Here is a 65616-nt window from a genome sequence, read left to right on the forward strand (position 1 = left end):
CTAGGCCACTCCAGGACATTGAAATGCTTCTTACGCGAAGCCACTCATTCGTTGCCCGGGCGGTGTGTTTGGGATCATTGTCATGCTGAAAGACCCAGCCACGTTTCATCTTCAATGCCCTTGCTGATGGAAGGAGGTTTTCACTCAAAATCTCACGATACATGGCCCCATTCATTCTTTCCTTTACACGGATCAGTCGTCCTGATTCCTTTGCAGAAAAACAGCCCCAAAGCATGATGTTTCCACCCCCATGCTTCACAGTAGATATGGTGTTCTTTGGATGCAACTCAGCATTCTTTGTCCTCCAAACCCGACGAGTTGAGTTTTTACCAAAAAGTTATATTTTGGTTTCATCTGACCATATGACATTCTCCCAATCCTCTTCTGGATCATCCAAATGCACTCTAGCAAACTTCAGACGGGCCTGGACATGTACTGGCTTAAGCAGGGGGACACGTCTGGCACTGCAGGATTTGAGTCCCTGGCGGCGTAGTGTGTTACTGATGGTAGTCTTTGTTACTTTGGTCCCAGCTCTCTGCAGGTCATTCACTAGGTCCCCCCGTGTGGTTCTGGGATTTTTGCTCACCGTTCTTGTGATCATTTTGACCCCACGGGGTGAGATCTTGCGTGGAGCCCCAGATCGAGGGAGATTATCAGTGGTCTTGTATGTCTTCCATTTCCTAATAATTGCTCCCACAGTTGATTTCTTCAAACCAAGTTGCTTACCTATTGCAGATTCAGTCTTCCCAGCCTGGTGCAGGTCTACACTTTTGTTTCTGGTGTCCTTTGACAGCTCTTTGGTCTTGGCCATAGTGGAGTTTGTAGTGTGACTGTTTGAGGTTGTGGACAGGTGTCTTTTTATACTGATAACAAGTTCAAACAGGTGCCATTAATACAGGTAACGAGTGGAGGACAGAGGAGCCTCTTAAAGAAGAAGTTACAGGTCTGTGAGAGCCAGAAATCTTGCTTGTTTGTAGGTGACCAAATACTTATTTTCCACCATAATTTGCAAATAAATTCATTAAAAATCCTACAATGTGATTTTCTGGATTTTTTTCTCTCTCAATTTGTCTGTCATAGTTGACGTGTACCTATGATGAAATTTACAGGCCTCTCTCATCTTTTTAAGTGGGAGAACTTGCACAATTGGTGGCTGACTAAATACTTTTTTCCCCCACTGTACATATCTGGCTGTATACTACACAGTGGTAGTGGAAGGTTTATTGAACCCTCACAATAACTCTAAATTGGACCACTTTCTTTGGAAGGGGACACTACTTGGTTGCATGATGACTGTGAAGACATTAAAACCCATGAATGTCCTGCTGGGTAAGATACCTTTTTTACCTTTCACAACTATTTCACCGCGATTCACAAAACGTGAGAACCTTGGAGATAGTCTAATGGACTTTTCTCCCCAGGTTTGTCCGTCCCCCTCTCATCATGGTGTCAGTGGATGGTTTCAGAGCCTCCTACATGAAGAGGGGAAGCACAGTGATCCCCAACATCGAGAAACTCCGTAAGACATTCTGAATCATCCATGACAGGGCTTGAATACTCATTTGACTGGGTCTACTTACTGCATTCAAATTTGTGTCAAAATTGTTTCCATTGCATCGTATCTGTTTTGTGCCTTTTTACCTCTAGGAGCATGTGGTACCCATGCTCCTTACATGAGACCGATGTACCCCACTAAAACGTTCCCCAATCTGTACACTCTTGCAACGGTACGTACTGGTCAATCATCCTTTTTCTTGGCCCGTCTTCCTCGCTGAACTCAACTGAACATTTTAGCTTCAATTTTGCCGTTATGTAATGTAACATCCACCCCAGAAGGGTTAACGCCTCAGCTCTGACCTTCTGTAGGGCCTGTACCCTGAGTCCCATGGCATAGTTGGCAACTCCATGCATGACCCCGTGTTTGATGCCAACTTTAACCTGCGGGGTCGAGAGAAGCTGAATCATCGTTGGTGGGGAGGTCAGCCGGTGAGTCCTACTCTCTCTGTTCTGTTCTGTGGTTGAGACATACAGTGCCTTCAGAAAGTATTCACACCCCTTGACTTGTTACACATTTTGTTGTGTTACAGCCTGAATTTAAAATGGATTCAATTGAGATTTTGTGTCACTGACCTACACACAATACCCCATAATGTCAAAGTGGAATTATGTTTTTAGAAATGTTTACAAATTAATAAAAAATGAAAAGCTGTCAATAAGTAATCAAATATTCAACTAAACTAAATAAGTTCAGGAGTAAAAATGTGCTTAACAAGTCACATAATAAGTTGCATGGACTTACTCTTTGTGCAATAATAATGTTTAACATGATTTTTGAATGACTCCCTCATCTCTGTAACCCACACATACAATTATCTGTAAGGTCCCTCAGTCGAGCAGTGACTTTTAAACACAGATTCAACCACAAAGACCAGGGAGGTTTTCCAATGCCTCACAAAGAAGGGCACCTATTGGTAGATGGGTAAAAAAAATTAAATAAGCAAACAGACATTAAATATCCCTTTGAGCATGGTGAAGTTATTAATTACACTTTGGATGTTGTATCAACACACCCAGTCACCACAAAGATACAGGCGTCCTTCCCAACTCAGTTGCCGGAGCGGAAGGAAACCGCTCAGGGATTTCACCATGAGGCCAATGGTGACTTTAAAACAGTTAGAGTTTAATGGCTGTGATAGGAGAAAACTGAGGACGGCTCAACAACATTGTAGTTACTCCACAAAACTAACCTAAATAACAGAGTGAAAAGAAGGAAGCCTGTACATAATAAAAAATATTCCAAAACATGTATCCTGTTTGCAATGAGGCACTAAAGTAAAACTGCAAAACATGTGGTAAAGAAATGAACTTCATATCCTGAATACAAAGCTTTATGTTTGGGGCAAATTCAGTACAAAACATTACTGAGTACCAATCTCCATATGTTCAAGCATGGTGGTGGCTGCATCATGTTATGGGTGTGCTTGTCATCGGCAAGGACTAGGGAGTTATTTAGGATCAAATAAACAGAATACAGCTAAGCACAGGCAAAAATCCTAGAGGAAAACATGGTTCAGTCTGCTTTCTAACAGACACTGGGTGTCAAATTCACCTTTCAGCAGGACAATAACCTAAAACACAAGGCAAAATATACACTGCAGTTGCTCACCAAGATGACATTGAATGTTCCTGAGTGGCCTAGTTACCGTTTCGACTTAAATCGGCTTGAAAATCTATGGCAAGACTTGACAAGAAAATGGCTGTCTAGCAATGATCAACAACCAACTTGACAGAGCTTGAAGTATAAAAAATAAAAAAAAAAGTGCAAATATTGTACAATCCAGGTGTGCAAAGCTCTTAGAGACTTACCCAGAAAGAAACACAGCTGTAATCGCTGCCTAACATGTATTGACTCAGGGGTATGAATACTTTCTGTATTTCATTTTCAATACATTTGATAAAATGTCTAAAAACATGTTTTCACTTTGTCATTATGGGATATTGTGTGTAGATTGATTACCAAAAAAAAAAAAAATTCAGGCTATAACACAACAAAATGTGGAATAAGTCAAGGGGTATGAATACTTTCTAAAGGCAATGTAAGTCACTCTAGATGCCCTCCCATACTAGAAGCCCTCCCTCCCATACTAGAAGCCCTCCCTCCCATACTAGAAGCCCTCCCTCCCATACTAGAAGCCCTCCCTCCCATTCTAGAAGCCCTCCCTCCCATTCTAGAAGCCCTCACTCCCATTCTAGAAGCCCTCCCTCCCATTCTAGAAGGCCTCCCTCCCATTCTAGAAGCCCTCCCTCCCATTCTAGAAGCCCTCCCTCCCATTCTAGAAGCCCTCCCTCCCATTCTAGAAGCCCTCCCTCCCATTCTAGAAGCCCTCCCTCCCATTCTAGAAGCCCTCCCTCCCATTCTAGAAGGCCTCCCTCCCATTCTAGAAGCCCTCCCTCCCATTCTAGAAGGCCTCCCTCCCATTCTAGAAGGCCTCCCTCCCATTCTAGAAGGCCTCCCTCCCATTCTAGAAGGCCTCCCTCCCATTCTAGAAGGCCTCCCTCCCATTCTAGAAGCCCTCCCTCCCATTCTAGAAGCCCTCCATCCCATTCTAGAAGGCCTCCCTCCCATTCTAGAAGCCCTCCCTCCCATTCTAGAAGCCCTCCCTCCCATTCTAGAAGGCCCTCCCTCCCATTCTAGAAGCCCTCCCTCCCATTCTAGAAGCCCTCCCTCCCATTCTAGAAGCCCTCCCTCCCATACTAGAAGCCCTCCCTCCCATTCTAGAAGCCCTCCCTCCCATTCTAGAAGCCCTCCCTCCCATTCTAGAAGCCCTCCCTCCCATTCTAGAAGCCCTCCCTCCCATACTAGAAGCCCTCCCTCCCATTCTAGAAGCCCTCCCTCCCATTCTAGAAGCCCTCCCTCCCATACTAGAAGCCCTCCCTCCCATTCTAGAAGCCCTCCCTCCCATTCTAGAAGCCCTCCCTCCCATTCTAGAAGGCCTGCATCTGTGTTCTATTTGCACAGTAATGGCCTTACAGCTGGCCAGGTTTGTCTCTCTCTCTCTCCTTTCATATGAGACTGTTTAACTTGGCTTTGAGCATGAATGTTATAAAACTAGTGAGTAGTGTTTCAATTTAATAACTGTCCATTTCAAGTTGAGACATTGGATTGAAAATGGCGTCAGCCTTGCAAGTGTAATGTAGTGGTTTAAGGTCACAAATGCTTTTGAAGGACCTTTGTTGACGAAAAACGAACACATTTTCCCAAAAAGTGTTATATGCCATTACACTACAAATTATATTGTCTTATATCACAGTTTAATAATAATTTACAGTGGTTATATTCACTTTTATTCTTGTTCTAGATCTGGATTACAGCAGTGAAGCAGGGGGTGAAGGCTGGCACTTTCTTCTGGCCTGTGTAAGTCTCTCTCTCTCTCTCTCCCTCAATTCAATTCAATTCAAGGGGCTTTATTGGCATGGGAAACATATGTTTATATTGCCAAAGCAAGTGAAATGGATAAAGAAAAGTGAAATAGACAATAAAAATTGAACAGTAAATATTACACTCACACAAGTTCCAAAATAATAAATACATTTAAAATTTCATATTATGTCTATATACAGTGTTGTAACAATGTGCAAAAGAGTTCAAGTAAAATAAATAAACATAAATATGGGTTGTATTTACAATGGTGTTTGTTCTTCACTGGTTGCCCTTTTCTTGTGGCATCAGGTCACAAATCTTGTTGCTGTGATTGCACACTGTGGTATTTCACCCAGTAGAAATGGGAGTTTATCAAAATTGGATTTGTTTTCAAATTATTTGTGGGTCTGTGTAATCTGAGGGAAATATGTGTCTCTTAATATGGTCATACATTTGGCAGGAGGTTAGGAAGTGCAGCTCTGTTTCCACCTCATTTTGTGGGCAGTGTGCACATAGCCTGTCTTCTCTTGAGAGTCAGGTCTGCCTACGGCAACCTTTCTCAATAGCAAGGCTATGCTCACTGAGTCTGTACATAGTCAAAGCTTTCCTTAATTTTGGGTCAGTCACAGTGGTCAGGTATTCTGCCACTGTGTACTCTCTGTTTAGGGCCAAATAGCATTCTAGTTTGCTCAGTGTTTTTGTTAATTATTTCCAATTTCCAATCTCTCTCTCTCTCTCTCTCTCTCTCTCTCTCTCTCTCTCTCTCTCTCTCTCTCTCTCTGTCTACCTCTCTACCCCCCCCCTCTCTCTGTCTCCCTACCCCCCCCTCTCTCTGTCTCCCTACCCCCCACCCCCCCCTCTCTCTCCCCTTCTCTCTCTCTCTCTCTCTCTCTCTCTCTCTCTCTCTCTCTCTCTCTCTCTCTCTCTCTCTCTCTCTCTCTCTCTGTCTACCTCTCTATCCCCCCCCTCTCTCTCTCCCTACCCCCCACCCCCCCTCTCTCTCTGTCTACCTCTCTATCCCCCCCTCTCTCTCTCCATACCCCCCACCCCCTCTCTCTCTCTCTGTCTACCTCTCTCTCTCTCCCCTTCTCTCTCTCTCTAAACCACATCTGAAAAATGTCTGTTCAAGGCCATTTGTATCATATTCCCCCCTTCTCAATGCAAAGATAATATGTCCCACGTGCTTTATCACCTCACAGCTCATAGCCTGTCAATATTCTCCTCAGAACTCTCAAGTAGTGCTGAGCGATTAACTGACATTTCGTAAATTTTTTAGGTTATTAAACAACTAATTGATCAACGTCGGTACAATTTCTTATATTCCATTTAGTATTTTTTTTTTTGTGAGCCCAACACACCGTTTCTCTAGAGCTCCAGAGTGGCGCAGTGGTCTAAGGCACTGCATCTCAGTGGTCTAAGGCACTGCATCTCAGCGGTCTAAGGCACTGCATCTCAGTGGTCTAAGGCACTGCATCTCAGTGGTCTAAGGCACTGCATATCAGTGGTCTAAGGCACTGCATCTCAGTGGTCTAAGGCACTGCATCTCAGCGGTCTAAGGCACTGCGTCTCAGCGGTCTAAGGCACTGCGTCTCAGTGGTCTAAGGCACTGCGTCTCAGCGGTCTAAGGCACTGCGTCTCAGCGGTCTAAGGCACTGCGTCTCAGCGGTCTAAGGCACTGCGTCTCAGCGGTCTAAGGCACTGCGTCTCAGCGGTCTAAGGCACTGCGTCTCAGCGGTCTAAGGCACTGCGTCTCAGCGGTCTAAGGCACTGCGTCTCAGCGGTCTAAGGCACTGCGTCTCAGCGGTCTAAGGCACTGCGTCTCAGCGGTCTAAGGCACTGCGTCTCAGCGGTCTAAGGCACTGCGTCTCAGCGGTCTAAGGCACTGCGTCTCAGCGGTCTAAGGCACTGCGTCTCAGCGGTCTAAGGCACTGCGTCTCAGCGGTCTAAGGCACTGCGTCTCAGCGGTCTAAGGCACTGCGTCTCAGCGGTCTAAGGCACTGCGTCTCAGCGGTCTAAGGCACTGCGTCTCAGTACAGACCCGCTGTATCACAATCGGCCGTGATTGGGAGTCCCACAGGGCGGCGCACAATTGGCCCAGCGTCGTCCGGGTTTGGCCGGTGTAGGCCGTCATTGTAAATAAGAATTTGTTCTTAACTGACTTGCCTAGTTAAATAAAGGTTAAATAAAAAATAAAAAAATAAAAATAAATCAAAATCATTCATGGGAGAAATCAAGTCAAGAGCTATGTGGGACGCTGGGTAGAAGGGAGTTGTAGTTTTCATTGAGCAAATATTCAACCTAGTTCAGCGCAGAAACGTGGTAATTAACTACATTGACCATAATCCATTGCGCCTGTTTTTTCCCGGGGTCAGGCAGAGATGGATACACTTTTACCCCTGCTACATTAGGTAAGATACCCACAGACCGCATGAGAGAGGAATGTACACAGCACAAAGAGAGCGAGAGGGATATAGATAACATTAGATGGTATGTCTGTTTGGCCGCTACTGCCTGAACAGAGATGAGATGATGACTTTAAGGAATTAAAAATAATAAGTAATATACGAATATTGTATTATTTCATAGTAATTTCCTTTTTTTTTTAATTGACGTCTACCCAATGTGGACCTGACAGAAACAATTTGAATATTTCAAAGTTTTGGCAATTGAATGTATACCATTTTTGGCTTGGGAATTTCCATTAAAAAGCAAAAAAATAATTGTAATGTCATTATTTCATAATGCATTTTCTTATATATTCATTTGTATCGAAAACAAAATCGAAAACGGTGTTTTTTTTTATCAAACCGGAATCGACCTAGAAAAGCACTAGTCGCTCAGCACCACTCTCAAGACAAAACAACAACAGAAACTGCTGCTATTATTTTGTCATAACACCGTTGTGGATTTCAGGTGGCTGGAAACTATATGGGCATGTTCATGTTTAGTTGTACTCTGGCTAACCCAACGCATGCAGGCAGCTAAAAAAACAACAACGCCTCACATATTCATAAAGACACAGAGGCCTTTGAGACAGACTTCAGTTCGGAGGCATAGAGCCCTAACTGTTTTGCTTAGCAATTTACTCACATTGGCCTATTAACATAAAGTGGGGTGCCTGCCTGTGAACTTGGCCAGCTGGGGGACTCCTTCAAAACATAGCAGTACCAAAGTGCATTTCAAGGTGCACTTCCTGTGGTAGGCCCAGGGCACAGAGGAGGAGGAGGAGGAGGAGGAGGAGGAGGAGGAGGAGGAGGAGGGGGGGGGTTGTTAACTTTACAGTACAGTATAAGACTGTATTATTTAACCATTGAGGTCTGGAGGAGAGGAGGTGACGGGGAGTTGTGATTGTAGCTTTGTGGAGGTCTCTGTTAAGACCAACTCCAGGGAGGTCTTAACCAACACCAGAGGGGTTGAGAAGAAGAGAAGTTAGTGGGATACGGTCTACCCCCTTCCATACCCCTAGGCACCCCCCAGCTCCCCCACAAGCCCCAGTTAGAGAGGCAAACCATGGGGTTGATGGTTGGCAGCTGTGCCTGGTGGGCTGGAGGATGGAGATCTGTAGGTGGCCCACCGCTCTACAGGACAAGAACAGGAGGGGAGGCTTTGCGGTTCAAAGGCTTACAGGGGGGAAGGAGAGTGTTGTATCCTCCGACTTTATAGGCTGATTATAATGTATTTAATGGTTCTAATCTGGCCGCTTTCCTGGATGCAAACAGAGAGGATCAAATGAGGTGTTGTAATACATAGTAAATCATTGATACACAGCATCCCAGACATAGTAAATCATTGATACACAGCACCCCAGACACAGTAAAGCATTGATACACAGCACCCCAGACACAGTAAAGCATTGATACGCAGCACCCCAGACACAGTAAAGCATTGATACACAGCACCCCAGACACAGTAAAGCATTGATACACAGCATCCCAGACACAGTAAATCATTGATACACGGCATCCCAGACACAGTACATCATTGATACACAGCATCCCAGACACAGTAAATCATTGATACACAGCACCCCAGACACAGTAAAGCATTGATACGCAGCACCCCAGACACAGTAAAGCATTGATACGCAGCACCCCAGACACAGTAAAGCATTGATACGCAGCACCCCAGACACAGTAAAGCATTGATACACAGCACCCCAGACACAGTAAAGCATTGATACACAGCATCCCAGACACAGTAAATCATTGATACACAGCACCCCAGACACAGTAAAGCATTGATACGCAGCACCCCAGACACAGTAAAGCATTGATACGCAGCACCCCAGACACAGTAAAGCATTGATACGCAGCACCCCAGACACAGTAAAGCATTGATACGCAGCACCCCAGACACAGTAAAGCATTGATACTCGGCACCCCAGACACAGTAAAGCATTGATACTCGGCACCCCAGACACAGTAAAGCATTGATACGCAGCACCCCAGACACAGTAAAGCATTGATACGCAGCACCCCAGACACAGTAAAGCATTGATACGCAGCACCCCAGACACAGTAAAGCATTGATACGCAGCACCCCAGACACAGTAAAGCATTGATACACAGCATCCCAGACACAGTAAATCATTGATACACAGCACCCCAGAAAACAGTCAATCATTGATACACAGCATCCCAGACACAGTAAATCATTGATACACAGCATCCCAGACACAGTAAATCATTGATACACAGCACCCCAGACACAGTAAATCATTGATACACGGCACCCCAGACACAGTAAAGCATTGATACACAGCACCCCAGACACAGTAAAGCATTGATACACAGCACCCCAGACACAGTAAATCATTGATACACAGCACCCCAGACACAGTAAATCATTGATACACAGCACTCCAGACACAGTAAATCATTGATACACAGCACCCCAGACACAGTAAATCATTGATACACAGCACCCCAGAAAACAGTCAATCATTGATACACAGCATCCCAGACACAGTACATCATTGATACACAGCACCCCAGAAAACAGTAAATCATTGATACACAGCACCCCAGACACAGTAAATCATTGATACACAGCACCCCAGACACAGTAAATCATTGATACACAGCACCCCAGACACAGTAAATCATTGATACACAGCACCCCAGACATTGTTAGTGAATTACATTTTGTCCTCCACATAATGACCTCAGCTGATGTGTCTTCCCAGTTCCATCCCATTGGAGAGGAGAGTCCTGACCATGCTGCAATGGCTTCACCTGCCAGACGGAGAGAGGTAAATCAGCTTATTTGATTCTCTTCTTTAGGCTGTTGCCATCTGCAGTGATATATCAGCAGTAAATCCCATTCTTTACATGAATGCAATATATCCGTTCTATGCTTAGCAATCTCCATCTGACTTTGTAAGTAAGTAAGTTGTGACTTTGCTCCCATATCCTAGCCCTGTGTTGAGACCTGGGGGCAGTCTAGTACACAAGGCCAATCTAAGCTTCCCTTCCACCTGTTTTGTTTCAGGCCATATGTGTATGCCATGCACTCTGAACAGCCGGATACGTTTGGCCACAAGCTGGGGCCCATGAGCACTGAGGTGAGCTGGGGCTGGGTCTGGGTCTGGGTCTGAGGCTGGGGCTGGGGATGGGGCTGGGTCTGGGGGAGAGACGGTTGTGGTTGTGGTCCAGACTACCGGGACCTGAGCATGTGTTAAGCAGCGCTCACTACATCTGCGCTCACTACATCTGCGCTCACTACATCTGCGCTCACTACAGCAGCGCTCACTACAGCAGCGCTCACTACAGCAGCGCTCACTACAGCAGCACTCACTACAGATGTAGGTAGTTACATACAGAACACTGTAGCACAAACACTGTCTTTCTGTTTCACCTGTCCACCCCTAGGACAGCCCCAAACTAATCCAGGCATGTACATGCATGACCAGTACAGGGTGGAATTGATGAACCATTTTCTAGAGATTGTGATTGTGTTCTGTTAATTGTCTAATAATGATTAGGTATTTTGATGATCCGTACAGGGATCAATACTTCTACGATATTCCCTGATCATTGTGATTGCTATGTGAATATTGATCAGTGTATATTCTGTGCTGCAGCTGAACAACCCTCTGAAGGAGATTGATAAGATCGTTGGTCAGCTGATGGACGGCCTGAAACAGATGAAACTCCACCGATGTGTCAACATCATCATGGTGGGAGATCACGGTACTGCTGCACAACTGCCGTGCACCTTCTCAACACACACCAACTCTACCTACTCAACATACCAACTCTACCTACTCTATACACACCAACACTACCTACTCTATACACACCAACTCTACCTACTCTATACACACCAACTCTACCTACTCTATACACACCAACTCTACCTACTCTATACACACCAACTCTACCTACTCTATACACACCAACTCTACCTACTCTATACACACCAACTCTACCTACTCTATACACACCAACTCTACCTACTCTATACACACCAACTCTACCTACTCTATACACACCAACTCTACCTACTCTATACACACCAACTCTACCTACTCTATACACACCAACTCTACCTACTCTATACACACCAACTCTACCTACTCTATACACACCAACTCTACCTACTCTATACACACCAACTCTACCTACTCTATACACACCAACTCTACCTACTCTATACACACCAACTCTACCTACTCTATACACACCAACACTACCTACTCTATACACACCAACTCTACCTACTCAATACACACCAACTCTACCTTCTCAACACACACCAACTCTACCTACTCAACATACCAACTCTACCTACTCTATACACACCAACACTACCTACTCTATACACACCAACTCTACCTACTCTATACACACCAACTCTACCTACTCTATACACACCAACTCTACCTACTCTATACACACCAACTCTACCTACTCTATACACACCAACTCTACCTACTCTATACACACCAACTCTACCTACTCTATACACACCAACTCTACCTACTCTATACACACCAACTCTACCTACTCTATACACACCAACTCTACCTACTCTATACACACCAACTCTACCTACTCTATACACACCAACTCTACCTACTCTATACACACCAACTCTACCTACTCTATACACACCAACTCTACCTACTCTATACACACCAACTCTACCTACTCTATACACACCAACACTACCTACTCTATACACACCAACTCTACCTACTCAATACACACCAACTCTACCTTCTCAACACACACCAACTCTACCTACTCTATACACACCAACACTACCTACTCTATACACCAACTCTACCTTCTCTATACACACCAACTCTACCTTCTCAACACACACCAACTCTACCTACTCTATACACACCAACTCTACCTACTCTATACACACCAACTCTACCTACTCTATACACACCAACTCTACCTACTCTATACACACCAACTCTACCTACTCTATACACACCAACTCTACCTACTCTATACACACCAACTCTACCTACTCTATACACACCAACTCTACCTACTCTATACACACCAACTCTACCTACTCTATACACACCAACTCTACCTACTCTATACACACCAACTCTACCTACTCTATACACACCAACACTACCTACTCTATACACACCAACTCTACCTACTCAACACATACCAACTCTACCTACTCTATACACACCAACTCTACCTACTCTATACACCAACTCTACCTACTCTATACACACCAACTCTACCTACTCTATACACACCAACTCTACCTACTCTATACACACCAACTCTACCTACTATATACACACCAACTCTACCTACTCTATACACACCAACTCTACCTACTCTATACACACCAACTCTACCTACTATATACACACCAACTCTACCTACTCTATACACACCAACTCTACCTACTCTATACACACCAACTCTACCTACTCTATACACACCAACTCTACCTACTCAACACACCAACTCTACCTACTCTATACACACCAACACTACCTACTCTATACACACCAACTCTACCTACTCTATACACACCAACTCTACCTACTCTATACACACCAACACTACCTACTCTATACACACCAACTCTACCTACTCAACACACCAACTCTACCTACTCTATACACACCAACTCTACCTACTCTATACACACCAACTCTACCTACTCTATACACACCAACTCTACCTACTCAACACATACCAACTCTACCTACTCTATACACACCAACTCTACCTACTCTATACACACCAACTCTACCTACTCTATACACACCAACTCTACCTACTCTATACACACCAACTCTACCTACTCTATACACACCAACTCTACCTACTCTATACACACCAACTCTACCTACTCTATACACACCAACTCTACCTACTCAACACATACCAACTCTACCTACTCAACACATACCAACTCTACCTACTCTATACACACCAACTCTACCTACTCTATACACACCAACTCTACCTACTCTATACACACCAACTCTACCTACTCTATACACACCAACTCTACCTACTCTATACACACCAACTCTACCTACTCTATACACACCAACACTACCTACTCTATACACACCAACTCTACCTACTCTATACACACCAACTCTACCTACTCTATACACACCAACTCTATCTACTCTATACACACCAACTCTACCTACTCTATACACACCAACTCTACCTACTCTATACACACCAACTCTACCTACTCTATACACACCAACTCTACCTACTCAACACATACCAACTCTACCTACACTATACACACCAACACTACCTACTCTATACACACCAACTCTACCTACTCAATACACACCAACACTACCTACTCTACACACCAACTCTACCTACTCAACACACACCAACTCTACCTACTCAACACACCAACTCTACCTACTCTATACACACCAACACTACCTACTCTATACACACCAACTCTACCTACTCTATACACACCAACTCTACCTACTCTATACACACCAACTCTACCTACTCTATACACACCAACACTACCTACTCTATACACACCAACTCTACCTACTCAACACACCAACTCTACCTACTCTATACACACCAACTCTACCTACTCTATACACACCAACTCTACCTACTCTATACACACCAACTCTACCTACTCAACACATACCAACTCTACCTACTCTATACACACCAACTCTACCTACTCTATACACACCAACTCTACCTACTCTATACACACCAACTCTACCTACTCTATACACACCAACTCTACCTACTCTATACACACCAACTCTACCTACTATATACACACCAACTCTACCTACTCTATACACACCAACTCTACCTACTCTATACACACCAACTCTACCTACTATATACACACCAACTCTACCTACTCTATACACACCAACTCTACCTACTCTATACACACCAACTCTACCTACTCTATACACACCAACTCTACCTACTCTATACACACCAACTCTACCTACTCTATACACACCAACACTACCTACTCTATACACACCAACTCTACCTACTCTATACACACCAACTCTACCTACTCTATACACACCAACTCTACCTACTCAACACACACCAACTCTACCTACTCAACACACCAACTCTACCTACTCTATACACACCAACTCTACCTACTCTATACACACCAACTCTACCTACTCAACAAACACCAACTCTACCTACTCAACACACCAACTCTACCTACTCTATACACACCAACTCTACCTACTCTATACACACCAACTCTACCTACTCTATACACACCAACTCTACCTACTCTATACACACCAACTCTACCTACTCTATACACACCAACTCTACCTACTCAACACACCAACTCTACCTACTCTATACACACCAACTCTACCTACTCTATACACACCAACTCTACCTACTCTATACACACCAACTCTACCTACTCTATACACACCAACTCTACCTACTCTATACACACCAACTCTACCTACTATATACACACCAACTCTACCTACTCTATACACACCAACTCTACCTACTCTATACACACCAACTCTACCTACTATATACACACCAACTCTACCTACTCTATACACACCAACTCTACCTACTCTATACACACCAACTCTACCTACTCTATACACACCAACTCTACCTACTCTATACACACCAACTCTACCTACTCTATACACACCAACTCTACCTACTCTATACACACCAACACTACCTACTCTATACACACCAACTCTACCTACTCTATACACACCAACTCTACCTACTCTATACACACCAACTCTACCTACTCAACACACACCAACTCTACCTACTCAACACACCAACTCTACCTACTCTATACACACCAACTCTACCTACTCTATACACACCAACTCTACCTACTCTATACACACCAACTCTACCTACTCAACACATACCAACTCTACCTACTCTATACACACCAACTCTACCTACTCTATACACACCAACTCTACCTACTCTATACACACCAACTCTACCTACTCTATACACACCAACTCTACCTACTCTATACACACCAACTCTACCTACTCTATACACACCAACTCTACCTACTATATACACACCAACTCTACCTACTCTATACACACCAACTCTACCTACTCTATACACACCAACTCTACCTACTATATACACACCAACTCTACCTACTCTATACACACCAACTCTACCTACTCTATACACACCAACTCTACCTACTCTATACACACCAACTCTACCTACTCTATACACACCAACTCTACCTACTCTATACACACCAACACTACCTACTCTATACACACCAACTCTACCTACTCTATACACACCAACTCTACCTACTCTATACACACCAACTCTACCTACTCAACACACACCAACTCTACCTACTCAACACACCAACTCTACCTACTCTATACACACCAACTCTACCTACTCTATACACACCAACTCTACCTACTCAACAAACACCAACTCTACCTACTCAACACACCAACTCTACCTACTCTATACACACCAACTCTACCTACTCTATATACACCAACTCTACCTACTCTATACACACCAACTCTACCTACTCTATACACACCAACTCTACCTACTCTATACACACCAACTCTACCTACTCAACACACCAACTCTACCTACTCTATACACACCAACTCTACCTACTCTATACACACCAACTCTACCTACTCTATACACACCAACTCTACCTACTCAACACACCAACTCTACCTACTCTATACACACCAACTCTACCTACTCTATACACACCAACTCTACCTACTCTATACACACCAACTCTACCTACTCAACACACACCAACTCTACCTACTCAACACACCAACTCTACCTACTCTATACACACCAACTCTACCTACTCTATACACACCAACTCTACCTACTCAACACACACCAACTCTACCTACTCAACACACCAACTCTACCTACTCTATACACACCAACTCTACCTACTCTATACACACCAACTCTACCTACTCTATACACACCAACTCTACCTACTCTATACACACCAACTCTACCTACTCTATACACACCAACTCTACCTACTCAACACACCAACTCTACCTACTCTATACACACCAACTCTACCTACTCTATACACACCAACTCTACCTACTCTATACACACCAACTCTACCTACTCTATACACACCAACTCTACCTACTCTATACACACCAACTCTACCTACTCTATACACACCAACACTACCTACTCTATACACACCAACTCTACCTACTCAACACATACCAACTCTACCTACTCTATACACACCAACTCTACCTACTCTATACACCAACTCTACCTTCTCTATACACACCAACTCTACCTTCTCAACACACACCAACTCTACCTACTCTATACACACCAACTCTACCTACTCTATACACACCAACTCTACCTACTCTATACACACCAACTCTACCTACTCTATACACACCAACTCTACCTACTCTATACACACCAACTCTACCTACTCTATACACACACACTCTACCTACTCTATACACACCAACTCTACCTACTCTATACACACCAACTCTACCTACTCTATACACACCAACTCTACCTACTCTATACACACCAACACTACCTACTCTATACACACCAACTCTACCTACTCAACACATACCAACTCTACCTACTCTATACACACCAACTCTACCTACTCTACACACCAACTCTACCTACTCAACACACCAACTCTACCTACTCTATACACACCAACTCTACCTACTCTATACACATTAACTCTACCTACTCTATACACACCAACTCTACCTACTCTACACACAACTCTACCTACTCTATACACACCAACACTACCTACTCTATACACACCAACTCTACCTACTCTATACACACCAACTCTACCTACTCTATACACACCAACTCTACCTACTCTATACACACCAACTCTACCTACTCTATACACACCAACTCTACCTACTCAACACACCAACTCTACCTACTCTATACACACCAACTCTACCTACTCTATACACACCAACTCTACCTACTCTATACACACCAACTCTACCTACTCTATACACATTAACTTTACCTACTCTATACACACCAACTCTACCTACTCTATACACACCAACTCTACCTACTCAATACACACCAACACTACCTACTCTATACACACCAACTCTACCTACTCTATACACACCAACTCTACCTACTCTATACACACCAACTCTACCTACTCAACACCAACTCTACCTACTCTATACACACCAACTCTACCTACTCTATACACACCAACACTACCTACTCTATACACACCAACTCTACCTACTCTATACACACCAACTCTACCTACTCTATACACACCAACTCTATCTACTCTATACACACCAACTCTACCTACTCTATACACACCAACTCTACCTACTCTATACACACCAACTCTACCTACTCTATACACACCAACTCTACCTACTCAACACATACCAACTCTACCTACACTATACACACCAACACTACCTACTCTATACACACCAACTCTACCTACTCAATACACACCAACACTACCTACTCTACACACCAACTCTACCTACTCAACACACACCAACTCTACCTACTCAACACACCAACTCTACCTACTCTATACACACCAACACTACCTACTCTATACACACAAACTCTACCTACTCTATACACACCAACTCTACCTACTCTATACACACCAACTCTACCTACTCAACACTACCTACTCTACACACCAACTCTACCTACTCAACACACACCAACTCTACCTACTCAACACACCAACTCTACCTACTCTATACACACCAACACTACCTACTCTATACACACCAACTCTACCTACTCTATACACACCAACTCTACCTACTCTATACACACCAACTCTACCTACTCTATACACACCAACAACACCTACTCTATACACACCAACTCTACCTACTCAACACACCAACTCTACCTACTCTATACACACCAACTCTACCTACTCTATACACACCAACTCTACCTACTCTATACACACCAACTCTACCTACTCAACACACCAACTCTACCTACTCTATACACACCAACTCTACCTACTCTATACACACCAACTCTACCTACTCTATACACACCAACTCTACCTACTCAACACATACCAACTCTACCTACACTATACACACCAACACTACCTACTCTATACACACCAACTCTACCTACTCAATACACACCAACACTACCTACTCTACACACCAACTCTACCTACTCAACACACACCAACTCTACCTACTCAACACACCAACTCTACCTACTCTATACACACCAACACTACCTACTCTATACACACCAACTCTACCTACTCTATACACACCAACTCTACCTACTCTATACACACCAACTCTACCTACTCTATACACACCAACACTACCTACTCTATACACACCAACTCTACCTACTCAACACACCAACTCTACCTACTCTATACACACCAACTCTACCTACTCTATACACACCAACTCTACCTACTCTATACACACCAACTCTACCTACTCAACACATACCAACTCTACCTACTCTATACACACCAACTCTACCTACTCTATACACACCAACTCTACCTACTCTATACACACCAACTCTACCTACTCTATACACACCAACTCTACCTACTCTATACACACCAACTCTACCTACTCTATACACACCAACTCTACCTACTCTATACACACCAACTCTACCTACTCTATACACACCAACTCTACCTACTCTATACACACCAACTCTACCTACTCTATACACACCAACTCTACCTACTCTATACACACCAACTCTACCTACTCTATACACACCAATTCTACCTACTCTATACACACCAACTCTACCTACTCTATACACACCAACACTACCTACTCTATACACACCAACTCTACCTACTCTATACACACCAACTCTACCTACTCTATACACACCAACTCTACCTACTCAACACACACCAACTCTACCTACTCAACACACCAACTCTACCTACTCTATACACACCAACTCTACCTACTCTATACACACCAACTCTACCTACTCAACACACACCAACTCTACCTACTCAACACACCAACTCTACCTACTCTATACACACCAACTCTACCTACTCTATACACACCAACTCTACCTACTCTATACACACCAACTCTACCTACTCTATACACACCAACTCTACCTACTCTATACACACCAACTCTACCTACTCTATACACACCAACTCTACCTACTCTATACACACCAACTCTACCTACTCTATACACACCAACTCTACCTACTCAACACACCAACTCTACCTACTCTATACACACCAACTCTACCTACTCTATACACACCAACTCTACCTACTCTATACACACCAACTCTACCTACTCAACACACCAACTCTACCTACTCTATACACACCAACTCTACCTACTCTATACACACCAACTCTACCTACTCAACACACACCAACTCTACCTACTCAACACACCAACTCTACCTACTCTATACACACCAACTCTACCTACTCTATACACACCAACTCTACCTACTCAACACACACCAACTCTACCTACTCAACACACCAACTCTACCTACTCTATACACACCAACTCTACCTACTCTATACACACCAACTCTACCTACTCTATACACACCAACTCTACCTACTCTATACACACCAACTCTACCTACTCTATACACACCAACTCTACCTACTCTATACACACCAACTCTACCTACTCAACACACCAACTCTACCTACTCAACACACCAACTCTACCTACTCTATACACACCAACTCTACCTACTCTATACACACCAACTCTACCTACTCAACACATACCAACTCTACCTACACTATACACACCAACACTACCTACTCTATACACACCAACTCTACCTACTCAATACACACCAACACTACCTACTCTACACACCAACTCTACCTACTCAACACACACCAACTCTACCTACTCAACACACCAACTCTACCTACTCTATACACACCAACTCTACCTACTCTATACACACCAACTCTACCTACTCTATACACACCAACTCTACCTACTCAACACACACCAACTCTACCTACTCAACACACCAACTCTACCTACTCTATACACACCAACTCTACCTACTCTATACACACCAACTCTACCTACTCAACACACACCAACTCTACCTACTCAACACACCAACTCTACCTACTCTATACACACCAACTCTACCTACTCTATACACACCAACTCTACCTACTCTATACACACCAACTCTACCTACTCTATACACACCAACTCTACCTACTCTATACACACCAACTCTACCTACTCTATACACACCAACTCTACCTACTCAACACACCAACTCTACCTACTCTATACACACCAACTCTACCTACTCTATACACACCAACTCTACCTACTCTATACACACCAACTCTACCTACTCAACACATACCAACTCTACCTACACTATACACACCAACACTACCTACTCTATACACACCAACTCTACCTACTCAATACACACCAACACTACCTACTCTACACACCAACTCTACCTACTCAACACACACCAACTCTACCTACTCAACACACCAACTCTACCTACTCTATACACACCAACACTACCTACTCTATACACACCAACTCTACCTACTCTATACACACCAACTCTACCTACTCTATACACACCAACTCTACCTACTCTATACACACCAACACTACCTACTCTATACACACCAACTCTACCTACTCAACACACCAACTCTACCTACTCTATACACACCAACTCTACCTACTCTATACACACCAACTCTACCTACTCTATACACACCAACTCTACCTACTCAACACATACCAACTCTACCTACTCTATACACACCAACTCTACCTACTCTATACACACCAACTCTACCTACTCTATACACACCAACTCTACCTACTCTATACACACCAACTCTACCTACTCTATACACACCAACTCTACCTACTCTATACACACCAACTCTACCTACTATATACACACCAACTCTACCTACTCTATACACACCAACTCTACCTACTCTATACACACCAACTCTACCTACTATATACACACCAACTCTACCTACTCTATACACACCAACTCTACCTACTCTATACACACCAACTCTACCTACTCTATACACACCAACTCTACCTACTCTATACACACCAACTCTACCTACTCTATACACACCATAACTATGCCTCCTCAATACACACCATAACTATGCCTCCTCAATACACACCATAACTATGCCTCCTCAATACACACCATAACTATGCCTCCTCTATACACACCATAACTATGCCTCCTCAATACACACCATAACTATGCCTCCTCAATACACACCATAACTATGCCTCCTCTATACACACCATAACTATGCCTCCTCTATACACACCATAACTATGCCTCCTCAATACACACCATAACTATGCCTCCTCAATACACACCATAACTATGCCTCCTCTATACACACCATAACTATGCCTCCTCTATACACACCATAACTATGCCTCCTCTATACACACCATAACTATGCCTCCTCAATACACACCATAACTATGCCTCCTCAATACACACCATAACTATGCCTCCTCAATACACACCATAACTATGCCTCCTCTATACACACCATAACTATGCCTCCTCAATACACACCATAACTATGCCTCCTCTATACACACCATAACTATGCCTCCTCAATACACACCATAACTATGCCTCCTCTATACACACCATCACTATGCCTCCTCAATACACACCATAACTATGCCTCCTCAATACACACCATAACTATGCCTCCTCAATACACACCATAACTATGCCTCCTCAATACACACCATAACTATGCCTCCTCAATACACACCATAACTATGCCTCCTCAATACACACCATAACTATGCCTCCTCTATACACACCATAACTATGCCTCCTCAATACACACCATAACTATGCCTCCTCAATACACACCATAACTATGCCTCCTCTATACACACCATAACTATGCCTCCTCAATACACACCATAACTATGCCTCCTCAATACACACCATAACTATGCCTCCTCTATACACACCATAACTATGCCTCCTCTATACACACCATAACTATGCCTCCTCAATACACACCATAACTATGCCTCCTCCATACACACCAACTCTACCAGCTGTGTTTTTTAATCAATACTACTCAACCTTTCCCCAATATGAAACCTGTTCTAACTCTGTGTTTCGGAGGGTTGGGATAATGTAGAAGCCTGGTGTAGAGGGCATCCTGCAGGAGCTGCAGGTCCTGACGGAGATCATCGCGGCCCGGTCGGCCTTGTTCATGCAGCTGTTGGGAGCGGGCAGTCAGTCAGACAGACAGCTTTAGGATGAAAATATTTTTTGTTGTCCCACAGCTGATTTGGAAATGGTTTTCTTTCTGCTTTGCTTTGGCTGACAAGTGAGCTGTGTTTGTCACATACGCCTAGAATAACATTGCAGGACTGCGGTTGGGTTCGGGACCAGTTCTTGCGTTAGCGGGTTGGGGGTCGGACAGAAAGCCAGCGGGTGTGGGCACGTGTGATATATAAAATGCTATGGGCGGGAGAGGGAGAAATAAATCAATCCTCCGCAGACCTCTAGACCAGGGGTGTCAAACTCATTCCATGGAGGGCCGAGTGTCTGCAGGTTTTTGTTTTTTCCTTTCAATTAAAGACCTAGACAACCAGGTGAGGGGAGTTCTTTACTAATTAGTGACCTCAATTCATCAATCAAGTACAAGGCAGGCACTCGGTCCTCCACGGAATGAGTTTGACACGTGCTCCAGACAACGTCCATTTCTCTCTGACTATGGACAATCAAGTCACCTTCTTCTTCTTCGTTCTGGAGTGATTTAAAGTCTGTTCTGAACATGTGTTCCTCAGGTATGGAGGAGGCTCACTGTGACAGGACAGAGTTCCTCAGCTCATACATGCCGTCCACTGTTGATGACATCATCCTGATCCCCGGCTCCCTGGGCAGGATCCGCTCCAGGTACCCCAACAACCCCAAATGTGAGCGTTGGTTTGTTTGTTTGATTGATTGATTGATTGATTGATTGATTGATTGACTGACCATTTAAAAACACTACTGTTTTGAAGAACATGCATTAATAAAATCATTGAGGATTACCCAACTACAAATTCCCAACTAAATTCAGAGACCTATTTCCATTGTGGTCCTCATAGGCTGCATTTAGACAGGCAGACCAATTCTTCCAGTTACTGGAAAGTCTGCAGTGAAATACAGAGTACTGTATCTCAGTGACCCTGGCCTGATCCTTGGACTGGGTCACATGGCCAGGTCAGGCAAGGCAACAATAACATAACTTTACCGTGTATCTTTCTGCTCTGAAGAGCATGCCTCCTCCCCAGACTAGGTTGATGTGTCCCTTCTGATCCAGTTATAAACTCCGTCCTCAGTACAGTCGAACGAGGCACATTTCCTAACAGTCGACAGTAAATTAGAACACTTTGTCTTTTTTCAGATGATGCAAAATCGGTTGTTGCAAATCTTACGGTGAGTATTATACACATTGTATTTCCATGCACATTGTCTTCTCTAAGTCATTGTTCTGACCAATATTCATATCTGTGTTGTCGTGTCAGAAGGTTAAGGTGAAAAATCCTGAATGATAGTTGATGAAATAGTGGTGACAGAGTTCTACTACTGAGCACCTGGAATCATGTTCTTCTGCTCCCTCAGTGTAAAAAAACGGACCAGCACTTCAAGCCCTATCTGAAGCAGCATCTCCCCAAGCGCCTTCACTACACCAACAACAGGAGAATAGAGGATATCCATCTGTTAGTGGAGAGAAAGTGGCACATCGCAAGGTTATACCCCTCTCTCTCTCTCTCTCTCCCTCTCTCTCTCCCTCTCCCTCTCCCTCTCTCTCTCCTCTCCCTCTCTCTCCCTCTCCCTCTCCCTCTCCCTCTCCCTCTCCCTCTCCCTCTCCCTCTCCCTCTCCCTCTCCCTCTCCCTCTCTCTCTCCTCTCCCTCTCCTCCCCGTATCCTCTCTCTGTCCTATTGGTGGTGTCCTATTGGTGGTGTCCTATTGGCGGTGTCCTATTGGCGGTGTTCTATTGGTGTGTCCTATTGGCGGTGTCCTATTGGCGGTGTCCTATTGGCGGTGTTCTATTGGTGTGTCCTATTGGCGGTGTCCTATTGGTGTGTCCTATTGGCGGTGTCCTATTGGCGGTGTCCTATTGGCGGTGTCCTATTGGGGTGTCCTATTGGCGGTGTTCTATTGGTGTGTCCTATTGGCGGTGTCCTATTGGCGGTGTCCTATTGGCGGTGTCCTATTGGTGTGTCCTATTGGCGGTGTCCTATTGGTGTGTCCTATTGGCGGTGTCCTATTGGCGGTGTCCTATTGGCGGTGTCCTATTGGTGTGTCCTATTGGCGGTGTCCTATTGGCGGTGTCCTATTGGCGGTGTCCTATTGGCGGTGTCCTATTGGTGGTGTCCTATTGGCGGTGTCCTATTGGCGGTGTCCTATACCTGGACAGACTCTGTATGTTTGTCATCATCAGTCCCAGTGTTGGTCAGACCCAGTGGAAGGTTCTCACTCCTAGTGTAAACCCATGAGGTAATGTCTGTCTGTCTGTCTGTCTGTCTGTCTGTCGCGGACAACAACTGAAAACAAATCAATGGTTGAAAGACGGAGAGGGACGGAGAGGAGAGGGATGGTTAAGAATAAGCCTGCTCCATGGGGATGTCACCCTCTTTGAGTTGGCACGCCACAGAGCTAAATGAAAGAGCTCTTTGAGATCCCTCCTCCTGCCTGCTAAGATATAGACTCGTTTAATCGCTGGCACCATGAGTTGTGAACTTAATGCTTTCTGAGTGAGAAATTCCTACCCTCCTGCAGCTTTGCAGCTAGCTAACAGAGTAAAACAGTCTTTTAAATTAAATACCCAAATGAAGTGCAATATTTGTTAGCCGTTTTCCCTGCCGTTGGTGATTTTCCCTTACACAGACACCACTGACTGTAGTGCTTAATGCACGCTCAATAAAAAAGTGTCTGTATTTTCAATTACATGGCTTTTGAGGGGAATGTGGTGGTGTGGGGTTGGCCTTTGGCCGAACTGAATCCTTTAACTTGGGTCTATAAGGATTTCAGTGTGTTACTGTGTGATGTAGGGCTGTATCTGTGTGGTCTGGTTTTAATCAAATCAATGTTATGAAAATCAGACACAATTTCCTTGAATGTTTATCTAGGCTGCACATTGTCTTCATCCTCGGTGAGGAAATGTAGATAGTTCAAATTATTGAAACCTTCAATTGTCTGATGTTGTAAAAGTTCTTTTTTGCATCATGGTTGCTTGTCTTCATGTAACTTCAAAGCCTTTTTATTTATTTATGAATGCATAACGCTGTCTGTCACAGGAAGTCTCCAGAAGGAGGAAAGAGGCACCCTGGGAAATGTGGTTTTGCAGGAGATCACGGTTATGACAACAAGATAAACAGCATGCAGGTATGCTAGTTTTATCCTCATCTTGATTTATCAACAAGTGATTTATAACAATTAATTATTAATCATTACCTTATCCTGTTCTTGTTCTTTAGACAATTTTCTTGGGATATGGACCTATGTTTAAATTCAAGACCAAAGTGCCAGTTTTTGAAAACATTGAACTTTACAATGTCATGTGTGGTAAGGCATCTTTTCCATGTATACTTTTTTTTACTTGAGGGAGGCACAGCATTCGTCACCCCATACTCAGACGTTATGGACAGTGAAGTTGCATTGAATTGACTTGAGATCTTTACTGTAGTCGTACAATGTGATATGATACGATAAAATACTTTATTGTCCGTTTTCATGGAACAGATCTGCTTGGCCTGAAGCCTGCCCCTAACAACGGGACTCATGGCAGTCTGAACCACCTGTTGAAAAGCCCGGTCCACAAACCCACAATGCCAGAGGAGGTGTCTAGACCCACTCCCTCAGGTCCCATCATTACTCTGACCGATGACTTAGGCTGCAGCTGTGATGACAAGGTCAGCTACAGAACACCACAGCTCTTATAGCCATAGAGATAGATACTGTATCACTGTAGAGATAGATACTGTATCACTGTAGAGATAGATACTGTATCACTGTAGAGATAGATACTGTATCACTGTAGAGATAGTTACTGTATCACTGTAGAGATAGATACTGTATCACAATAGAGATAGATACTGTATCACTGTAGAGATAGATACTGTATCACTGTAGAGATAGTTACTGTATCACTATAGAGATAGATACTGTATCACAATAGAGATAGATACTGTATCACTGTAGATATAGATCCTGTATCACTGTAGAGATAGATAATGTAGATATTGTATTTATCTCTATTGCTCTCACCACAGAACTAGAATGAGAATGTATTTATATGGCTTTCACAGCCGTAGACAGACGGATATTGAGGCTTTTGATTTTATATCAACTTGATACAGTGGGGGGAAAAAGTATTTAGTCAGCCACCAATTGTGCAAGTTCTCCCACTTAAAAAGATGAGAGAGGCCTGTAATTTTCATCATAGGTACACGTCAACTATGACAGACAAATTGGGGAAAGAAAAATCCAGAAAATCACATTGTAGGATTTTTAATGAATTTATTTGCAAATTATGGTGGAAAATAATTATTTGGTCACCTACAAACAAGCAAGATTTCTGGCTCTCACAGACCTGTAACTTCTTCTTTAAGAGGCTCCTCTGTCCTCCACTCATTACCTGTATTAATGGCACCTGTTTGAACTTGTTATCAGTATAAAAGACACCTGTCCACAACCTCAAACAGTCACACTCCAAACTCCACTATGGCCAAGACCAAAGAGCTGTCAAAGGACACCAGAAACAAAATTGTAGACCTGCACCAGGCTGGGAAGACTGAATCTGCAATAGGTAAGCAGCTTGGTTTGAAGAAATCAACTGTGGGAGCAATTATTAGGAAATGGAAGACATACAAGACCACTGATAATCTCCCTCGATCTGGGGCTCCACGCAAGATCTCACCCCGTGGGGTCAAAATGATCACAAGAACGGTGAGCAAAAATCCCAGAACCACACGGGGGGACCTAGTGAATGACCTGCAGAGAGCTGGGACCAAAGTAACAAAGCCTACCATCAGTAACACACTACGCCGCCAGGGACTCAAATCCTGCAGTGCCAGATGTGTCCCCCTGCTTAAGCCAGTACATGTCCAGGCCCGTCTGAAGTTTGCTAGAGTGCATTTGGATGATCCAGAAGAGGATTGGGAGAATGTCATATGGTCAGATGAAACCAAAATAGAACTTTTTGGTAAAAACTCAACTTATCGTGTTTGGAGGACAAAGAATGCTGAGTTGCATACAAAGAACACCATACCTACTGTGAAGCATGGGGGTGGAAACATCATGCTTTGGGGCTGTTTTTCTGCAAAGGGACCAGGACGTCTGATCCATGTAAAGGAGCAACGAAGGAGTGGCTTCGTAAGAAGCATTTCAAGGTCCTGGAGTGGCCTAGCCAGTCTCCAGATCTCAACCCCATAGAAAATCTTTGGAGGGAGTTGAAAGTCCGTGTTGCCCAGCGACAGCCCCAAAACATCACTGCTCTAGAGGAGATCTGCATGGAGGAATGGGCCAAAATACCAGCAACAGTGTGTGAAAACCTTGTGAAGACTTACAGAAAACGTTTGACCTGTGTCATTGCCAACAAAGGGTATATAACAAAGTATTGAGAAACTTTTGTTATTGACCAAATACTTATTTTCCACCATCATTTGCAAATAAATTCATTAAAAATCCTACAATGTGATTTTCTGGATTTTTTTTTCTCATTTTGTCTGTCATAGTTGACGTGTACCTATGATGAAAATTACAGGCCTCTCTCATCTTTTTAAGTGGGAGAACTTGCACAATTGGTGGCTGACAGAGGGTAGTGCGTACGGCCCAGTACATCACTGGGGCCAAGCTTCCTGCCATCCAGGACCTCTATACCAGGCGGTGTCAGAGGAAGGCCCTCAAAATTGTCAAAGACTCCAGCCACCCTAGTCATAGACTGTTCTCTCTGCTACCGCACGGCAAGCGGTACCGGAGTGCCAAGTCTAGGTCCAAAAGACTCAACAGCTTCTACCCCCAAGCCATAAGACTCCTGAACAGCTAATCATGGCTACCCGGACTATTTGCACTGCCCCCCCACCCCATCCTTTTACGCTGCTGCTACTCTGTTAATTATTTATGCATAGTCACTTTAACTCTACCCACATGTACATATTACTTCAACTACCTCAACTAGCTGGTGCCCCCGCACATTGACTCTGCACCGGTACCCCCCTGTATATATAGCCTCCCTACTGTTATTTTATTTTACTTCTGCTCTTTTTTTTCTCAACACTTTTTTTGTTGTTGTTTTATGTTTACTTTTTTGTTAAAAAGAAATGCACTGTTGGTTAAGGGCTGTAAGTAAGCATTTCACTGTAATGTCTGCACCTGTTGTATTCGGCGCATGTGGCCCAAAAAATTTGATTTGATTTGATTTGACTAAATAATTTTTTCCCCCACTGTATATGCTTCAATAAAATAAATCAGATTGATTTCTGCATATCAAGAAATAGACTACATGTGTGTTTGACCTATGATCTGACTGATATCTGTTGCACTAGGCATTACTCCATGTTGTAATTTAACGTGTTAAACTGGTTTCTGTGTCTGGGACTGATTGTTGTCTCTAATCAATAGCTACTGCTATTCATTCTCATGCTTGTCTGGGACTGATTGTTGTCTCTAATCAATAGCTGCTGCTATTCATTCTCATGCTTGTTTGTTTGATTCCTCTTCTTCTTACTTCTGTCTGTGAAGTCGTCTTGCTTCTGCAAGGATTATAGATCTCTTGCAAGAGATTTTCACCTTCAATCTTTTGCAGTTACGTTCAAAAAATAGGGGGCAGAGAGCTTTGAAAGTCCCCCTTGTAAGAGGCTATAACCTGGAGTCACTGTGGCTCTGTTTCTTGCAGAACCAAGTGGAAGAGCTTAATCAGAGACTGAGGCAAGCTGTTGATGGTACGTCTCTCTCTGGTCCATATCGTTGGTCTTATGCCTGAGTAGTAGTAATGCTAACACCTGTGTAATAATCTGTAATTACTGCACTAACAATGTTGTTATTAACATGTTATTACATAGGGGTTGAAACGTGACCTATTTCTCATATTACTATTGAATATCATCTTCAGAGTGTTGTTACAAGCTTCTGGGGTTGTCCTCTTCTCCTCCAGACAGCAAGAACCTCCCTCATGGTCGACCTGCACTTCTGTTCCGTGCTAAATATAGCATTCTACACCACAGTGACTATATCAGTGGGTACAGTGAATCACTCTCTATGCCCCTATGGACGTCCTATACTGTCTCCAAACAGGTATGTCATACAGGACATAGCTTACAAGTTTCATACATTGTTTATGTTGATATTAGCTATATGCTATTTACTGCACACTTGAGTTTATAACTTGACTTTTGACTTGAATGCAAGGGAAAATAGCTAATTCAAGAATCCTCTCAAGATAAGCCCATGGACTGGTACATACATCGTCAATACTTTATGTTGACTACTAAGTTGAACAGTGGTCTAATTATAGTCTAGAGTAGGGCTCTCCAACCCTGTTCCTGGAGAGAAACCGTCCTGTAGGTTTTAACACCAACCCTGTTCCTGGAGAGATACCGTCCTGTAGGTTTTAAAACCAACCCTGTTCCTGGAGAGATACCGTCCTGTAGGTTTTTAACTCCAATCCTGTTCCTGGAGAGCTTACCGCCCTGTAGGTTTTCACTCAAATCCAATCAAATCAAATTTGATTTGTCACATGCGCAGAATACAACAGGTGTAGACCTTACCGTGAAATGCTTACTTACAAGCCCTTAACCAACAATGACGTTTTAAGAAAAATAAGTGTTAAGAGAAAATATATTTTTTTAAAGTATGATGATGATGATAATAATAATAATAATAATAATAATAATAATAATAATAATAACAGTAGTGAGGCGATATACAGGGGGTACCGGTACTGAGTCAATGTGGGGGGGCACCGGTTAGTCGAGGTCATTGAGGTAATATGTACAGCGCATTCGGAAAGTATTCAGACCCCTTGACTTTTTCCACATTTTGTTACATTACAGCCTTATTCTAAAATTGATTAAATTGTTTTTTTTCCCTCATCAATCTACACACAATACCACATAATGACAAAGCAAAAACAGGTTTTTAGAAATTCTTGAACATTTCGTACAAATAAAAAACATATCACATTTACATAAGTATTCAGACCCTTTACTCAGTACTTTGTTGAAGCACCTTTGGCAGTGATTACAGCCTGGAGTCTTCTTGGGTTTGACGCTACAAGCTTGGCACACCTGTATTTGGGGAGTTTCTTCCATTCTTCTCTGCAGATCCTCTCAAGCTCTGTCACGTTGGATGGAGAGCTTCACTGCACAGCTATTTTCAGGTCTCTCCAGAGATATTTGATCGGGTTCAAGTCCGGGCTCTTGCTGGGCAACTCAAGGACATTCAGAGACTTGTCCCGAAGCCACTCCTGTATTGTCATGGCTGTGTGCTTAAGGTCGTTGTCCTGTTGGAAGGTGAACCTTCGCCCCAGTCTGAGGTACTGAGCACTCTGGAGCAAGTTTTCATCAAGGATCTCTCAGTACTTTGCTCTGTTAATCTTTCCCTCGATCCTGACTAGTCTTCCAGTCCCTGCCGCTGAAAAACATCCCCACAGCATGAAGCTGCCACCACCATGCTTCACCGTAGGGATAGTGCCAGGTTTCCTCCAGACGTGACGCTTGGCGTTCAGGCCAAAGAGTTCAATCTTGGTTTCATCAGACCAGATAATCTTGTTTCTCATGGTCTTGAGAGTCTTTAGGTGCCTTTTGGCAAACTCCAAGCGTGCTGTCATGTGCTGTTTACTGAGGAGTGGCTTCCGTCTGGCCACTCTACCATAAAGTGTTGCAGAGATGGTTGTCCTTCTGGAAGGTTCTCCCATCTCCACAGAGGAACTCTGGAGCTCTGTCAGAGTGACCATCGGGTTCTTGGTCACCTCCCTGACCAAGGCCCTTCTCCCCCAATTGCTCACTTTGGCCGGGCGGCCAGCTCTAGGAAGAGTCTTGGTGGTTCCAAACTTCTTCCATTTAAGAATGATGGAGGCCACTGTGTTCTTGGGGACCTTCAATGCTGCAGACATTTTTTGGTACCCTTCCCCAGATCTGTGCCTCGACACAATCCTATCTCGGAGCTCTACGGACAATTCCTTCGACCTCATGGCTTGGTTTTTGCACTGTCAACTGTGGGACCTTATTTAGACAGGTGTGAGCCTTTCCAAATCCTGTCCAATCAATTGAATTTACCATAGGTGGACTCCAATCAAGTTGTAGAAACATCTCAAGGATGATCAGTGGAAACAGGATGCACCTGAGCTCAATTTTGTGTCTCATAGCAAAGGGTCTGAATACTTAAATAAAAATAAATAAATAAATAATTGGTCATTTAGCAGACGCTCTTATCCAGAGCGACTTACAGGAGCAATTAGGGTTAAGTAAATAAGGTATGTATTTTATTTTTAATACATTTGCAAACATTTCAATAAATCTGTTTTCACTTTTTCATTATGGGGTATTGTGTGTAGTTTGATGAAGAACAAAATTAATTTAATCAATTTTAGAATAAGGCTGTAACGTAACAAAATGTGGAAAAGGGGAAGGATTCTGAATACTTTCTGAATGCACTGTATCTCTCCAGGAACAGGGTTGGAGTTAAAACCTACAGGGGGGTGTCTCTCCAGGAACAGGGTTAGAGTTAAAACCTACAGGAGGGTGTCTCTCCAGGAACAGGGTTGGAGTTAAAACCTACAGGAGGGTGTCTCTCCAGGAACAGGGTTGGAGTTAAAACCTACAGGAGGGTGTCTCTCCAGGAACAGGGTTGGAGAGTCCTGCTCTAGTGTATTGTCAGTGACTACAGTCTACAGTGGTCTAATGTTGACTACAGTCTACAGTGTTCTAATGTTGACTACAGTCTACAGTGTTCTAATGTTGACTACAGTGGTCTAATGTTGACTACAGTCTACAGTGTTCTAATGTTGACTACAGTCTACAGTGGTCTAATGTTGACTACAGTCTACAGTGGTCTAATGTTGACTACAGTCTACAGTGTTCTAACGTTGACTACAGTCTACAGTGTTCTAATGTTGACTACAGTCTACAGTGTTCTAATGTTGACTACAGTCTACAGTGGTCTAATGTTGACTACAGTCTACAGTGGTCTAATGTTGACTACAGTCTACAGTGGTCTAATGTTGACTACAGTCTACAGTGGTCTAATGTTGACTACAGTCTACAGTGGTCTAATGTTGACTACAGTCTACAGTGTTCTAACGTTGACTACAGTCTACAGTGTTCTAATGTTGACTACAGTCTATAGTGGTCTAATGTTGACTACAGTCTACAGTGGTCTAATGTTGACTACAGTGTTCTAACGTTGACTACAGTCTACAGTGTTCTAATGTTGACTACAGTCTATAGTGGTCTAATGTTGACTACAGTCTACAGTGGTCTAATGTTGACTACAGTCTACAGTGGTCTAATGTTGACTACAGTCTACAGTGGTCTAATGTTGACTACAGTCTACAGTGTTCTAATGTTGACTACAGTGGTCTAATGTTGACTACAGTGGTCTAATGTTGACTACAGTCTACAGTGGTCTAATGTTGACTACAGTCTACAGTGGTCTAATGTTGACTACAGTCTACAGTGGTCTAATGTTGACTACAGTCTACAGTGGTCTAATGTTGACTACAGTCTACAGTGGTCTAATGTTGACCACAATCTATAGTGTTCTAACGTTGACTACAGTCTACAGTGGTCTAATGTTGACTACAGTGTTCTAACGTTGACTACAGTCTACAGTGTTCTAATGTTGACTACAGTGTTCTAACGTTGACTACAGTCTACAGTGTTCTAATGTTGACTACAGTCTACAGTGGTCTAATGTTGACCACAGTCTATGGTGTTCTAACGTTGACTACAGTCTACAGTGGTCTAATGTTGACTACAGTCTACAGTGTTCTAATGTTGACTACAGTGTTCTAACGTTGACTACAGTCTACAGTGTTCTAACGTTGACTACAGTCTACAGTGGTCTAACGTTGACTACTGTGTTCTAACGTTGACTACAGTCTACAGTGTTCTAACGTTGACTACAGTCTTCAGTGTTCTAATGTTGACTACAGTGTTCTAACGTTGACTACAGTCTACAGTGTTCTAACGTTGACTACAGTCTACAGTGTTCTAATGTTGACTACAGTATTCTAATGTTGACTACAGTGTTCTAATGTTGACTACAATCTACAGTGGTCTAACATTGATTACAGTCTACAGTTTTCTAATGTTGACTACAGTGTTCTAACGTTGACTACAATCTACAGTGGTCTAACGTTGACTACAGTCTACAGTGTTCTAATGTTGACTACAGTCTACAGTGTTCTAACGTTGATTACAGTCTACAGTGTTCTAATGTTGACTACAGTGTTCAAACGTTGACTACAGTCTACAGTGTTCTAACGTTGACTACAGTGTTCTAATGTTGACTACAGTGTTCTAACGTTGACTACAGTGTTCAAACGTTGACTACAGTCTACAGTGTTCTAACGTTGACTACAGTGTTCTAATGTTGACTACAGTGTTCTAACGTTGACTACAGTGTTCTAACGTTGACTACAGTGTTCTAACGTTGACTACAGTGTTCAAATGTTGACTACAGTCTACAGTGTTCTAAAGTTGACTACAGTGTTCTAACGTTGACTACAGTGTTCTAACGTTGACTACAGTCTACGGTGTTCTAATGTTGACTACAGTGGTCTAACGTTGACTACAGTCTACAGTGTTCTAATGTTGACTACAGTCTACAGTGTTCTAACGTTGATTACAGTCTACAGTGGTCTAATGTTGACTACAGTGTTCTAACGTTGACTACAGTCTACAGTGGTCTAACGTTGACTACAGTCTACAGTGTTCTAATGTTGACTACAGTCTACAGTGTTCTAACGTTGATTACAGTCTACAGTGTTCTAATGTTGACTACAGTGTTCAAACGTTGACTACAGTCTACAGTGTTCTAACGTTGACTACAGTGTTCTAACGTTGACTACAGTGTTCTAACGTTGACTACAGTGTTCTAACGTTGACTACAGTCTACAGTGTTCTAACGTTGACTACAGTGTTCTAACGTTGACTACAGTCTACAGTGTTCTAACGTTGACTACAGTCTACAGTGGTCTAATGTTGACTACAGTCTACAGTGGTCTAATGTTGACTACAGTCTACAGTGGTCTAATGTTGACTACAGTCTACAGTGGTCTAATGTTGACTACAGTGTTCTAACGTTGACTACAGTCTACAGTGGTCTAACGTTGACTACAGTCTACAGTGTTCTAATGTTGACTACAGTCTACAGTGTTCTAACGTTGATTACAGTCTACAGTGTTCTAATGTTGACTACAGTGTTCAAACGTTGACTACAGTCTACAGTGTTCTAACGTTGACTACAGTGTTCTAACGTTGACTACAGTGTTCTAACGTTGACTACAGTGTTCTAACGTTGACTACAGTCTACAGTGTTCTAACGTTGACTACAGTGTTCTAACGTTGACTACAGTCTACAGTGTTCTAACGTTGACTACAGTGTTCTAACGTTGACTACAGTGTTCTAACGTTGACTACAGTGTTCTAACGTTGACTACAGTCTACAGTGTTCTAACGTTGACTACAGTGTTCTAACGTTGACTACAGTGTTCTAACGTTGACTACAGTGTTCTAACGTTGACTACAGTGTTCTAACGTTGACTACAGTGTTCTAACGTTGACTACAGTGTTCTAACGTTGACTACAGTCTACAGTGTTCTAACGTTGACTACAGTGTTCTAACGTTGACTACAGTGTTCTAACGTTGACTACAGTCTACAGTGTTCTAACGTTGACTACAGTGTTCTAACGTTGACTACAGTGTTCTAACGTTGACTACAGTGTTCTAACGTTGACTACAGTCTACAGTGTTCTAACGTTGACTACAGTGTTCTAACGTTGACTACAGTGTTCTAACGTTGACTACAGTGTTCTAACGTTGACTACAGTGTTCTAACGTTGACTACAGTCTACAGTGGTCTAACGTTGTGGTTGTGTTTTCCAGGTGGAAGTAACACCTCTACCAGAGCATCTGACTAACTGTGTCAGACCTGACATCCGTATCCCTCCGGCCTTCAGCCAATCCTGCTCCAACTACAAGGCTGACAAACAGATCTCCTACGCCTTCCTCTACCCTCCACGTACGTCCTCAGTGTTCTCTCCTGTCAGATCTCATATTGTTTACCAGTGGCTGGTTGCACCAGTTTGGCGTACGCCTGATTCTAACACTACATTCGGCTTAGCATTTAAAGACTAACTTTGGAACGCCCAGCTGATGCAACCGCCCCATGTACTATAGTTTACAATGTAGTAATAAGACATGAGGCAATCTAAATTGTACTGTACATTCAAGCGTTGATTTTCCACCATTTTGTTTTATCTATAGAGCTGGCTCCGACCCAAGACGGCAAATTTGATGCAGTCCTCATCACTAACACCGTACCCATGTACCCAGCATTCAAAAGTAAGTCAAACTTTTTTTTAAACTACATGGCATGTCAAATGTAATCCATAGGCCACATTCATATGTCATCACCAGTGAACAGAAATCACACTGACAAGATGGATTGATGTAATTGGGTCCTGGTTTACTCCTTTTTTCACTCAGTCTAAATTGAATGTTTGAGGAAGTAATTACTTTTAACTAATGATCTGCAAGACCCAACAACGAGAGAGACTTAAAAGGAAGACTGGGAGAGTGAATGTGCGTGTGAGTGTTAAAGTGTGTGTGAGAGTCAGTGTGTGTGTGTGTGTGTAAAGAGTCAGTGTGTATGGATAGCGTGTGGGTTGACAGTTTAGGGGTGGTCAGTTGTATGACCTCAGATGTTAAAGTGGGCCACTGTGTGTGAGGGCTGCCTCTGTACTGGAAGAATGTCCACAACAATAATCCCTCCATAATCCCATATAGCTACGCACAACCCCACCTCTCCATAATGGACACACTTCAAATATGTTGGTTTCACAGTTAGTGAATACATATATTTGTGAAGTTTTCCTGCTGCTCTTGTAACAGGTTGCCTTTCTCTCTCTCTCTCCCTCTCTCTTTCTCTGTCTCTCCTTCAGGAATATGGAGCTACTTCCAGAAGACTCTTGTGAAGAAGTATGCCATGGAGAGAAATGGGGTCAACTTGATCTGTGGTCCCATATTTGACTACGACTACGATGGCCTGAGAGACTCGGCAGAGAAAATTAAACAGTAAGGGCTTTTGGTCTTCACTGCTTATACTTACATACAGGCTGCATGCATCCCAAATAGCCCCCTATTTATAGTCCACAATTATAGTGCCGGTCAAAAGTAGTGCACTTCAAAAGGAAATAGGGTGCCATTTGGGATGCCTCCACAATACTGCATAGTACTGTACTTCTCAATGGAAAGTAAATGGGAAGTCAAACCCGACCTTGTTTAGCATCTTAACGATTTGGAACGGTCAATGTTTCTCTTTCCTTTCCTGCACAAGGCCAATATTGTATTTAGTATTTTACTCATTCAGCACAAAGAGGCAAATTAAATGTATTGTCCTAGAAATTATCCAGCTAAATGTAAAATGCAGCTTTAGGGCCACCTAGTGGCTAAGATCTGTCATTACAAATATATGTATTTCTGGCTCTTTTCAATCACCACCATCGTAATGTCACTGAACCTCACATAGTGCCTTTATGTGATTGAATGTGTGTTCTCTGTCTGTGGGACTATGCTGTCTCATAGTTACTGACTGGCCTCTGGCTACATATAGTCTACCATGAACAAATATTCAACCTCCTCTGGTGATCTTCACGTGTGTTTCTCTACTGTCTCCCACAGGTACGTAAGTGGTTCAGGATCTATCCCAACCCACTACTACTGTGTGATAACCAGTTGTCTGGACTTCACTCAGGCTGAGGACGTCTGTACTGGACCTCTTAGCAGCTCTGCCTTCATCCTACCACACCGCTCAGACAACGACGAGAGCTGCAATGTGAGTCCCTGGCTACGTCCAACATGGCAGCCTAACCCCCATATAGAGCACTACTTTTGGCCAGAGCCCCATAAGGCTGCTACATAGGGCTGCTACATAGGGCTGCTACATAGGGCTGCTACATAGGGCTGCTACATAAGGCTGCTACATAGGGCTGCTACATAAGGCTGCTACATAAGGCTGCTACATAGGGCTGCTACATAGGGCTGCTACATAAGGCGGCTACATAGGGCTGCTACATAGGGCTGCTACATAGGGCTGCTACATAGGGCTGCTACATAAGGCTGCTACATAAGGCTGCTACATAGGGCTGCTACATAAGGCTGCTACATAAGGCTGCTACATAAGGCTGCTACATAGGGCTGCTACATAGGGCTGCTACATAGGGCTGCTACATAGGGCGGCTACATAGGGCTGCTACATAAGGCTGCTACATAGGGCTGCTACATAGGGCTGCTACATAGGGCTGCTACATAAGGCTGCTACATAAGGCTGCTACATAGGGCTGCTACATAAGGCTGCTACATAGGGCTGCTACATAGGGCTGCTACATAGGGCTGCTACATAGGGCGGCTACATAGGGCTGCTACATAGGGCTGCTACATAGGGCTGCTACATAGGGCTGCTACATAAGGCTGCTACATAAGGCTGCTACATAGGGCTGCTACATAAGGCTGCTACATAAGGCTGCTACATAGGGCTGCTACATAGGGCTGCTACATAAGGCGGCTACATAGGGCTGCTACATAGGGCTGCTACATAGGGCTGCTACATAGGGCTGCTACATAAGGCTGCTACATAAGGCTGCTACATAGGGCTGCTACATAAGGCTGCTACATAAGGCTGCTACATAGGGCTGCTACATAGGGCTGCTACATAGGGCTGCTACATAGGGCGGCTACATAGGGCTGCTACATAGGGCTGCTACATAGGGCTGCTACATAGGGCTGCTACATAAGGCTGCTACATAAGGCTGCTACATAGGGCTGCTACATAAGGCTGCTACATAAGGCTGCTACATAGGGCTGCTACATAGGGCTGCTACATAAGGCTGCTACATAGGGCGGCTACATAGGGCTGCTACATAAGGCTGCTACATAGAGCTGCTACATAGGGCGGCTACATAGGGCGGCTACATAGGGCTGCTACATAAGGCTGCTACATAGAGCTGCTACATAGGGCTGCTACATAGGGCTGCTACATAAGGCTACTACATAGGGCTGCTACATAGGGCTGCTACATAGGGCTGCTACATAGGGCTGCTACATAAGGCTGCTACATAAGGCTGCTACATAGGGCTGCTACATAGGGCTGCTACATAGAGCTGCTACATAGGGCTGCTACATAGGGCGGCTACATAGGGCTGCTACATAGGGCTGCTACATAGGGCTGCTACATAGGGCTGCTACATAGGGCTGCTACATAGGGCTGCTACATAGGGCTGCTACATAGGGCTGCTACATAGGGCTGCTACATAAGGCTGCTACATAGGGCGGCTACATAGGGCTGCTACATAAGGCTGCTACATAGGGCTGCTACATAGGGCTGCTACATAGGGCTGCTACATAAGGCTGCTACATAGGGCTGCTACATAGGGCTGCTACATAAGGCTGCTACATAGGACTGCTACATAGGGCTGCTACATAAGGCTGCTACATAGGGATGCTACATAGGACGGCTACATAGGGCTGCTACATAGGGCGGCTACATAGGGCTGCTACATAGGGCGGCTACATAGGGCTGCTACATAGGGCGGCTACATAGGGCTGCTACATAGGGCGGCTACATAGGGCTGCTACATAGGGCTGCTACATAGGGCTGCTACATAGGGCTGCTACATAGGGCTGCTACATAAGGCTGCTACATAGGGCTGCTACATAGGGCTGCTACATAAGGCTGCTACATAAGGCTGCTACATAAGGCTGCTACATAGGGATGCTACATAGGGCTGCTACATAGGGCTGCTACATAGGGCTGCTACATAGGGCTGCTACATAAGGCTGCTACATAAGGCTGCTACATAGGGCTGCTACATAGGGCTGCTACATAGGGCTGCTACATAAGGCTGCTACATAGGGCTGCTACATAGGGCTGCTACATAGGGCGGCTACATAGGGCGGCTACATAGGGCTGCTACATAAGGCTGCTACATAGAGCTGCTACATAAGGCTGCTACATAGGGATGCTACATAAGGCTGCTACATAGGGCTGCTACATAGGGCTGCTACATAAGGCTGCTACATAAGGCTGCTACATAGGGCGGCTACATAGGGCTGCTACATAAGGCTGCTACATAGGACTGCTACATAGGGCTGCTACATAAGGCTGCTACATAGGGATGCTACATAGGACGGCTACATAGGGCTGCTACATAGGGCTGCTACATAGGGCTGCTACATAAGGCTGCTACATAAGGCTGCTACATAGGGCTGCTACATAAGGCTGCTACATAAGGCTGCTACATAGAGCTGCTACATAAGGCTGCTACATAGGGATGCTACATAGGGCTGCTACATAGGGCTGCTACATAGGGCTGCTACATAGGGTGGCTACATAGGGCTGCTACATAAGGCTGCTACATAAGGCTGCTACATAAGGCTGCTACATAGGGCTGCTACATAGGGCTGCTACATAGGGCTGCTACATAGGGCTGCTACATAGGGCTGCTACATAAGGCTGCTACATAAGGCTGCTACATAGGGCGGCTACATAGGGCTGCTACATAGGGCTGCTACATAGGGCGGCTACATAGGGCTGCTACATAGGGCTGCTACATAAGGCTGCTACATAAGGCTGCTACATAAGGCTGCTACATAGGGCTGCTACATAGGGCTGCTACATAAGGCTGCTACATAGAGCTGCTACATAAGGCTGCTACATAGGGCTGCTACATAAGGCTGCTACATAGAGCTGCTACATAAGGCTGCTACATAGGGCTGCTACATAGGGCTGCTACATAAGGCTGCTACATAGGGCTGCTACATAAGGCTGCTACATAGAGCTGCTACATAAGGCTGCTACATAAGGCTGCTACATAGGGCTGCTACATAGGGCTGCTACATAAGGCTGCTACATAGGGCTGCTACATAGGGCTGCTACATAGGGCTGCTACATAAGGCTGCTACATAGGGCTGCTACATAGGGCTGCTACATAGGGCTGCTACATAGGGCTGCTACATAAGGCTGCTACATAGAGCTGCTACATAAGGCTGCTACATAGGGCTGCTACATAGGGCTGCTACATAAGGCTGCTACATAGGGCTGCTACATAAGGCTGCTACATAGAGCTGCTACATAAGGCTGCTACATAAGGCTGCTACATAGGGCTGCTACATAGGGCTGCTACATAAGGCTGCTACATAGGGCTGCTACATAGGGCGGCTACATAGGGCGGCTACATAGGGCTGCTACATAAGGCTGCTACATAAGGCTGCTACATAGGGCTGCTACATAAGGCTGCTACATAGAGCTGCTACATAAGGCTGCTACATAAGGCTGCTACATAGGGCTGCTACATAGGGCTGCTACATAAGGCTGCTACATAGGACTGCTACATAGGGCGGCTACATAGGGCGGCTACATAGGGCTGCTACATAGGGCGGCTACATAAGGCTGCTACATAGGGCTGCTACATAGAGCTGCTACATAGGGCTGCTACATAGAGCTGCTACATAGGGCTGCTACATAAGGCTCTGATCAAAGGTAGTGTATTATGTAGGGAATAGGGTGCCATTGTCACACACACACACAGACACACTCACAGACGCACACACACACACACACAGACACACACACAGACACATACACACAGACAGACACACACACACACACAGACAGACACACAGACACAGACAGACACACAGACACACACACGCACTCACAGACACACACACAGACACACACACAGACACACACACAGACACACTCACAGACACACTCACAGACACACACACAGACACACACACAGACACATACACACAGACACACACACAGACAGACACACACAAACACACACACACTGACACACACACACAGACACACAGACACACACACAGACACACACACACACACACACAGAGAAACACCGAGATAAATTGTGAGTGAGAGAGACAGAGGACAGAGAGCGACAGAGAAAGAGAGAGAGAGAGATCTCAGAGCATCATCAAACTTGCAGGTAGCTGATGTTGTCTTCGTCCCCCAGAGCTCTGAGGAGGAGTCTAAGTGGGTGGAGGATCTGATGAAGCTGCACACGGCCCGGGTCCGAGACGTAGAGATCCTCACGGGCCTGGACTTCTACCGCCGGACCAGCCGGAGTTACCCAGAAATCCTCTCACTGAAGACTCACATGCACACGTACGAGAGTGAGATCTAAACCACTGTCTGTCTGTCTGTCTACCCTCCCCTGTCTTCACCACAGCTCTGATGGTCTGGTGTATATTTTGAATATGTCGTGTTTGTTTTACCACGTTTATTATTCTGTTTATTAATGGCTGTTCTGTTCCTCTGTAATGTAACACATTTCCTGACCATTTTTGTTTTTTTTGTGATTAACAAGCATGAATTGAATTGCCTTATTTGTGTTGATGATGTGATGCTGTGTGTGTTGTTGTATGTGTGATGTTTCTGATGAATGTCTTGCTGGTGATGGCTGAGAGTATTGAGTGTGTTAATAATAAGCTCTGTACTGTGCCAAATAATAATACTGAACCTGTAGTGTTGATATCCTTTTAAACATGTACCGGACACTTGTGTGATCAACTTATTTATGCCTAATGTAGAGTCCTGATATTTCAATACAATAAACCTTTTGTACTACCTCGTCTGTCCAGAGGTCATTGCTGCTCACCATTGTTGGTTTGATTACAGTTGTTTCCAACTGCTTACACACAATTTATTTTCATGTCACACGATTTTTTTGAAACCTCTCACTCAAATCTTGGTCAAAGGTCAGATTACCTGTTTTGAACAATGGATGCCAACAATGGACAGAGAGCAAGAGGAGTAGGAGGGAGAGGCAGGGGACAACAACGAGGACAAATTCAAAGACGAAGAGTTGGAGGAGGAAGAGGAAGAGGAAGAAGAGGACGAGGGCAAAGAAGAGAAGGAAGGAAGGAGAGCCATCTCTGATGAGATTAGGGCAACACTTGTTGATCATGTGATCAACCACGGTTTGACCATGAGAGAGGCTGGACTGAGAGTCCAGCCCAACTTGAGTCGATTTACAGTGGCGTCCATAATTCGAACCTTCAGAAATGAGAACAGGTATGCAACTATCTAATGACTATTTTAGCATTGCAGTAATGTACTGTAAAATACGTATGACTGCATAGTATTGCATAAACATTTGTAACTCTAAGCCATCCATTTACTGGACTGCATTGAATGAATGAGGTTGGTTATCATGCTGTACTACATTTTTGTTGTACATTGTTTACAGTTCCTATGCTGAACGCATACTGTGTTTGAATTCTGTACAGAGTGGAAAGGCAAAGACATCATGGAGGACGAGGACGCTTGTTTACAGATGTACAAGAGACTGCAATTATAAATATGGTTTTGGCCAACAATGCAATTAGGATTTGAGAGATAAGAGAGCATATCTTGAATAATGACACCATATTTAACAACATCAATGCTGTAAGCCTGTCGACCATACAACGCATCCTCCAACGGCACCAAGTGACGATGAAACAACTTTACAAGGTGCCGTTTGAGAGAAGCTCTGACAGAGTCAAGAATCTGCGACATGACTTTGTAGAGGTATGTATGCAACACTACTTCCAGTACTTCAGACATACCATATTTACTCATCTGTATATCCTTTTGTCTGTTACAGAGAGTATTGGAGATGGATGCCCATGTAATTCGCCATGAATTTATTTATGTGGATGAGGTTGGCTTCAACCTCACCAAAACCAGGCGCCGCGGAGGAAATGTAATAGGACAGAGGGCAATTACCAATGTCCCTGGACAGCGTGGGGGTAATATAACTATGTGTGCTGCCATCACTCAAAATGGGGTCCTCCATCACAATGCCACACTGGGTCCGTACAACACCGGCCATATGCTCACTTTTCTGGATGCAATTTACACAATGCTTCTCCCTGATCCAGACCAGGAGCCTGCTAGATTTGTGGTTATATGGGACAATGTTAGTTTTCACCGGGCTGTTCTGGTCCAAAACTGGTTTGCCACCCATCCACAATTTGTAGTTTTGTACCTACCCCCATATTCACCTTTTCTAAATCCCATAGAGGAATTCTTCCCAGCCTGGCGCTGGAAAGTGTATGATCGCCAACCCTATGCCCGCATGCCGCTTCTCCAGGCAATGGAGGACGCATGTGGGGACATAGAGGTTGCCTCTGTCCAAGGTTGGATACGCCATGCTAGGAGATACTTCCCTTGATGTTTGGCAAGAGAAAACGTATCTTGTGATGTGGACGAAGTATTGTGGCCAGACCCAGCCCGGAGAAGAGATGAAGCGTAGCTTAGCATTGGTGACTGCCCCCCCCCTACCAATTCCTGGAATGCCCCCCCCCCCCCAGGACCCCACACACACAATTGTGTTCTTTACTTATAATAATAATAATATAATATGCCATTTAGCAGACGCTTTTATCCAAAGCGACTTACAGTCATGTGCGCATACATTTTTACGTATGGGTGGTCCCGGGGATCGAACCCACTACCCTGGCGTTACAAGCGCCATGCTCTACCAATTGAGCTACAGAGGACCACATTTTACTGTATTCTAAAGAATATACTTTCGGTTTACATATGTTTATGGTTTTGTTGTATGCTGCTGTATACAACAGTAATGTTTGGCCTAATAAATATTTTCTGTTTCTACATTGCATTGGTGTTTACAGTGTACTTGTTACCCCTCTCAGCAGATTACGTTCACTGTAGAACATTGTATTGAAATGTAGATATAAGCCTATGAAAGACCAAAGAGCTTTAGATTTAGAACAACAGTGTTTACATGGTATATCCACAAATGTACTATTATGAAAGAAGTGTTTGCCATTTGATGCAAATGCTTCATTCTGACATGTGTTTGTGGCATTTTGAATGCAGGGTTACATTTTGAAGGAGATGTGAGGCATTTTTCGTGTGCAGTTTTGGGAATTGTGTGTAGAGTTTTGAGAAAAGGAGACATCGTTTTGAAAACGTGTGTAAGCAGTTGGAAAAAAAAACTGTAATGCTAGCAATATTAGCATTGATATGATCATCAAATCAAAAACATCATCAATCAAAAAAAGCCTGTTCCTGTTGTTGGGAGATTTAATTTCAGCAATAAATGTGTGTTTGTGTAAATGGGTGTAGTGACAGGCTGTAATGGCAAGAGATAGGCTTCTAACTTGTAGTCTACACTACAGAAATGCCTACCTACAAGATTATTCCGAGAAAGAAATCTAGGAAGTGCATCTGGTCTGATTCAATGGGCCACATATCTGATTACACTGCAAACACCAGTCTGTCTCAACACTACGGTGATGACATACTGTCGTTTTCTCAGTGCTTTATCTCTGAGTGAGAGAGACGAGAGAAAATATATTCCACCAGCTGGATGCAGGTAAATGACTGGACACCCTCTGTACGTCCCAAACGGAACCCTATCCCCTACATAGGCAGCGTTTACACAGGCAGCTCAATTCTGATAAATATTTCCCCCCCCCCCCCCCCACTAATTGGTCTTTCGACCAATCACATCAGATCTTTTACAGAGGTGATCTGATTGGTCAAAAGACCAATTTTGTGGAGAAAAAAAAGTTCAGAATTAGGCTGCCTGTGTAAACGTTGCCATAGTGCACTACTTTGGAGCAAGGCCCATAGTGATTATATAAGGAATAGGGGGGCTATTTGGGAAGCTCTCCCTGTTTATGAACGGTCACTCATACTAATGGCTTCCTTTGAAATCAAAGTTCACTGCCGGTGTTGAGGGCAATGGCATCGTCCAAGCTCAATAATCCCTTTTTCTTCCCAATTGGTCGTTAGTCTTGTCCCATCACTGCAACTCCCCTACGGACTCGGGAGAGGTGAAGGTCGAGAGCCACGCGTCCCCCGAAACACGATCCTGCCAAGCCGCACTGCTCGCTTAACCCAGAAGCACCAATGTGTCGGAGGAAACACCGTCCAGCTGGTGACCGAAGTCAGTTTGCAGGCGCCCGGCCCGCCACAAGGAGTCGCTAGAGCGCAATGGGAAAAGGAAATCCCAGCCGGCCAAACCCTCCCCTAACCCGGACGACGCTGGGCCAATTGTGCACCGCCTCATGGGTCTCCCGGTCACGGCCGGCTGTGACACAGCCTGGGATCGAACCCGGGTCTGTAGTGACGCCTCAAGCACTGCGCCACTACGGAGGCCACAGTGGGTCAATTCTTGATGGCTGACATGCGCGTGTGTTCATTCTAGCTTGCGAATTGAAATACATTTAATTAAGGTTGCATTTGGCCTCGACTATACACCACTGGTTATTTTACTAAGCTTTTTAAAGTCAAGAAGCTACTACTAGCTAGCTAGCTATACTGACTAGTTAGGTTCACAATGTAAACAAAAGCAACTTGACTATCATTTAGTACAACCACTAGTAACAATAGAATAAGTACTTGCGAAAAACTGGACCAACAGTTATTGGACTTATGCATAATGGATTAACAAGGTAAAGTCCAGTAGGGGAAAATAGAACAAAGACTCTCTTCTCGTCTGCTATTCTCTGCTCTCAAACCAACGCGCTCTGTGTAGCAGGTAGAACGTCACATTGACACAACGCGGATGGCAAAGCAACGCGACACTTCCAGTGGAGCTGAAGTGTAACGTGCTGTACTTTTCCAATTAGCTCTACAGACCACCAGGACCAGACACTCTGCAGACCAGGGACACTGCAGTTATGGTCATGGTTGACTAATTAGCTCTACAGATCACTAGGACCAGACACTCTGCAGACCAGGGACACTGCAGTTATGGCCGTGGCTGACTTTTACTCCTTATAGCAATAACAATAGAAGTCGTGTGTCCTTATACTTTGCTGCACTTCTTAAATAATCCACAAGGTGTCGCTGTTTGCTGGATAGTGATTTTTTGCACCAGCTCTGGGAGTGCTTTGCGCATTCAGTCATTTGTAAAGAACGAGTGTTGGAAGTTAGAGCACACCATAATCTCTGACTAATGGTCATAAAGCATGCTATGTCACATACATTAGACGGGTTATCTCTAAACTATGCATTAACCTACAGTACCAGTCAAAAATGTGGACACACCTACTCATTCAAGGGTTTTTCTTTATTTTTACTATTTTCTACATTGTAGAATAATAGTGAAGCCATTAAAACTATCAAATAACACATATGGAATCATGTAGTAACCAAAAAAGTGTTAAACAAATCAAAATATATTTTATATTTGAGATTCTTCAAAGTAGCCCCCCTTTGCCTTGATGACAGCTTTGCACACTCTTGGCATTCTCTCAGCCAGCTTCATGAGGAATGCTTTTCAAACAGTCTTGAAGGAGTTCCCACATATGCTGAGCACTTGTTGGCTGCCTTTCCTTCACTCTGCACCCCCACACCATCACACCTCCTCCTCCATGCTTCACGGTGGGAACCACACATGCAGAGATCATCCGTTCACCTATTCTGTGTCTCACAAAGACACGGCAGTTGGAACCAAACATCTCAAATTTGGACTCATCGTGTTTCTTGGCCCAAGCAAGTCTCTTCTTCTTGTTGGTGTCCTTTAGTGGTGGTTTCTTTGCAGCAATTCGACCATGAAGGCCTGATTCACGCAGTTTCCTCTGAGCAGTTGATGTTGAGATGTGTCTGTTACTTGAACTCTGTGAAGCATTTATTTGGGCTGCAATTTCTGAGGCTGGTAACTCTAATGAACCTCTGCAGCAGAGGTAACTCTGGGTCTTCCATTCCTGTGGCGGTCCTCATGAGAGCCAGTTTCATCATAGTGCTTGATGGTTTTTGCGACCGTACTTGAAGAAACTTTCAAAGTTCTTGACATTTTCACTGACATTTAAGACTGACCTTCATGTCTTAAAGTAATGATGGACTGTCGTTTCTCTTTGCTTATTTGAGCTGTTGCCATAATATGGACTTGGTCTTTTACCAAATAGGGCTATCTTCTGTATACCCCCCTACCTTGTCACAACACAAATCATTGGCTCAAACGCATTAAGAAGGAAAGAAATTCCACAATTGAACTTTTAACTAGGCACACCTGTTAATTGAAATGCATTCCAGGTGACTACCTCATGACGCTAGTTGAGAGAATGCCAAGAGTGTGCAAAGCTGTCATCAAGGCAAAGGGTGGCTACATTTTTACATTTACCAGACGCTCTTATCCAGAGCGACTTAGTTAGTGAGTGCATAAAAAAAATTCATACTGGCCCCCCGTGGGAATCGAACCCGAAACCCTGGCGTTGCAAGTGCCATGCTCTACCAACTGAGCTTCAGGAGGCTACTTTGAAGAATCTCAAATATAAAATATATTTTGATTTGTTTAACACTTTTTTGGTTACTACATGATTCCATATGTGTTATTTCATAGTTTTGATGTCTTCACTATTATTCTACAATGTAGAAAATAGTAAAAATAAAGAAAAAACCCTTGAATGAGTAGGTGTGTCCAAATTTTTGACTGGTACTGTATATGAAAGGTGTTATGCCATTCTTGTGTTATGCAGTTTTAGGTCAATCTAATGTACATCATCTGTTGTCCAACAATCTATCTACACAGTATATCATGATGGTTGGAATAAAGACAAACAAATCAGAAGTTATAGAAAAAAATACATATTTAATATGAAATAATGAGTAAGCACAGTATTATTATAATGACAGAAAAGGCTGGGTGAAACACAACCAGAGTACACATACAGACACTATATAGAATTCATATTTACACTAGGTTTACAAAGACATACAGACACTATATATAATTCATATTTACATTAGGTTTACAAAGACATACAGACACTATATAGAATTCATATTTACATTGGGTTTACAAAGACATACAGACAACGTGTATTTAATACACGCTCACACCAACTATACAGTGAGTATTTACATAACTTGTGTCTTTCTACAAGAGACTACTGGATACAAGCCTTTGGAAAAGGCCACACAGGAGTAGAAAATTAACATTCTGTTTTAGGAAAATCTACATTGCATTGCAGTCAATTAAAGTATATCAGACCTGGGTGATGTACCTATGTCAAAGACTTTGGAGGTGCACTTGACTTAGCTTGCCCTGTACAATGGAACCAACGGAACAGTCTCATAAACTGCCAGCTCAAGTTAAATCATCTCAAGTGTTTGACACATGTATTTGACCCAGGTCTGACGTGTATTGGGGGGCTAGTGGTCCAAGAGGGGAGCCTTTACAGGCTGCTGTAGAAAGCAGGAGTACGTTATGAGAACGACCTTTGACCTGGCTGTTGACATGACTGTTGTGTGGGCCAAGACCAAGTTGACTGGAGAGCCTGGGAGAGGGCAAGAGTCTGGAATGTCTAAAAGGTCAAAGGTCAGAGGTATGAGGGGGAATAGAAAGACAAGGTTTTCACCTGAACAAATACAACAGTGAGCAGGTGTTGCTTTCATGAGACATTTTTTTGTGAGGTGCAGCTGGAAAATTGTTGGAAGTGCATACATTGCACTTGAAACGATTGTAGGTAGCTTAACCGCTATTTTCGTAAATACCTCTGGAACAGCCAGAGGATGTCTAAAACTGACCTAGGAGCTCTGCATGATCACTGAGGCCGTTTGCAGCAAGCAGAAAAGGAAAACTCTGCCATTGTGATACACTAAAGCACAACGTTTCCTGTTGCGGTCCTCTGTAGCTCAATTGGTAGAGCATGGTGCTTGTAACGCCAGGGTGGTGGGTTCGATCCCCGGGACCACACATATGTAAAAATGTATGCATACATGACTGTAAGTCTCTTTGGATAAAGCGTCTGCTAAATGGCATATTATTATGCAGAAAGCTCATCTATTCTGTAAAGTTAGCTAAGGGCTGACTGTGAAGATCTCAATTGCATACTCCTCGCGTCCTCTCTCTCCTCGCCTCCTTCTCAAAACCCATTGGAAGAGAATGTCAGAGGGGCGGGACATCTGGCTTTTTCATCCAATGGGTTTTGAGAAGGAGGCGAGAGGAGGCGATAAGTACGCGATTGAGATTCTCCCTCTGAGACCAACCACCAGATGGCGATATAGAGTCATCTTACTACAGCACAGCACAATACCACCGTCACAGATGAACAGGAGAAACTTCAGTTGTGAGTATCTGCGGTACAGTGTTATAACCTGTAGCCACTGTAGACCAGGTCTGATGGCTGATACTCAGCATTGTCTCTGGGACAGTGGAAGTGGCAGGCGCAGGTGTTGATGAACATCATGGGTTTCTTGACGGCTTTACCCTGAGCGCACCGGAACTCCACCTGCACTGTCCTGGTGCTGTGGGGGGTGCAGCAGCGGCCGTCCACACACACGCCACAGTACCGGGGCTTGTAGGTCTGGACGCTGGTGCAGTTCTTATAGCTGAACTGGACGGGTTTCGCCGCCTTCTTCATCCTCAGGCACTTGCTTCCTCTCTGAAGATTTAGAAGAAGAAACGATTGTCAGTGGGTGAACACCGTAATACGTATTTCATGTATTTTGTCGGAGCTCTTGTGAGTTTTTGTTAGTTAGAAGATTTTCAATGCATTTAGTCTCGAATGGCAAAAAAAAAAAAAGTATATTCTTCCATTTAAATTCTTGATGTATTTTCCTTCTACAACTGTGATTTGGTATGTATTATTAATACAGTAAGAGTTGGTTGGGTAGCCTACCTTGGGAACATCATTCTGCTGAAGCTGCTGGTGCTGTTTGCTACAGGGCCTGACGATGCACAGCCGCGTCTGCTTGACCATCTCACAGTGGGTGTTCTTGTTGGTGACCCGGGTGGAGATGCCCATGCCACAGGTCCGAGAGCAGGCGCCCCACTCCGTAGTCTGCTCTATGCAGTTAGTACTGGGGTCCCACGAGTCAAACCCCACTGTCTCCTCCTGTCTGTAGGCTGTGGGGACAGGGAGAGATACACCGGATGAGACAGATGTTGTGACGTGGGAAATGCCTAGATTGATTGATGGACATGAGAATTGCTGGGCGAAAGTTCATAAGATGTTAGACAGGCATTGGGATCTGTGTGGTCTGCATGATTGATACACCTACATTGGTGTATAATCGGTATACAGGTAATCAACTTCACAGTTCTATCGGAATCTATTTCTTTAGGTGCCTAAAGCCCATTAGTCAAAGATTAAGAACGATCCAAGGTACGTCACATTCCAGAGCACAGGAAATGGAATGTTTCGGCTGGCTACGGTCTACACAGAGGCTTCCTGGGATAAGTCAACTTGTCTCTCTCTCTGTACTCAGAGGCATTCAGCATTTCCCTTCACACAGAGCCAGCCAGGTCAACCCAGAGGCATGCAAGAATCCGTCTCTTGACTTTGTGGCTTGCACCAGAGTACCAGTCACGTCATGAGCAGAGAGGAGTAGAGAGAGGGTCTGTGTCCCACATGGCACCCTATTCCCTATGTAGTACACTAGAGAGCAGAGAGACTGAGTGCTTACCAGCCATGGCGAAGCTGCCCAGGGCACTGGCCTCCGGTTGGGGCTCACACACCCACTTCTCACAGCACTCCCCTGGGACCGCCACCTTCCTGGGCAGAGGGCAGTCGGGGCCCGGCAGCATCACGTCCAGGTTGCAGCGGGGCACGCAGGCGATCTGGCTGTCCCTGCAAGTGCACTGGTACTTGCAGCTGGGGAAGAAGGTCTCCCTGTTCTGGTACACTGAACCGTCCAACAGGCAGATGTCTCCCTCGTGAGCTGTGAAGAGAGGAGGACACAAGAAAAGCATAAATCAATATTTAAAACCTTTAATTTCCAATACTCATATCTGGATAAAATCTACAATTTCATATATTTAAGTGGGTGTGTCTTCAAATGAATGTGAATTGTAAAAACAAAGAGTTCTCAAATAATAGACAAAATACATCATCATCATCATCATCATCATCATTGATAGCTCTTGGATAGGGGCAAATCACTCACCGACACAGACACCTGTCCTCTGGTATACATCGGCTGTGTAGTCGCAGTTCAGACCCTTGTGTGTATCACAGGGATTTATTTCCGAGCACACCTCTCCTTTCTGCCTCGCACAGACCAGACAGCATGCACAGTCATCCAGAATCAACTGGACCCCGGGGGCGCACATCGGAGGCTCCTGCGGGCAGAGGCACCTTGTCGGACACACCTGCGCCAAGATCTGGGAGCAAATCTGAAGAAAAAAAAAAAGGTTAAACTGTTCAAATGTGATTTTTTTTTCAAAGTTGTTGCTTTCAAATTCTTAACATGATGTAGTTTGGATTAGCCTACTCTGTAACGTTAACTGAATGTATTTACCTGTGTTGAAATGCAGAAAATGAAAAGTGCAAGCTTAGACATCCTGATTCAGTGAACGGTCGTTTTCTCTTGGTAGAATCGTCCCTGTTCTGTGTCTTGCTGAAGCTCTGTAAATCCCTTTGGCGCGCTTCAGACGTGTGTGCAGAGGCATTTATAAAGGTCCTGTCTAACGACACGGTGACGAGTGAAGGAGGGACGGAGGAAAGGGAAGGAGGAGGGATGGAGGAAGGGGGTGACGGAGGGAATCACCCCCCTGGCCCTGGTAGAGTCTGGGAATTCTGACATCTGATTGGATCAGGAGGAGACTGACATTTTCCTGTTAGATCCTGAGTTCTTCACACACAGAGGAAGGCTACAGTACTGACAGTACGCTACATAATGATAAACATGTTTCAGTGAATCTATGTTTATTAAAGGCGATCGATATATAGGACACATAACCTGATTTGAACAGTTTTATTGCTGCTATTCATATCAACAATCAACATTTTTCACGATCATTCAAATGAACCTACTTCAAACTAGTTCCTCCGTTCCTTGATCTTCATTATTGTGATCATTACATCTCTGGAATGAAAAAATATCTAACTTGGCTAGCAGAATAGATATCACACTGGTCGATCTAACTTGGCTAGCAGAATAGATATAACACTGGTCGATCTAACTTGGCTAGCAGAATAGATATCACACTGGTCGATCTAACTTGGCTAGCAGAATTGATATCACACTGGTCGATCTAACTTGGCTAGCAGAATAGATATCACACTGGTCGATCTAACTTGGCTAGTAGAATAGATATCACTGGTCGATCTAACTTGGCTAGCAGAATAGATATCACACTGGTCGATCTAACTTGGCTAGCAGAATAGATATCACACTGGTCGATCTAACTTGGCTAGCAGAATAGATATCACACTGGTCGATCTAACTTGGCTAGCAGAATAGATATCACACTGGACGATCTAACTTGGCTAGCAGAATAGATATCACACTGGTCGATCTAACTTGGCTAGCAGAATAGATATCACACTGGTCGATCTAACTTGGCTAGCAGAATAGATATCACACTGGTCGATCTAACTTGGCTAGCAGAATAGATATCACACTGGTCGATCTAACTTGGCTAGCAGAATAGATATCACACTGGTCGATCTAACTTGGCTAGCAGAATAGATATCACACTGGTCGATCTAACTTGGCTAGCAGAATAGATATCACACTGGTCGATCTAACTTGGCTAGCAGAATAGATATCACACTGGTCGATCTAACTTGGCTAGCAGAATAGATATCACACTGGTCGATCTAACTTGGCTAGCAGAATAGATATCACACTGGTCGATCTAACTTGGCTAGCAGAATAGATATCACACTGGTCGATCTAACTTAGCTAGCAGAATAGATATCACACTGGTCGATCTAACTTGGCTGCAGAATAGATATCACACTGGTCGATCTAACTTGGCTAGCAGAATAGATATCACACTGGTCGATCTAACTTGGCTAGCAGAATAGATATCACACTGGTCGATCTAACTTGGCTAGCAGAATAGATATCACACTGGTCGATCTAACTTGGCTAGCAGAATAGATATAACACTGGTCGATCTAACTTGGCTAGCAGAACAGATAAACCAGTAAAGCCCCTCTTGCATGATGGTGATTCCTTAGATGTCAGTCAGCAGTCAGTGGGCAAGAGGTTTTCCCTTTGAAACGTTTGCTGGCTGCATAATTACAAATCTAGGGGGAAACTTAGATGGCTACTCCATCTGGGTTTTATTTAACAAGTTGTGATGTGGTGGGTGCCTCTGCCTGAAGTAGGACAAATGAGGCAACTGGCTGAATGAGCCCACATGAGTGACATCACTAGTGTGTTTACCAGTGTTTTAAACACCACGTCGGCGTCCCAAATGGCACCCTAGTTTCTTCCAGTGTTGTTAAGCCTGAGCATGTTCTTTTGACGCCCCTCTGTCTGAGATACAGGTCGTTGAGATTTGTGTCAGGGATTTAGGCAGTTGGAGACTGTGATTTGGGCAGTTAGAGACAGTGATTTGGGCAGTTAGAGACAGTGATTTGGGCAGTTGGAGATGCTGATTTGGGCAGTTGGAGACTGTGATTTGGGCAGTTGGAGACAGTGATTTGGGCAGTTGGAGATGCTGATTTGGGCAGTTGGAGACTGTGATTTGGGCAGTTGGAGACAGTGATTTGAGCAGTTGGAGACGCAGATTTGGGCAGTTGGAGACTGTGATTTGGGCAGTTGGAGACAGTGATTTGGGCAGTTAGAGACAGTTATATTTGCAGTTGGAGACGCTCATTTGGGCAGTTGGAGACTGTGATTTGGGCAGTTGGAGACGGTGATTTGGGCAGTTGGAGACAGTGATTTGGGCAGTTGGAGACAGTGATTTGGGCAGTTGGAGACGGTGATTTGGGCAGTTGGAGACTGTGATTTGGGCAGTTGGAGACGGTGATTTGGGCAGTTGGAGACAGTGATTTGGGCAGTTGGAGACTGTGATTTGGGCAGTTGGAGACAGTGATTTGGGCAGTTGGAGACGGTGATTTGGGCAGTTGGAGACTGTGATTTGGGCAGTTGGAGACGGTGATTTGGGCAGTTGGAGACAGTGATTTGGGCAGTTGGAGACAGTGATTTGGGCAGTTGTAAAAGTATTGGGCTGTGTAGTGTGGACGTCACTGAGGACCTTGGTGGTGTAATATAAGAGGGAAGTTCATTAGCATTGTCTGTGGCCCAAATGGCAGCCTACTCCCTATATAGTTCACTATTTTTGACCAGAACCCTATGGACCTTGGTCGAAAAGTAGTGAACTATGTAGCAAATAGGGTGCCATTTGGGGGACACATTGTGTGTGCCTATAAGTCAGCACGATGAGTTTATTTTGAATGGTGGCTGTGCAGTGTGCTTTATAGAGGCTGACGATATGTTTATTTGGGTCCGATTCAGATCTTTGGAGGGACAAAACTTACTGGTACCGATATACAGGTATCTGCCGACATACTGTTTTTTACAGTTGGGAAATGAAAAAGTGAAATTTTTCCACACTGAAATTGCCATCCAAAAGAGCAATTGTCCAAGAAATATACTTCAAATGTTGATTTCTTACATTGTAACAATAATGACAATAGTGACGCATCATGAGAATGGCCAAGTGTTCAGATCAGCATGAGAGTCCCCCTTTCTCCTCCTATTTATTGAATATCGGTTATAGGTGGAATTATCGGTCGATATCGATATACACTACACGGCCGAGTATCCGAATCCGGGTGGATTTGATAGTGTTATCTGCAGCTGCTGTGAGTTAATCCAAGGTTTGATTCAATTCACATTTTGGAATCCAGTTCCTGCATTCCACCCATTTCTGACATTCTCTCCATGGAACATTCTTTCCATTCTCCATTTATCACCAGTCACAACAATCAATGAAACATCTCGGCTACCTCCCCTAGAACTGAAACAATGCATGCTGCGTCCAATCCTTCTATCCCTGCTTGCGTCCCAAATGGCACCCTATTCCCTATATAGTGCACATAATTTGACCAGGGGCCATATATATATATATAGGGCTCTGGTCAAATGTAGTGCACTATATAGGGAATAGGGTGCCATTTGGGACACAGCCTCTATCCATGCTCCCGCCAGAAAGAGCAGCTGGTGGAAAAGCAGCTTTATAAATGACCTGAGATTCAGAGCAGCTCTCTCTGCTGCCAGTGACATGATTCACTGCTGGTCAAATAGTGTTCGCTCTGGAAGTTGAAAAATGTCAGACTTTCACAGTTGTGTGTTTGCTGACTGGGTCTGGTGCGTTCCTCTGGAGCGAGACCATGAAAACTCTGCGTCAAAGCCATCCATACTGGGAGACAAACGTTTTCGATGTGCTTTTTCTTTTGACTTGGAGAAATGTAAAATATTATTGTATTATGATTGAAAATCTAAATAGAATCGAAAATACATTTCCTAGCTGATGTATTTTGATGCCCTGGCCTAGCTCTTCTGTATTTCCTATGCTGTAATACAGTAAAAATGTATTAGCAAAACAACAGAGCAAATACAGTAAAAATGTATTAGCAAAATAACAGAGCAAATACAGTAAAAATGTATTAGCAAAACAACCGAGCAAATACAGTAAAAATGTATTAGCAAAACAACAGAGCAAATACAGTAAAAATGTATTAGCAAAACAACAGAGCGAATACAGTAAAAATGTATTAGCAAAATAACAGAGCAAATACAGTAAAAATTTATTAGCAAAACAACAGAGCAAATACAGTACAAATGTATTAGCAAAACAACAGAGCAAAGCGTTTTTTGATGTACTCCTTCACTTGGATAATTAACCTTGAATTATTAACAAAATAACCTACCGAAATTAGAACAGAAAGGTTGTGGTTTGTTCAGTGTCTCTATCTTAGGCCTATGCATTTTCGTGAGCTACTGTATTTCCCATGCCCCTGAGCTACTGTATTTCCCATGCCCCTGAGTTACTGTATTTCCCATGCCCCTGAGCTACTGTATTTCCCATGCCCCTGAGCTACTGTATTTCCCATGCCCCTGAGTTACTGTATTTCCCATGCCCCTGAGTTACTGTATTTCCCATGCCCCTGAGTTACTGTATTTCCCATGCCCCTGAGTTACTGTATTTCCCATGCCCCTGAGTTACTGTATTTCCCATGCCTCTGAGTTACTGTATTTCCCATGCCCCTGAGCTACTGTATTTCCCATGCCCCTGAGCTACTGTATTTCCCATGCCCCTGAGCTACTGTATTTCCCATGCCCCTGAGCTACTGTATTTCCCATGCCCCTTTTCCCCCTACTGTAATAAGGTACAATTACAATACCAGAAAAACCCAGAGCAAAATCAGTTTGCTCTCGTTATGTAAAACCTAGTGGATTTGTGAAGCAGTCACATACAACATTCTATCCTGTGGTCTCTAGAAATCAAACTCAGTGATAGCCCCTTCCAACCAAATCCCTTTTGAACGTTCGTTTCCCCCCAATCCCACTCAGCCAAGAAAATAAAGATGAATGCGTCCGAATTCAGAGCGTAATTCCAGAGAGTGTGGTAGGAAGTCTACCTACGCACATTAACGTAACCTGTGAAATATTTCCTCCGCTATGCACCTTTGGCCCGGCAGACGGACAGGGCAGACAGGGCAGGTACTGTGAATGATGGACAGGCCATCCACGCCCCTATTTCCTACATAGTGTACTACTTTTGACCAGGGCCCTATTGTACATAGTGCACCTCATAGGGAATAGGGTGCCATTTGGGACGCAGGCTAACCCGGCCCTGTCTGGGAGGGGCTGGAGGCTGTTCTGTACCCTCGCTGCTCTCTGGGGGGAAGATGACATCACATACATCCCACTGGGCACACACAGGTTGAATCAACGTTGTTTCCACGTCATTTCAATGAAATTAAGTTGAACAAACGTGGAATAGATTGAATTGATGTCTGTGCCCAGTAGGATAGGATAGATGGCTGATTTCATTACCCCTCTAGGAGTGTCTGTCTGTCTGTCTGTCTGTCTGTCTGTCTGTCTGTCTGTCTGTCTGTCTGTCTGTCTGTCTGTGTGTCACTGTGTGTCACTGTGTGTAAAATGAACCTTGCGTGTGTGTGTGTGTTCCCTTCCTGCCTTTTGACTACACCAACAAATGTCTTGAGAGCTGAAGAGACTCCTAACCTATTTCACAGCCTGTATAATGCGATCTGAAAACATGCGGTTCAGAGTTAGTCCTAACTGGGTTGACATTATAGCGCTAATGATGTGGGTTTGACAGAACACTGGCCACGCTCTCTGTGACATTTGAGGCTGTTCACTCACTGGCCTGCAGGGCTGAGGTCAATACAACTTCTGAAGCTCAGCGCAGCCTCATTGCCAAAATGTGATGGTTGGAATTCTAACGCCAGTTTAATAAGGATAAAGAGATCAATAGTTATTAAAAACGTATTTGCTTCGTTCAGCCTAGATTTCCTCATGCTCCATTGACAATGTTTTTCCAAACCTGAATGGCTTCTGCAGAGGGACCAGTTGATACCTGCTACTCACTACATGGGATATAGTGGAGCTTGATTGTTTTCTCCAAGACAGAACAGATGTAGTTGGAGGAATAATTCAAGGGACAAGTTTGAAAGGAAACGCTCAGATAATTGAAGTTTTCCATCAATCAATGTTTTTGAGGTTCTGAGGACTCCAATACTTCCCCACTGCCATTAATCAATCTTTCCTCTCACATAGCTACCTGTCAAGGGACTTAAACCCGCAACCATCCGTTATTATTATATTATTATTATATTATTATTATTATTATTATTATATTATCCGTATGTCAGTCCAACCTCTTGATGTACGTGCTGGTGTTGAACAAGGACATTATAATGCGTCTTCACCATCTTTAAACTGTACAGCCTCTATTTTGTCCGCCGTAGTAGTAATCTGCTTCTCAGACACTTCTGGTGCACCAATGCCTTCGTTAGCCAATAGAAAGACAGTGAGAAACCTGTGCATAGGCATTGGCTTAATTGTCCTTCATCTACCAATCCAATCATCTCCAACAACACCTTCCCCCTAACCCTTCCCATGCGCATGTCTTCGATATGTGTCTTGCCTCCATTTGGAAACCACGCCTCGCCGTCGTGTGATTCGCAAAATGTAATAATGACAAATTACAGTGCATTCGGAAAGTGTTCAGACCCCTTCACTTTTTCCACATTTTGATACGTCACAGCCTTATTCTAAAATAGATTAAATAAATACAAAATTCTCATCAATCTACACACAATAACCCATAATGACAAAGTGAAAACAGTTATTTCTAAAAAACAGAAATACCTTATTTACGTAAGTATTAAAACCCTTTGCTATGAGACTCCAAATTGAGCTCAGGTGCATCCTGTTTCCATTGATCATCCTTGAGATGTTTCTACAACTTGGAGTCCACCTGTGGTAAATTCAATTGATTGGACATTATTTGGAAAGGCACACACCTGTCTATACAAGGTCCCACGGTTGACAGTGCATGTCAGAGCAAAAACCAAGCCATGAGGTCGAAGGAATTGTCCGTAGAGCTCCGAGACCGGATTGTGTCGAGGCACAGATCTGGGGAAGGGTACCAATAAATGTCTGCAGCATTGAAGGTCCCCAAGAACACACTGGCCTTAGCCATAAGGCTGCTAAACAAAACTGCTAAATAGCTAATCAAATGGCTACCCGGACTACCTGCATTGACCCTATTTTGCACTAACTCTCTTGTACTGACTATGTGCACCCACACAGTCACGCATACTTACACTGACAACCCAACCCAACACACACACACACACATACACACGCACACACACACAGACACACACTTTTACACTCACCACATACTGCTGATACTGTCTATTATCTATCTTGTTGCCTAGTCACTTTACCCCTACCTATATGTACATAGCTACCTCAATTACCTCATACCCCTGCACATCGACTCGGTACTGGTACTCCCTGTATATAGCCATGATATTACCTCATACCCCTGCACATCGACTCGGTACTGGTACTCCCTGTATATAGCCATGTTATTACCTCATACCCCTGCACATCGACTCGGTACTGGTACTCCTTGTATATAGCCATGATATTACCTCATACCCCTGCACATCGACTCGGTACTGGTACTCCCTGTATATAGCCATGTTATTACCTCGTACCCCTGCACATCGACTCGGGACTGGTACTCCCTGTATATAGCCATGTTATTACCTCATACCCCTGCACATCGACTCGGGACTGGTACTTCCTGTATATAGCCATGATATTACCTCATACCCCTGCACATCGACTCGGTACTGGTACTTCCTGTATATAGCCATGTTATTACCTGATGATATTACCTGGTACTCCCTGTATATAGCCATGATATTACCTGGTACTCCCTGTATATAGCCATGATATTACCTGGTACTTCCTGTATATAGCCATGATATTACCTGGTACTTCCTGTATATAGCCATAATATTACCTGGTACTTCCTGTATATAGCCATGATATTACCTGGTACTTCCTGTATATAGCCATGATATTTTTACTCTTTATTGTTATTCGTTATTCACTGTGTATTTATCTGTAACTCTGCATTGTTGGAAAAGGACCCATAAGTCATTTCACTGTTAGTCTACACCTGTTGTTTATGAAGCATGTGACATGTGACATTTGATTTGATTTGTCTAGCTTTTATTTTGGGGATTGTTAGTCCTCAAGGATTATATTATTTAAAAACCTATATGTCCATGATTTTTTCTACATACTTTATATCTGGTTTTAGTTGTTTATAGGGATAGTTCACCCAAATTACAAAATGACATATTGGTTTCCTTGCTCTGTAAGCAGTCTATGGATAAGGTATGACAGCAATCCATGCTTTGGTTTAGTTTCCCTGCCACTGTTTACAAATTCTAATGTTTTAGCATTTGTGGTACAAATACCATTCAAGTCATGGGACCAATATTAGCATTTTTCACGCATCATAAGTATCTAGAATTGATTGTAAAGCTCACTAAAGTCACTTATAATGATTTGAACATGATGCGCGAAAAATGCTAATATCGGTCCCATTACTTGAATGGGATTTCTGCCACAAATGCTAAAACGTTAGCATTTGTAAATACTGCCAGACACTGCCAGTGAAACTAAACCAAAGCATGGTTTGCTGTCATACCTTGGACATAGACTGTTTACAGGGTAAGAAAACCAATGTGTCATTTTGTAATCCCTTTAAGTTTACACTGAAACCATTTTTTTTTTTACACTGTTTGGGCTTAGTCCAATATGTTCACTGAGGCCGAGCTCCCTGCCATCCAGGACCTCTATACCAGGCGGTGTCAGAGGAATGCCAAGCTCCCTGCCATCCAGGACCTCTATACCAGGCAGTGTCAGAGGAAGGCCAAGCTCCCTGCCATCCAGGACCTCTATACCAGGCGGTGTCAGAGGAATGCCAAGCTCCCTGCCACCCAGGACCTCTATACCAGGCGATGTCAGAGGAATGCCAAGCTCCCTGCCATCCAGGACCTCTATACCAGGCGGTGTCAGAGGAAGGCTGAGCTCCCTGCCATCCAGGTCCTCTATACCAGGTGGTGTCAGAGGAAGGCTGAGCTCCCTGCCATCCAGGACCTCTATACCAGGCAGTGTCAGAGGAAGGCTGAGCTCCCTGCCATCCAGGACCTCTATAGCAGGCTGCCATCCAAGACCTCTATACCAGGCAGTGTCAGAGGAAGGCCGAGCTCCCTGCCATCCAGGACCTCTATACCGGGTGGTGTCAGAGGAAGGCCGAGCTCCCTGCCATCCAAGACCTCTATACCAGGCAGTGTCAGAGGAAGGCCGAGCTCCCTGCCATCCAGGACCTCTATACCAGGTGGTGGCAGAGGAAGGCCGAGCTCCCTGCCATCCAGGACCTCTATACCAGGCAGTGTCAGAGGAAGGCCAAGCTCCCTGCCATCCAGGACCTCTATACCAGGTGGTGGCAGAGGAAGGCCGAGCTCCCTGCCATCCAGGACCTCTATACCACAGGAGGCTGCTGAGGGGAGGACGGAGCAAATGGAATGATATCAAACACATGGATACAATGGAAACCATGTGTTTGATGTATTTGATACCATTCCACTTATTCCTCTCCAGCCATTACCATGAGCCCGTCCTCCCCAATTAAGGTGCCACAAACCTCATGTGCTCTATACCAGGTGGTGTCAGAGGAAGGCTGAGCTCCCTGCCATCCAGGACCTCTATACCAGGCGGTGTCATAGGAAGGCCTGAACATTTTTCAGATACTTTACTATATAGATTTTCCCCCCATCCCTATTCAAATTATATCCAGAAACTCAGTGACTACTTTTCTCATGTTATCGGTTTGTCAAGCTGTCTGTTGTTTTCATGGCAAGAAAATCCTTTTAAAAACCATTTGGAATAGCAGCTGATGGTGCCTGTCAAAGGAAGTAAGTCCAGTTGAATAACTTGAATAATTTGAATGAATAGGTTTATGGTGGAACCGTTTCTCTTGTGAAAGTATCAGTTATTTCTGATGATTAACTAACAACTCAGCTTCTAGACTTTTGAAATAACCCCAATGGCACTTAACCCTGTGACCGTCTGCGTCCCAAATCTCACCCAATTCCCTATATTGAGCACTACTTTTGACCAGGGCCCATATCGGGGCGGCAGGTAGCTTAGTGGTTAAGAGCGTTGTGCCAGTAACCGAAAGGTCGCTGGCTCTAATCCCTGAGCCGACTAGGTGAAAAATCTGTCAATGTGCCCTTGAGCAAGGCACTTAACCCTAATTGCTCTTGTAAATCGCTCTGGATTAGAGCGTCTGCTAAATGACTAAAAAATAAAAACAAATATTGACTCTGGTCAAAAGTAGTGCTCTATATAGGGAATAGGGTGCCATTTGGGACTCAGGCAATGCTATTGGTTTCCATTATGTGTCCAGTAAGGAATTTTAATCACTGTTGAACCCTTCTGCAAGATACACAATAGACACATTTCAGCTTTTATGGGCCAGCTAAAGTATAGCAGATGTTTTAATAGGGCATGGATATTTTGGACAGTTCCCTGACTGTGTTCGGTTTATGTCAGGCGATGGGCTGGGTTCACATGAAGTTTAAAGGTCCCTGAAAATAGCTGCTTGTGGTCGAGGCTGACGCCCCTGTATAACGGCAGGAGGACCGCTGAGTTTCTGTACCCTGTGTGTGTGTGTGTGTGTGTGTGTGTGTGTGTGTTCTGTGTCTGCGTGTGTGACTGTACCTGTGTTGGTGTGTGTGCGCGCGCGCTTGTACGTGCTTGTGTGAATCCTTTAGTTTTAGTAATCAAGTTCTCTGCTTTGCGAGTTCATTTCAGGCAACTGTTTGGGTTCACGTGGAGTTCAAAGGTCCCAGAAAATAGCTCCTTGTAGTGGGATGCTGCTGCCTCCTCACTCTATCAAAACCATGGAGCCACACTCAACCATACATAACCTGCCTCCCCTGGATCTTCAGACGGTGCCCTGGTCAAAAGTAGTGCACTACAAAGGGAATAGGGTTTCATTTGGGAGGCAAGGGTTTCATTTGGGAGGCAGGCCGTTCAGACACAGACAGGTCTGTCTCTCCATTCCAGTGGGTGTTGAGTAAACAGCTTCTGCTTCCAGTCATACTTCTTCATACTTCGTACTTCATACTTCTCACCTGCAGAGAACCATCTCAGTGGAGTGGATCAACAAGCTAGCAGCGTCCGGTTGGTATAAGAGGCTACATTTCTCTGATATGAGAAGGACAGAGAGAGACAAAGAGAATTGGTCAAAAGGCCTATCTAATTGGTTGGCTATCTAACCAGGCTGTGGGCTACTTTTCATTAAAACGTTTTCAATGAATAATTTGAATAATCATTGTTTCACTCAGAAATCTTCTCATTTTAGGCTTGTCTGAACAAAACAAAATCCTTCCAGCATGACTTGGAAACAGACTTATTTGAATGGTCGTACACCATGGTTCGCGTCCCAAATGGCACATGGCTTATTCCCTATATAGTGCACTACTTTTGACCAGAGCCCTAGCTCCACTATATAGGGAACAGGGTACCATTTGGGACGCTGGACACCATGCTGTTTTCTCTCAGCGTGTGACAGGTTTATGGAACATGGGACAGGCTGTCATGCGGTTTGTTTTTAGTAGGGCCTGTGGTGTAGTGTGGTCCTGAACACATGGATGGCTTTTCCATGAAAACAAAACCAAACTAATTTAAGATTTACAGGTGATTATTTTTTTGTTTTAAAACAGAACAGACCCGGGGAAGGAGGGATAGAATGGAAAGAAAAGAAGGAAAGCAGACTAATAATTCTTCCAGAAAAGAGGATCAAAGTGTTTTGTGACCCATCCTCTCCCCTACCAGAGCAGCCCCCTCTCAGCTGGATCTGTTAGGGAGTCAGTCTGCATCCTCTCCCCTACCAGAGCAGCCCCCTCTCAGCTGGATCTGTTAGGGAGTCAGTCTGCATCCTCTCCCCTACCAGAGCAGCCCCCTCTCAGCTGGATCTGTTAGGGAGTCAGTCTGCATCCTCTCCCCTACCAGAGCAGCCCCCTCTCAGCTGGATCTGTTAGGGAGTCAGTCTGCATCCTCTCCCCTACCAGAGCAGCCCCCTCTCAGCTGGATCTGTTAGGGAGTCAGTCTGCATCCTCTCCCCTACCAGAGCAGCCCCCTCTCAGCTGGATCTGTTAGGGAGTCAGTCTGCATCTGTCACGATCGTCATAAGAAGCGGACCAAGGCGCAGCGTGATAACCGTACATCTTTTATTGTACTGAATACACGATCAAAACAAAACAACAAACGATACGTGAAGTCCTAGGTTATACACCAAAACAAACCCTCCGGAACAAGATCCCACAATAAACAGTGCCAAACAGGCTGCCTAAGTATGGTCCCCAATCAGAGACAACAAGAATCAGCTGTCTCTGATTGGGAACCACCCTGGCCAACATAGAAATACACGAACTAGAACAAAACATAGAAAATAACACATAGACAATCCACACCCCGGCTCAACATATAAGAGTCCCCAGAGCCAGGGCGTGACAGCATCCTCTCCCCTACCAGAGCAGCCCCCTCTCAGCTGGATCTGTTAGGGAGTCAGTCTGCATCCTCTCCCCTACCAGAGCAGCCCCCTCTCAGCTGGGACTTTTAGGGAGTCAGTCTGCATCCCAAATGGCACCCTATTTACTACGCAGTGCATTACTCTTGGCCAGAGAGAACTCTATGGGTCCTGGTAAAAAGTAGTGCACTATATAGGGAGGGAATAGGCTGCCATTTGGGACATAGATACTGTATGCATAAGACTTCAAATAGAAGAGAAATGGGCTTACAATGTAGGCCCAACATATTGCTTTGTGAGCCCTTTGTGACTGTTTTATGCGGACATGCATTAAAGACATTCAATGACACTTAGCTGGCTCGCTGCTGATTACTGGTTCTTACCTAAAAGCATTTGGTTATAGAGAAATGAAATGAATTCATATTCATATATATTTTACAGCTTATGTTATGATATTTTGGTTCTTTCTTTCAGATTTGCATAAGAGACTAGATGAAAGAGAATATGTGTGCCAGCTGTTCCATTAGTCTCCAAACTTTGGTCTACGATGAAGGATTTTGTCCCTGAGGGAGATAGCTAACACCCCCCCCCCCAAATTGCACCCTAATCCCTACATAGTGGACTACCTTTTACCACAGTACATCTTTCACCTTCACCCCCCCCAAATTGCACCCTAATCCCTACATAGTGGACTACCTTTGACCAGAGCCCTATAGACCTTGGTTGTGGGTCCGACTTGGGATGCAGTCAAACACCTCTGTGGTGTGTTATCTAGCTCCCTCAGTGTGTCCTCATTCTCGTTCTTGACTTGTTGACGTCGTAGTTAGTTCCATCTGAGGCGTTCCTGTTGGGGCTTCAGGCAAGTCTCAGCCAGCAGTTTGAACTGTGAACAGCAGCCACTTGTTCTCTGAGCTGGCAGAGAGAGAGAGAGAGAGAGAGAGA

General features: G+C 44.1%; 2 protein-coding genes across 2 annotated transcripts; one reads left to right on the plus strand and one right to left on the minus strand.

Moving 5' to 3' along the window:
• Positions 1-1421: 1421 nt before the first annotated feature.
• LOC311121275 (autotaxin-like) lies at positions 1422-42038 on the plus strand (the record flags this gene model as incomplete). The annotated part of the gene is made up of 20 exons (XM_084195784.1): positions 1422-1519; positions 1648-1727; positions 1867-1986; positions 4860-4915; positions 10107-10172; positions 10412-10484; positions 11004-11112; positions 23361-23489; positions 23963-23994; positions 24181-24308; positions 25861-25948; positions 26041-26128; positions 26306-26475; positions 29460-29505; positions 29718-29857; positions 35672-35807; positions 36053-36130; positions 36730-36862; positions 37469-37622; positions 41824-42038. Coding segments are annotated over 20 exons (2095 nt in total), but the record flags the coding sequence as incomplete, so codon positions are not given.
• Positions 42039-49924: 7886 nt separating this feature from the next.
• LOC311121274 (CCN family member 3-like) lies at positions 49925-52118 on the minus strand (the record flags this gene model as incomplete). The annotated part of the gene is made up of 5 exons (XM_084195783.1): positions 49925-50218; positions 50456-50682; positions 51243-51497; positions 51723-51951; positions 52077-52118. The coding sequence occupies 5 exons, from the start codon at positions 52116-52118 to the stop codon at positions 49925-49927; spliced, it is 1047 nt and encodes a 348-aa protein (XP_084051909.1).
• Between the last annotated feature and the right edge of the window lie 13498 nt (positions 52119-65616).

Source organism: Coregonus lavaretus, assembly GCF_964263955.1.
Source record: "Coregonus lavaretus genome assembly, contig: HAP1_SCAFFOLD_3272, whole genome shotgun sequence".
Classification (NCBI taxonomy): domain Eukaryota; kingdom Metazoa; phylum Chordata; class Actinopteri; order Salmoniformes; family Salmonidae; genus Coregonus; species Coregonus lavaretus.